The sequence below is a fragment of the Mirounga angustirostris genome, unplaced genomic scaffold (assembly GCF_029215605.1).
Source record: "Mirounga angustirostris isolate CCGP_5_RB_7025 unplaced genomic scaffold, mMirAng1.0.hap1 SCAF_6, whole genome shotgun sequence".
Lineage (NCBI taxonomy): Eukaryota > Metazoa > Chordata > Mammalia > Carnivora > Phocidae > Mirounga > Mirounga angustirostris.
The window spans coordinates 77,526,079-77,587,026 of NW_026991714.1; the positions used below are offsets into that span (position 1 = coordinate 77,526,079).

Genomic DNA, 60,948 nt, shown 5'->3' on the forward strand with positions numbered 1-60,948 from the left:
CACTGTCAGAGACCACCCCCTTACGGCCAGAGAAATCTAATTGTTCAGCTGTTCTCATTGCTGCTCTGAAAAACAATTATTTTGTTCATAAAGGAGAAAAAGGGTACTGGGCAGACAAACTGAGTACCACACCAGGAATCAATATTTTAAATAAATTCTAGGGCGCCTGGGTGGCTCAATTGGTTAAGCAACTGCCTTCAGCTCAGGTCATGATCCCAGGGTCCTGGGATCGAGTCCCGCATCGGGCTCCCTGCTCTGCAGGGAGCCTGCTTCTCCCTCTCCCACTCCCCCTGCTTGTGTTCCCTCTCTCGCTGTGTCTCTCTCTGTCAAATAAATAAATAAAATCTTTAAAAAAATAAAATAAAATAAAAAATAAAATAAATAAATTCTATAATGACTTACCAAAAATTCAATTTAAGTACTAGGTCATTTTCTGCATATGAAAAACCATATTTCAAAAAATATAATCCGTTAAAGTATACCACAATTTTTAGCACTGTATTTGGGATTTTTACCATTTTTAAACAATCCATTAACTTCAGAATTTTTGAAGTAGCTTGGGCCTCTCTCAATCTCTGAAAGACATTGACACTGATAGAAAGATAGATTATAAATCTTTGTATACCTAAAGAGAAGGCATAAATCTAAGGGTGGGGAATTAGAGGAAATGAAAAAAAGTATAGAAATAGTGATAAGAGAATAAATTCTAGAATTCTCCCCCTGACAAAGACTGCTAGACCAGCACAGAGTGAAGTACAGTGGCAATAGAAGATCTCTCCAATCTGTACATCTGGTTAAAGAGAATGGAATATATCTGTGACCTTAGCTTTGAGAATGTTAGTTTTAAAGAAAGTGAAAGTAAAGAAAATGAAACCTATTCCCAGGTTAAATTATAATCCACAAAGAGCAAATAGACCTACATAAATATAGTTAACAAATCTTTGACAAAGGAGCAAGGATGATACAATGAAGAAAAGATCATCTTTTCAACAACTGGTGCTGGAACAGTTGGACATCCACATAGCACAAAGTAACGAATCTGTATATAGACTTCATACCCTTCACAAAAATTAATTCAAAATTGAACAATTAAGATAGATTTATAATCTATCTTAAGACCTGCATGTAAAATGCAAAACTACAAAACCCCAGATTTCCGAGGAGAAACTCTATCTAACCTTGAGTATAGGATGACCTTTTAGTACAACACCAAAGGCACAATCCACGGAGAAAATCACTGATTAGCTGAACTTCAGTAAAATTTAAAAACTTTTGCTCTGCCAAAGACACTATCAAGAAAATAAAAAGACTAGCCCTAGGCTGGAAGAAAATATTTGCAAAAGACATATCTGATAAAAAAAAACTGTCATCCAAAATGGACAAAAACTCTTAAAACAATGAAAAAACAAACTGGATTAAAGAATGAGCAAAAGACCTTAATGGACACCTTGCCAAAGAATTTATACAGATGGCAAGGAAGCATATGAAAAGATGTTCATCATATGCCGTTAGGGAATTGCAAATAAAACAACATTGCGGTACCACTATGCTGTTATTAAAATGGTCAAAATCCAAAGCCTTGACACCACCAATTGCTGAAAAGGATATGAAGCAACAGATGCTAATTGCTGGTGGGAATGCAAAAGGGTGCGACAACTTTGGAAGACAGTTTTGCTGTTTCTTACGAAACTGAACATACTTTCACCATAAAATTCAGCAATCATGCTCCTTTGTACTTATCCAAATAAGTTGAAAATTGTGTCCACTCAAAAACCTACACATGGATGTTCACAGCAGCTTTATCTGTAATCCAGCTTTATGCATAATCACCAAAAGTTGGAAGCACTAAGATATTCTTCAATAAGTGAATGGATAAATAAACTGTGGTCTATCTAGGCAATAGAATATTATTCAGCACAAAAAGAAATGAACTATCAAGCCATGAAAAAAACATGGAGGAAGCTTAATTTCATATTGCAAAGCAGAAGACGCCAACCAGAAAGGCTACATACTGTATGATTCCAACTCTATTACGTTGTGGGAAAGCCAAAACTATGGAGACTATAAAAGGATCAGTGATTACCAGGGGTTATGGGGGAGAGATGTATAAATAGGCAAATCACAGAGGATTTTTAGAGCAGTGAAACTATTCCATATGATGTTATAATGGTGGCTACATGTCATTGTGCATTTGTCAAAACTCATAGAATGTACAGCACCAAGAGTGAACCATAAATTATGGAATTTGGGTGACATTCATGTGTCACCGTAGATTCATTGATTATAACAACATACCACTGCAGTAAGGGATGTTGATAGAGGGGGAAACTGGGAGAGGGAGCAGGAGATATATGCACTGTCTGTATTTTTCTCTCAGCTTCACTATGAACTAAATAAATCTGTTCTAAAAAAATAAGGACTGCAAAAAAAGAAAAGGAAAAAAAGTGGTAAGAAAAGACAGGGAGAGGGGGCGCCTGGGTGGCTCAGATGGTTAAGCGTCTGCCTTCGGCTCAGGTCATGATCCCAGGGTCCTGGGATCGAGTCCCACATCGGGCTCCCTGCTCCTTGGGAGCCTGCTTCTCCCTCTACCTCTCTCTCTCTCTGTCTCTCATGAATAAATAAATAAAATCTTTAAAAAAAAAAAAGAAAGAAAGAAAGAAAAGACAGGGAGATTCTATGACATGAGAATCTAAAATGTAAAATGGTCTAGCAAGATGAAACATTCTAGGGCGCCTGGGTGGCTCAGTTGGTTAAGCGACTGCCTTCAGCTCAGGTCATGATCCTGGAGTCCCGGGATCGAGTCCCGCATCAGGCTCCCTGCTCAGCGGGGAGTCTGCTTCTCCCTCTGACCCTCCCCCCTCTCATGTGCTCTCTCTCTCAAATAAATAAATAAAATCTTTAAAAAAAAAAAAAGATGAAATATTCTAAAGGAATTCAAACAACAAAATCATGTGAGAAATAAAGAAAAGGCAGCTAAAGAAACTTCTACAACTAGATAGGGAGCTCTCTACTATGTGGTGATTTTTTAGAGGGCAGGTAGAAAATATGAAAATGAAATGCATGTCAAAGGTACATAATAGACTTGTTTTTTTAAGATTTATTTATTTTAGAGAGCAAGAGGGGGAGGGAGAGAGAATCTCAAGCAGTCTCCACACTCAGCACAGAGCCCGATGTGGGGTTCGATGTCACAACCTTGAGATCATGACCTGAGCTGAAACCAAGAGTCGGATGCTTAACCAACTAAGCCACCCAGGTGTCCCCATAATAGACTTCTTTTTTTTTTTTTTTTTTTTTTTTATTTGCGAGAGAGAGAATGAGAGACAGAGAGCATGAGAGGGAGGAGGGTCAGAGGGAGAAGCAGACTCCCTGCTGAGCAGGGAGCCTGATGTGGGACTCGATCCCGGGACTCCAGGATCATGACCCGAGCCGAAGGCAGTCGCTTAACCAACTGAGCCACCCAGGCGCCCCCCCATAATAGACTTCTTAAGAAGAGTCTCAAAAGCTAAAACTCAGGCAAAACCTAGGGTCTAAAAAAAAAAAAAAAGGAAAAAAAGGAATTTAAAAGCAATTTTATTAATTGTAAAGTAATACAAGTTCATGGTAGAAAATTTTGAATATGCACAAAAATGAAATGGAACACCAAATCTGTCCCTAATCCCAGCCCCCATCAATATTCACAGTTAACATCTTGATATGTCCATTACAAGTCTTCTATGTGTTTTACAAATAATGTAATTGTACTCTACATTTTTCAAGTGCTTTTTCATCCAGTAGCACATTGAAATCTTACTTTTTGTTACTATTGGTTAGGAAAAATTTTCCTCTACCCTTCCAGGTTCTTTTGGCTAATCTAAGAATTAAATGGACATCAGACAGATTAAGAGGAGAAAACCAAATTTAATTGTGTACAGATGGGAAATCCCCATAAACATGAGATTCTAAAGACAGCAAAAATGAAGCATATATGTCATCCTGAATGAAGGAAAAGGGGCTAGGGGTCTGGGACTTAAAAAGGAAGGAAAGCAATTTACAGGAATATGAAAAAGAGTAAATGTTTGGTAGACAAATGTTTGCTGGGCCACTCAGAAACAATGGGACACAGAGAGGAATTTTAACCAACAGACTTGCCTAACTCCTCCCTGTCTACCCCCCTGCTTCCTATTATACTGTAGTTATCTATGGCAATAATCCCTTCCCGGGTATCTCCTCCATCAAATTCTTTTAGGCAGTTAGGGGGAAAGTCAAAGTTTCTTCCTGAGTCTTTTGGGCTTGTTTTCAGCCCAAAAAAATCTTTATGCCAAAATAGCACATCTTGGGGTGACTAGTTTTGACCCCTACATCATCAAGTGTCAATATGAATTTTAATAACTGATTATTATTTAATGGCTTTACCATATTTTATTTAATAAACCTCCTCCTCTTGAACTTTTCAGTTGTTCCATTTTTTTTTTATTCTAAGTAATGCCACCGTGAACATCCTTAAAATGAAAACTTGTCATATGTGTGGTTATCTAATTAAGATCAATATTTGAAGTGATATTGCTTGATCAAAGGGTATACTACACCTGAAGTGCCAAAATACATTCCAGAAAGTTTGCATCCTCAAGTGAACCTTTAAAGTCATATTTACAATAAGAAGATACCCCAAGAAGGGGTCACCCTCTCATCTAGAGACATACAGCATGACGGGCAAAGATTATAAAGAGATAAACTGTTAACACCTATTTGGCTTATCTCTTTCAAGGCGAAGGATTTTTTGGAAAAAGAAATAGGAGGAAAATGACAAAAGGGAAAGTAAAAGACCATTGGAAAGCACATAAATATGTGAAATGAACCCGGTCTTCTCCTGGAGTTCAAGTAGGTCCCAAGATGCTGAGAGAAAGGACATATGCAATTGTTGGACTGGTGTCTGCAAGTCACGGAGAAACAATGGGGGCCAGAAGAAGCACTCCGAGAGTGGAGAATGGGCAAGACGAAGTCTGAAAACTCTTGTTGTTGACTGAAATGGAGCCAGTCGGAAGCTTAGCCCATAGCAGGTGTTTAGTGAACATTTCCCTCTTTTTCCCTTTAAGGAGAAAGTGGCAATCCCCGGGGGCCATAGACATGCACCCAGAATGAGTCCTGTCATCTAAGACATCATCAGACAGTGATCAGGGTCGTGGAGCACCTCAACTGACACCAGGTGGAATGTGTCAGAGGACGCTGTCGTCTGGGTAAAGGAAATGACGGACCAGATAGGTACCTTAACATATCTCAAATGCTGTCAAATAAAAGGATTAGATTAGCTTCACACTCCCTAACTGCTGTCTCCCCTTTCCCTGCTTGATTTTTTTTTTTTTTAAGATTTTGTTTATTTATTTGACAGAGAGAGAGAGAGCATGAGCCAGGGGGAGAGGCAGAGGGAGAAAGAGAAGCAAACTCCTCGATGAGCAAGGAGACTGCTGCAGGACTCAACCCCAGGACCCTGAGATCATGACCTGAGGCAAAGGCAGACGCTTAACCGCCTGAGCCACCCAGGCGTCCCAGATTTTCTTTTGTCTTAGCACTTAATACTATTTAACATATTATGCATTTTACACCTTCTCCTTATATACTATCTTATCTCCCCCACTAGAAAATAAACCTGAGGGCAGGGATTTTTTTTTTTCTTTTTAATTTACTGCTTTAATCCCAGGGCCTAAAACACTCTCTGGGCACATAGTAGATGCTCAGGAAATATTTGCCGAAAGTCTTGACAGACTGACCAAGTGAATTAATGTTTCCATGTAGTTTCAGAAGCAAAAATAGGTACCACACTGAGAAACAAATTTTGGGTCCATTCGAGGAAGAGCCTTCTAAATGGAGATATTCAACCCTAGCAGAGGTGCTTTATGAAAGGTCAAGTCCTTGTCATCAGAAGAGGCTAGATGACTACAACACTGGATAAAGGTTGGATTCAAAGTCTTCTGAAAGATTTTTCAGCTCAGTGATTTTATGCTTTTTGATAATGACTTTCATGGCAAGTGGAGGATAAGAATTCATATGTTTTGAGCAATATTAGATGTGGGTAGATTTCCACTGAAGGATGGATGCATTATCGTATTCAACCTTTCCTGTTCAATACTTTCAGCCATTTTCTCAGATGTCAACACAGAGAGCTTCCGACCCACGTCTGAGGTTGGCATGGGCTAGGAAAGATGGCAAAAATATAAAAGAGAGAATAACTCTAAGATTTTGGCTTGCTGATACTAAATAGGTGGTGGGCAGCTATGGGAGCACCAGTCAGGACTAGCTGTTGGCAATCTTGCAGGCTGGGTGTTATGTTCGAGGAAACGGTAAAGTGGACAGAGGAATGCTTCCCTCAACTTTGACTCATCAGAGAGGATGAAGTTCTAGCTACAGTAGAGGAAACTCAATAAGATGTCAAGATAAAGTGGAAGGCATCAGTGCTGGGACAAGAGCGTGAGAGCCCGAGAGAGAAGAGGCAGACGAAAGCCGCATCCTCAGAAGGGACAGTACGAGCTTCTCCACACACAGAGGACACGTCTGCCCCACTTTTGGGTCTCAGTGTGAGTGCCAACTCCTCTGGGAAGCCTTTCCTCACTTCCTCCACCTGGACACGGCCTGTGCACTTGCATGGTGCTCTCTTACTCCCGTTCCCCTTACCGCATGATACCAAAGCATCAGCCATCTTGTCTCTCTCCCCACAACCATGAAACATTGATCAGGGCAGGGTTGAGCCCTACTCACTGCCATACTCCTGGCACCAAGCTCAAGGCCTGGTACATAATGAGCACCTCAGAAATATGTGTTGAATAAATGAAGAAGCAGTGACTACACCATTGGAAAGCATCAAAGCCGAGGATAGGAGGGAAAGTAAAAGAATGTGAAGAAGAACAAGAAAGAAGGATAGGGAGAGTTGGGAGGGGGAGGGAGACGAGGAGGAGAAGGGTAGGGAGAGAAGGAAGAGGAGGAACTGTTGCAAAGAAGAGAAGCAGGAGGAGACTCTGCCTCACAGAACCCCATGACAGACATGAGGCTCATCCCTCCATAGAAGAGAAAGTACGGGGGGCAGGGGGGAGCCCAGACACTTCCGACTGAAGCCTGATGTGGCCACTTGGGAAGTCTTCCTGAAGCGTGTCCGTCTAAGCACCCCAAGAAGAGTTTGAGAACAAGCGTTTGAGAATTCAAAGGGAGGAAAGAAACTAAAGGAGCTAGAGGGATATAAAGAGGACCAGCATGGCACCTGGTGACCTGGGTTTGAATCCTAGGTCCTTCCCTTACCCAAGTGCCTTTTGGCAAACTACTTGCATTTCCCATAGCCTCAGTTTCCCTATGTGTAAAGTAGCCATAATAACACCTTTCTCTCTGGGTTGTGATGAAGACTAAACAAGATAACATGTAACTAACATAAAGCATCCAGCCCAGTCGGCTTATACTATGTAGCAGACACTCAACAAACATTTTGTTCCTTCTCTCCCTCCTGGTTGCCCAGAGAGTTTATTTTCCTGATTTCTCCCTATAGACATTTGGGATTCAAGAAGGACCAGCTGGGAGGGGAGCAGCTGCTCTATAGATGGGATGAGCTCTGGGGAGATCAGTCCTCGGCGCTCTCCTGTTTTATATTTTTTCTCCAATGACTTAAATGCAGTGAGAGAGAAACTGCATATCAAGAAACTGCAGGCGACAAAAAGCCAAGCTGAATCGGATCCAAAGAGATCCTAGTCAGCTGGAGGAAAAGGGATTTAAGGGATGCCATATAAGTGTAAGACCCCACACCCAGTCCCGACAACTCAAGTGCATAGAGATAAACATCAACGTCCAGATTGACACTCTATTCTGCACTTATGGAGAACAGGCTTCTCAGGTTCCTTCCTGGTGTTCTATTTACATGCCTACTTTGGAACACTTGGCAGAAGCTTTGCATTTATATTTGCTGAACGTTAAGTTGAAAATTATTTTTGATATGGTTTATACTAATTTTCATGTAACACGAACACTTAGCCAAGCATAACTTGACAATATTGAGTAACTTAGCTTGAATTCAAATTAATGGGATAAGTAAAATGAAATCTGTGCCTGAACATCTCAAATAGATCAAATGGCCTCTTTCATTTTCCCCAAATATCGTCAGGCTGTTTCAACACAACGTGGCCAAGATGACTCAGTAAACAAAACAACATGTCCTTTCCTCATTTGTGAGTTTTGTATTCCTGAGGAATGCTTTCTCAAAAGCACGAAGGACAATAAGAAGCTAGACCTGAAATCCTGATAAAAAAAATTCTGAGAGGGGTGCCTGGGTGGCTCAGTCGTTAAGCGTCTGCCTTTGGCTCAGGTCATGATCCCAGGGTCCTGGGATCGAGCCCCACAGCGGGCTCCCTGCTCAGCGGGAAGCCCGAACCTCTCCCACTCCCCCTGCTTGTGTTCCCTCTCTCGCTGTGTCTCTCTCTGTCAAATAAATAAATAAAGTCTTTTAAAAAAATTCTGAGAACAATTATAATAATGAGTAGCCAGATGTTACTGCTATTATGAACCCAAGAAACCATATCAGCAAAGACTTCTACTTAATGCTGGAAGTGAAGAATTATCAGTAGTTTCTTTGGGGTGATTTTGGAGACACCTGAACGCAACTGTCCAGTTTTCTTTACGGACTAGAAAAGAAGGGCAATTAAGTGGCCCTCTTAGAATGAACTTCATTTTTAGGATGGAGAGGAAGAAGATATGCTAAGCCCATAAAAGAATGGCCTCGGCAGGAATGGCCATCGAGGTGAATGAGGGCTGACATTTCAGGGAGAGAAAGAATGTAGCCCCTGAGGGCCGGGAACGCAGAGGTGCAGTTGGGAGAAGCACAGGTGAGGCCAGGAGGGCTCATTAGGAGCTAGTGGCTTCCGAAAGCAGTCACCTGGTACCTAGTTCGAAATACTTGACACAACGCATCCTGGACAATGGATGTCCCTCCTTGGTAGATAGAAAGTGGGCTCTTTAATGAGGGTGAGTTGGCGGTAAAGCCAACAATCTGGGCTCACAGGTTAAGTCCAGAGCCCGGGCAGCAGACTGGATGCTGTGCAATGGCAAATTCACTTTGATTTGGCAAATAGGGAGCTCCAGATGACTAGCATCATACCACAGTCTGAGAGCAGCTTGAGGAGCTAAAGATCTTGTTCTCTGTGAGCTTGCAACTCAATTCTGTGCTGTGGGATTTCTTCATGGGCAGCCCGTGGCCTCCCCAGCAACCTCACAATACCAAGCACCTTCTTCCAGACCCTAAAAGATCCTCCATGTGGCTCCATTTTCCAGGGCACTGATGACCCATTGGAAGCCAGTCATGAGAAGCCAGACTGCTCTCTCCTACCTCAGAGAGCTCTTTCCCACGGCAGTTAATAGACATATGACATTTTGTAACCCTAAACTCTGGCACAAGAGAAAAAGTAAGTTGGTTCAAGAAGGGATTGGAGGAAATAAATATATCAGACAAGGCTCTGGGTGATGGGGCTACAAGGGATTCCGGTGGTGGGTGGGAAGGGGGAGAAACAGTACCTTCCTTTGGTGGTTCATTTAAAAAAAAACACCTCAGTGTGCCCTCTCTTCAAGCATCTCTTTTTATAAAATATTTTTTATGTATTTATTTGAGAGAGAGAACACAAGCAGGGGAGGGGGGAGGGAGAAGACGACTCCCCGCTGAGCAGGGAGCCCGGCGCTTGGCTCGATCCCAGGACCCTGGGATCGTGACCTGAGCTGAAGTCAGATACTTAACCGACATGAGCTGAAGTCAGACGCTTAACCGACTGAGCCACCCAGCAGCCCCTCTTCAAATATCTCTTAATGCAGGTGTTAGGGAGAGGATATTGCCCTGGATTCACCAGGGATTACCGGGGGGGGGAGCTTACTCTCCCTGGGACAAGCACGAAAGCTTGGAAAACACGGCTTCGATCTTGACTTTGTATAATGAAAATACCAAAACGAAAATAAAAAGTCACTGCTGAGGATGTGTTGGACACATGAAAAACGTGGAGGCGTACAGAAGAGTTTGCAAAGTAGGGACAGACCGGGAGTATGACCAGTAAGGGGAGCCTCCAGTTTTAGGAAAATAGCAGAGTATAGCATCAGGGAAGATAAATTTTGGAGTCAAAAGTCCTGGCTTATGGCCCAGCTCCACCTTTACTCACTAGAGCATTATAGTTTTTGTGGAGGATTTCTCCCTCTGCAAGTACCTCGTACCTAACTTGAGGTAGCCATCTGACTCACGCAAGAATAAGAACGGCAATAGGGTTTCCCCACCACTAGGACAACTTCCCACCTCGGTGCTCAAATTAAGCACAGGACTCTAAATGTGTATACAGCAATCTACACAGTCTTGGAAAGAAAGACCTGGCAGGTTGCCGTCGCTGAAGGAAAGGACATCATGGCTTTATCATTGCCCTAGTGGGCAGAGCCTCTAGTGACTTCTGCCTGGACCAGAACCAGAGCCTCAGAACCCAGCTAGGGAAACTGAGACCAGGGCCTGCACATGGGAAAAAAGCAGAAAGTCTCTTCAGTGCCTGACATCACATGACTGCCCTCCAGCATTCCGACGGAACTGTAGCTAGAACAAGGGCAGGGAGGTCCGGCAGCAGAAATAAATCACAAAATACTGGTGCTGGAATATTATTTGCCAAGAGATGTTAATGGATACCCCATGCAAGAAGGGTTCTCTGGTCCAACAGCTTGGGAAACACTGCAAACACAATCATCCCCTTGAAGAGTCGCATTTCACAAGAGTGCATTAATCAAGGGCTGTGCTTGACCCAGGACAAAATGCTTTCAGTTCTTCAGCCATGTGTCAGGTTTTTTGAATGAGCCATTCCCTCTGCCTAGAATCTTCTTCCTCCTGATCATCACAGGACTGCCTCCTTCTTGTTCTTAGGCTCTCCGATTAAATGCACCTTTCCAGAGAAACATTCCTGACCACCGAACTGAAACCAGCCACCAGCCCCCTCTCATTTTCTCGTGACACCTATTTTAATTTTCTGCACATTAAGTGAGCCCCACGCAAGCATGAATTTTTCTTCCTGTTCATCACTGAATTCCAAATGCATAAAAGTGAGTGTTTGTAAATAAATTGTCTAACAGACATCTGTTGCTCCCTATGATACAGTTTGGAATATAGCATCCAGCTTCAACTTTTTTTTTGTATAGGTGGGAAAATGTCCCAAGAGGCACGCTGGCTTGCCCAAATTACGGCGTTCAGTGTGAGCACAAGGCAAAGCAAGGCAGAACTAAATCCCAAAATGAGGAAGAAGGAGTCAGCATGTATGGAGGGGCCCCTGTGTACTTTTTAGTGTCAAAGCTAACATCACTGTGCACATATATCCAACACAGGTACATTTCTTCAGATGAGGAAACCATGCTAATAAAAGGCATGATTTAAATATGAACACCGGTCTAAGAGAGGCCATAGCTTGTGACCATTATATTGCACATACGGCCTTGCTGGAGTGGGAGAAGCCACCACTGACTTCATCATCAGTTGCAAAAAAAAGTGAAAACATACCCTAGCCAATGAATGCAAAGCGCCCATCCCAGACCCAGAAGCTCAAGGGCAGAGCATGCCTGGAACAAGCTGCTGAGCTAAAGCTTCTAGAGCAGCGCTGCTCCCAAACCTGGGGTCGGGATTAGTCTGCAGATAGGACCCAAGTGCCTTCCACCTGCAGGGGTTCTAATGTGGGAGCAAGGAACAAGGCAAGTCGTCATAAACACCTACAACAGAAGTTAGGTTGGAGCAAACTACAAAGATAAAAACACTCTGCAGATCTTCTAGTTTACTTTTTTATTCAATTGACACATAAATCAGCAATTTAAGACGTCTATCCTTCATTCCACAAATACTCGGGCACTGTGTTGGGGCACCTGGGTGGCTCAGTCTGGTAAGCGTCTGACTTTGGCTCAGGTCATGGTCTCAGGGTCCTGAGATCTAGTCCCGCGTTGGGCTCTGGGCTCAGCGGGGAGTCTGCTTCTCCCTCTGCCTCTGCACACCCCCAACTCCGACTCATGCTCGCTCTCTCAAATAAATAAATAAAATCCTTAAAAAGAAATACTCAGGTGCAGTGTTATATGCTGGTGATATAGGACAGAGAGAGCCGTTGTCCTCTTCAGTAAACGTAGCATGAATGAGTGAATAAGTGTAGGAATCAGTGACTACAGCTAAAGCTATGCAGGGCCTCAGGAGCGACTGGCTACCCTTCCAGAGGTGTGCACATAGCTTTGGCAAAAAAGACACATATAATTCTGGGAACAGGCATTTAATTACCTCATTATTTCTCATCAAAGTGTCAATTTACTTTGGGAAAACTTGGTTTTGACTCGTCCAAAAGAAGCTATTCTATTGTGCCTCTGGGTTATGTATGAAGCAGGTCTGATCACGCACAAGCTACACCTGCTTCTTCTCAGTCCTGGTAAACTGACCCTGAGAATCTCATCTGAACAACTTTGATTTAAAAGCCCTTTCACTTTCAAGAAAAGATGTGGTACAAAATAACTTCTATATCAGTCAGGGTTCTCCGAAGAAACAGAACCAATAGGATATGTATGTACTTAGAGAGAGAGATTTATTTTAAGAAACTGGCCCATGTGATTGTGGATGTGTTATGTCTTAAATCTCTATGGTAGGCTGGCTGGCTGGAAACTCAGACAGGATTTCTATTTACAGTCTTGAAGCAGAATTCCTTCCCTGAAAAATCCATTTTTGCTCTTGAAGGCTTCAACGGATTGGATGAGGCCCACCTACATTATCAAGAGTCATCTCCTTTACTTAAAGTCAACTAATTATAATAATCACACTTACCAAACACCTTGACAGCAACATCTGTACCAGTTGTATCTGACCAAAAAGTCAGGCACCATACCCTAACCAAGTTGACATATAAAATTAACTATCATCACCTCTTAAGAAGCCCAAGTGTTTTGTATGACTTGACTAAAACATTTGGTTAAGTTATTGTTTTGTATTTCTCAGCAATAGTTCCAAACGAAGTCAACTGCACCTCAGACACTTATTCAGAAAAAAGAAACAGGGGCGCCTGGGTGGCTCAGTCGTTTCAGCGTCCAACTCTTGATCTCAGCTCAGGTCTTGATCTCAGGGTTGTTCAGTTCAAGCCCCACACTGGGCTCCATACTGGGCATGGAGCCTGCTTTAAAAAAAAAAATTAAACAAGTGAAGTTAGCCAGAAAAACAGGACAAAATTTGTGTTTTCACTGTTTATGGAGACACTGCTCAAACTACTAATCTTCAAGAAACCATGTAACATTCGATTAAAATATCAAATAAAATAAAATCACCAGCCCAATTATTGCTGTCACCACAATAACCAGGATGCCAACCAAGGTGATGGATTAGCACAGGATGCTGGCCCCTTCAGTGAAATCAGACCCAAGGAAACTATAGAAGAATATATAGACTCTAGGAATGATGGAGGATAAAGAGGATAAGGAGATGAAGGAGAGGAAGAGAGAGGAGCGTGGAGGAGAAGGAAAAGGAACCAGCAGAAGAGGAGGAGGAGGAGGAGGAAAGGAGGAGGAGGAGAATGAGAAGAAGAGGAGCAGAGAGGAAGAGAAGAAACCCCTTGGGGGAATCAAAGACTTTTGAACTTGTGTGTGTGTGTGTGTGTGTGCGCGCGCAGTGAGGCATGCTGCAGCCCAGGGTGGAGAGTGGTTGGCACTGGGCACTGGGGAATGAAAAGTTAGAGAAAAGCTGAGTAATTCTGCTCTTGCCCCTCCCCCTGCCCCCTCTTGGTGCAGTCACCACCTGCCGGCCCCCCCCCCCCGCCCCCCCAGCAGAGTGCAAGCCCCACTGGGATGAGGAGGTGAAGAAAACAGCTCAGACTGAATAGCATTAGGAACCCACCACACCCCTGCAAGCACCCAGAGCTGGTGTTTTAAAATCCCTCCCCTCCCCCGTTCTCTCGTTCTCTCTAGGGGCTTGAAAAGGAAGCCCACGTGATGGCTGAGGGGCGGCTGCAGGGTTACTAGGTGGGTGATTCCAGAAGAGATGGATTAACTGTGATTTTTAAAGTCCTAGGGCTCATATCCTTTTCTTCCCTTGAATTTACCAGGGAGACACATAGTAGGGCAGTGTTCCTCAACCTTGGCAGTATTGACATTTTGGGCCAGATAATTCTTGCTGGCTGAGGCTATCCTGTGTATCCAGCTGAGCCAGCAACCACCTCAAAAGGAAAGCACCAAACCAGACAACCTATGTTAGTGAAAACAAAAGTAACTATAACTTGGCGGGGGCGGGGGGCGGGGGAGACAGTAATTTAAAATAAGAATTAGAAATACCTCAGGCGGGCAGATATACTGGAAAATAGGACTAGGGTTTGTGGCTGGGGAGGCACACAGGGGTGAGGGGAGAGAAATGTTTCCATTTTACAAATATTTTAATTGTCCCACGCAGCATGTAGACAGAAAAGAATGTAAAAAACACAGAAACAGCTATTTTAAAGCTAAAAGTGAACCCACATAGAACCACCGATCAGGCCAAGAAATTGAACCTGACCTTCAAAAAACCTGGTGCCTTACTTCAGACCGAAAGAGCTTCCCTTTCCCTACAAGGAGCCATTATCCAGATTTTTATTCTCCTTTCTTCGTTTTTAAGGTCTTTGCCACTAGGCATGCATCCCCACACAATACAGTTCGGTTTCGCCTGTTTGGGAAATGCACATAAATGGAGTGTTATTATATTTATGCTCCTGTTCAGCATAGTCTGAGATCCATACGTGTTGTCACATGTGATGGTTGCTTGTTTGTTACTGCTGTACAATGACACATTGCATGAATATACCGCAACTTATGTACTCGTTTTATTGTCCATGGGCATTTGGGTTATCTCGGTTTTAATAAGGCTATCCTGACGAATACTGCTAACAAGCATCCTTATACCCTCTCCTACTGCAGAGATGTACACTTTCTCTAGGGCACGTACCTGCAAGTGCAGATGCTGAGTCTTGAGATGGTCGTAATTTCAACTCTGCAAAATCATCCAAAATTTTTCCCAAGTGATTTTATCAGGACATACTCCTGCAAACAGGAGATGAACATTATCCTTGCTCCAAATCCTCTTCAATACTTGCTTTGTCAGAGTTCTTTGCTAATCCAATGCAGATGTGGTGGTAGATCATTGTTGTTTCAATGTAAATGTCCGTGATGATTAATTAGGCTGAGTACTTTGCATGTTGATTGGCTATTTGGATGGCCTCATTCCATTCATGAACTTCGTGTTAGATTTTAGAGGGCTTCCTTTGTTTTGCCTTCATTCTTTTTTTAAAGATTTTATCTATTCCTTTGAAAGAGAGCGAGGGAGAGAGAGAGCAGGAAGGGCGGGGCGAGGCAGACTCCCCCGCTGAGCAGGAAGCCCAAGGCAGGCTCCATCCCTGGATCATGACCCCAGGATCATGACCCATGACCAGAGCCAAAGGCAGACGCTTCACCGACTGAGCCCTCCAGGCACCCCTAGTTCGCCTTCATTCTTAAATGATATTCTAACTGGACTATCCAAGCAAACAAGAGAGAGAGAGCACACACAAGCAGGGGATGGGGACAGGCAGAGGGAGAGGGAGAAGCAGACTCCCCACTGAACAGGAAGCCCGATGTGGGGCTCAATCCTAGGACCCCGGGATCATGACCTGAGCTGAAGGCAGATGTTTAAACCACTGAGTCACCCAAGCGCCCCTGTTTCAGTGTAGTTTGAATGTATTCTCTTGTCATGAGTAAGGTGATGCTTTCTTTCATTTGTGTGGCTTTTCCCATAATCTGTTGGTGTTCTTTATCCATTTTTCTCACATGTTCTCTTTCTTAATTCCTGGGAATTCTATACACGTTAGAGGGATAAGTCATTTGCTGTGATGAATTGTTAATAGTTTTCCCAGCTCGTTCATTTGGCTTTTGATTTGTTCATGGTGAATTTTACCCAAGCAAAGTTATTTTAAAAATATTTTCATGGAATTGAACGTCTTAGGTTGTTTGTTCATCAGCACACTAAAGACATTCCACTGGTTTCTGCCTCGCTCTGATGTTTTTATTAGGTCGGCAGACATTCCAACTGTCGTTCTTTTGGAAGTAAAATGTACTTTCTCTGGATGTTTTTATGATTTTTCTCCATGCTTTTGGATGTTCCTGGTATCATTATGCTATCTAAATGCAGACTTTTAAAAAAAATTTTACCTTGTTAGCATAGACCTTTGTACCTACGAATGACCACACATCACCCGCTCTGGAAAATTCTCAAACGTAATCTCACGAAAAATTTGCCTTTGCTTTATTTCCTCTCTAGTCAAATATGCACTGGCCCTTCTCAAATTATTCTTCATATCTCTTACCTTTTTCTTATATTTTTCAACATCGTGTCTCTTTGTGCCATATTCCAGATAATCTCTTCTTTTCTATCTTCTAATTCTCTAATTCTATATCATTCTATGTCCAATCTGTCCCTTACCCTGAATTTTAATTTTAGTTATTATATTTGCCATATCTGTAAGTTCAAAATTTTTTTCCAAATTTGCTCTGTGGTTTTTATAGTAGCCTTCAGCTATTTTTGAGATCAATAAGTTATTTAAACCTGGTAAGCAGAATCATTTTATCTGTCTGTCTCCGGTCTAATATTCCAGTGTCTGAAGGTAAGAAGACCCCTCTTGCATTGTCTATACCTGTTGCTCGTCAGCCTTGTAGCCTTGTTTGCTTGGATGTGTTCAATTTACCTGCATGGAAGTCATGGCTCTTGAAAAAATTATTTGTGGGGGTTTCCGGAGGCCTAAAGGGGAGGATACCCTCCTTCGGAGAGTCTTTACAAATGTACCTAGAATGCTACCAGCTGATAACCTCGGATCAAGTCGGTCCCTCAAGGTTCCCTGGTACACGTTAAGTTATGTGAAACCAAGATGCACAACGGGAGGGAGAAGCATTCTGCAACCACAAATTCCCAAGAATTTCTTTCTTGTTCTTATTCTGCTGATTTTCTGCCCTTCCCACAACAGCTTTCTCTAAAGTCTCCCAGGACTGAGGAAGTGAGGGATGCTTTCAGTTCTGACTCGCCTTTTTGCCGTAGGTCAATTTACAATGTAATTTAGGAAATTGATAGTTAGGCATAAAGTGAGCAGAGAAAAATTGCCCACACCTTTGGTCACAAAATATGCCAGGGTCTTATAGTAGTGGGGGGAGCCTTTATTGCTCAGCTCAAAATCAAGAGACCATTAAAAAAAAATTGAGACGTTCAATTCCATGAAAATATTTTTAAAATAACTTTGCTTGGGTAAAATTCACCATGAACAAATCAAAAGCCAAATGAACAAGCTGGGAAGACTATTAACAATTCATCACAGCAAATGACTTATCCCTCTAACGTGTACAGAATTCCCAGGAATTAAGAAAGAGAACATGTGAGAAAAATGGATAAAGAACACCAACAGATTATGGGAAAAGCCACACAAATGAAAGAAAGCATCACCTTACTCATGACAAGAGAATACATTCAAACTACACTGAAACAGGGGTGCTTGGGTGACTCAGTGGTTTAAACATCTGCCTTCAGCTCAGGTCATGATCCCGGGGTCCTAGGATTGAGCCCCACATTGGGCTCCCTGTACAGTGGGGAGTCTGCTTCTCCCTCTCCCTCTGCCTGTCCCCATCCCCTGCTTGTGTGTGCTCTCTCTCTCTCTGTCTCAAATAAATAAATAAAATCTTTTTTTTAATTACACTGAAATACCATTTTTTACCCTTCAGGCTAGAAAAATATAATAGGTTTGTAAAGGCTATGGCGGGGGTGGGGGGCGCACCTGGGTGGCTCAGTCAGTTAAGCATCTGCCTTCCCCTCTGTTCATGATCTCAAGGTCCTGGGATTGAGCCCCGCATCGGGCTCCCTGTTCAGCGGGGAACCTGCTTCTCCCTCTCTCTCTCTCTCTGTGCACTCTCTCTCTCAAATAAATAAATAAACTCTTTTTTAAAAAATAAAGGCTACCTGGGAAACAGATATTTCCATATATCGCTTGTGGAAGTGCAAGTTGGTTTGGCCGCTGTGGAAAGCAGTTTGGCATGATTCAGCAAAAGCACAAATGCAGAGGTACACCCTTTGCCGTGGGCAAACTCTGGACCTTGACTCTTGATCAAAACCAGTAGAACAAACATTCTGCTAATAACTCTGAGAAAGTAGTTGTTTAGGTATCTAAGAAAAAATAATTTGTATCTTTATCTAACTTGTGCCGAGATGCATTTAAGACGCTACATGAAATGCTAAGTGGAAAGTGCTAGAGTCTTAGGGAAGAATTAGGAAGAAAACAGAGTACTGGGTGGCATACCCCAAAGGTGCCTTCCATTCCTGAGAATCTGTAAGAACAAAAACATTCGTAAGTCTAAATGTTGACATAGGAAAGATCTCTCTTGGCTTACTTACTACCCTCCATTCACAGTTTATTTCAAGGGAATTTGTGTTAAAAATCCCACTCCTAGTGAGACACAGAGAGAGAGAGAGAGAGAGAGAGCAAATACACTGAAGAGTTAACATTGGTTATTATTAGAATGGCGAGGTTAGGAAATGTTTTTTCTTTTTTTCCATATCCTAGATTACCATGAGCTTGTCTATATTAAATATACTGCTTTTAGTTTTCTAATTTAATTTTTGAATCAGTATTACATTTGTACTGTTCAAAAATATTTAATAAGGAATACAGGACAATCCCGCTCCCACTTCTTCCCCCGCCTGGCCCTTTCCCATATACATTTATCTATAAATGAAAGAGAATGAAGATGTACTTGTGTTTCAAACAAGGAACGCCAGTCCAGGTGGTGAGAGTACCATCCAGGAAGCAAGGAAGGAGCTAATATTCATTGGGCAGCCGCTGAGTTTCTGCACAGAGGTATCTGCAGGTGAGCAGATGTGCTGATCCCTCCGCCAATTACCACGAGGGACACAAATCCTTGCGAGACCGGATCCAGGCTGGCTGACCACTTGGGGCAATCGATGCAAGATGAAGCTTCGCACCTGCCTTACAGATGTACGGATACAGATGGGCGCAGAAGACATAACCGAACGAATCTATCATGAGCCACATCTTCCAAAGATCGCCAAAGCCAGGTTGACCCAAACCGATGCCAGCCAAAAACCTGGTGATGCTCCGTGAAGTTCCAGCATTGGAACACACGCTTCCCCTGTCAGAGCACAGGACCTGCTTAGACGAAAGGGAAAGACGAGTATACGAGTTGGCCCTTGTCCACGTGCCAGGAGACACAGCGGAGAACGGGCAAATCTGAAAGGCCAGAGGCCGAACCCGAAAGCAAAGAGCCAAGTATGCAGAACTTGGCAGGCAGCTCCCGATCGCGCGGGGGGCGCGGGGGTAGTCGCGTGACGAGGTATTCACCCCTGCGCGCGGGGGTGCGGAGGTCCCGTGTCCCATCGTGCACCATCATCCAGCCCCAGGCACCATCCAGCTCACCGCCCTTCCCAGTAAGGAACAGCTACCACCGGACACAGCCAAACGAGCTGGCTGGGCAGAGGTCACGTCATGGGCGCTCCAGCAGGACAAGGGACATCAGACTTCTCTCTGATTAGACACACAGGCTAAAGACGGTTTGGTTTTTTTTAAAAGATTTTATTTATTTATTTGACAGAGGAGAGGCACAGTGAGAGAGGGAACACAAGCAGGGGGAGTGGGAGAGGGAGAAGCAGGCTTCCCGCTGAGCAGGGAGCCTGACATGGGGCTCGATCCCAGGACCCTGGGATCATGACCTGAGCCGAAAGCAGACGCTTAACGACTGAGCCACCCAGGCGCCCCTGAAGATGGTTTTTGACCCCAGAACATTCCATGAGCTAAGATTTCCCTGGAAACTAGGTGACTCTTCACTTTCTCTGAAAAGCTGGTGAATTTTTGTCCCATGTGAAAGTGTCCTTAAATTCCTTTATGATGACTGTTTCCGTGGAGATATCTCCCCTTTCCGGTGACTGAGGGCACCTGTCCTATTAAAAATGGAAGTCCAATCTGCAGGCTGAGAAGAAGATGAAGCGGCAGATCATTCGGTGGGATGAGTGTGCCAAGTCACACGAGTGTGCCCAGATGCCCCAACACACACCTGCACACCCAGACAACATGCACACACTACACACAGGCACGAAACACACACACTGAGGAACACACACACACACACACAACCTCATGACATAACACCACACACAAACCCCACACCACACGTACTACTCTCTCTCACACACACACATACACACTCCTAGGAATACACCACCCACATGCACACACACCAAACCACACACATACACAAGGCAAACCATCACCTCTTGCAGTTTACATGTCTTCTTCTCACACACGATCATAAACACAAAGGAGACAAACACTCTGTCTCTTTTGTCTCTGATCTCTAGGGTCTCCTGGCTCCTGATTCTGTCTATGTGACCGGCGGCATGGTGTTTCCTCAGTAAGGGCTGAAATCTGGCACCTGTCATCTTGAAAGTGAAAGGTGAGATTTCTTTTTCTACACATGATCTAACATGGAGTCATATTTTCTCTGGCTTCTAGCTGTCTCGCCTTCCATGTCCACTCATCTCAGGCTATGTTAAGTGCAGATGAAAATGAGAAACCACATAACAGTAGGAGGGAACAGAGGTGAGGGGGCTGGAATGTGGTATCCGTGCATTTGAACCACGTATAGCCACGTGGCCTTGAGTGAGCTGAGGAATATCTGCACGCTTCGGTTTTCCCACTTGCAAACTGAGGATGACATTAGCAACTTCCCCTAACAGTTGTCAGGATTAAATACTATTACGTGCTCTACCAAGCACTTGACACCCTCCCTTGGGTTCAGTGAGTGCTGAATAAATGTTAGCTATATTTTTATTAGTTCCCAAAAGATATCAGGAACTCTAGAAGCCAGACGATCCAACCCCTGACTTTCATGTGGACACGAGCTAGAACAATTTCTGGAAGAAGAAAGGTCACAGTCATTTCGGCTAACAAAAAGTCATGCAGACTGTGTGTTCATGCGTTCTCCTGAAGAATGCCAAGTGTGGTGGAATCCTACATCTGTGGTCTGTGCCTTATTCGCCATAACTACATTCTAGGGTCGTACTGGGCAGAACAGCAATACAACCCAGCAAAGCAAATTAAGGAAAGGGGCATAGGAATGAAAACTTCACAGGGAATCCATGAAAACACCCAAAGTTTTCAACAATCTTCAAAGAAGACTTTGAGGCATAAAATTCTGTCTTACATTTCTACATATTTGGAACGATTTTCTGCACATAATTTTCCTTTAAAATGGGGCTAAAAGAGAGCAAATCGATTCTGCTGATTCTGCTAAATTCATCCTAATCCTTCCTCTATTCAGCAAGAGAAGAGGGGCTTATGATTTTATTCATGGAGAAGTACTACAAAGAGAAGAATCTTGCACTCCAACTCAGGATGGTCTATCTTTAGTAACCCTACCATTGCCTTCACTATTTCTTCCATTAACAGCTAGAATTGACTGGGTAAATTTCCTGCCTTGATGAACAGTCACCCCTGAGAAGCCACACAAAATGAGGGAATTATGATCCTCATCATGATACTCTAAGTTCATTTTTTCATATCCCTATGAACACTTGATGCCTTGGGGCGAGGGATGTGGGGGAAGATGAGCCTCTGGATAGCAACCTCAGATCTACTCCAAGGACAAAAAATATCCTTCCAGAGAACTTCAGGACAAATGTTGCCTGGTGTGGTCTGAATGTTTGCATACTCCACGGAATTCATAAGTTGAAATCCTAACTCCCTATAGATGATGGTATTAGGAGGTGGTCTTTAAGAGGTTCTTGGGTCATAAGCCCTCGTGAATGGGATTAGCGTTCTCTTAGAAGAGACCTCACAGAGATCCCTACCCCATCCACCAAGTCCAGACACAGTGAAAAGGCACAGACTACAAATTGGTCTCTCATCCAGCCATGCTGGTGCCCTGACCTTGGACTTGCCAGCCTCCAGAACTATGAGAATACATTTCTGTTGTTTACAAGCCACCCAGTCTGTGGTCTTTAGGTATAGCAGCTTGAACGGACTAAGACTCTTGCCAGTTCAAAGTGAGGTATTGAAGGATCCTGGTTTGGGCTTATTTATGGATTTGTTCCATTTGTTTCCTCATTGGGGAAGAATATGAAGAGGCCGTGGGGTAAGTTTCAGCACTTGACCACCAACCTTTGGGCTAGGTACAGTGCTGCGCGTGCAGATATGCACATGCGTGCGCACATGCGCGCACACACACACACTCCGAGATCAGTAGCCATGGAAACGAGAGTGAATCTGAATAGTCAGAAAAAGTAACCTCAAATCTCAGAGAGGAAACTTCAGATCAGAGCACATGGAAGTGTCCCGAGGGTAGTAAGAATTGGATCTCATGCAAGGACTTCATGATGCCTTCCCCAACTGGCCTCCGCCTCGGACATATCAAAATTCCTCAATAGAGGGCCATGTCGACGGGGTGGAAAGCCTGGCTCGGGTAACCTAAGTCCAACTACATTGTTCTGGGAACAATATTCACCAAAGGAGATCCCCACACAGAGAGAACGTGAGTGGGAAGAGGGAAGGAGAGGGCGCAAACAGGGAGCTAGGAAGACCCAAACACTACTAGACCCTTGACTACATAGGGAGAAAAGAAGGAGACAGTGCAAGACTTTCAGTAGTCCTTAGGAGCTTCTGCAATCCATTCTCACAATCTAGCCTACATTCTTGGGGAAAACAAATAGCAGAAGATTTGGAGGCAGGCCAATCTTATCTGGCATTTCTATAACTCTGACACAACTTTGTTAGAAAACCAGTTTTCTTTAGGTTGCTCTGTAATCCATGATTCATCTTCTAGAGGCATAACATTTTCCAGAAATTTCAGGGTCTGATGGTTATCTTATACATAATTTTTACAGAAAAAATTGTGACAAGTGAGGTTTGCATTTGGCACCCATATGCAACCTCTACAAATTCCTTTCTTCTCCCACTTATAATAGAACCCCTCAATCTCGAATCCCTCGTGCTGTTTCTGATGGCTATGTTATTAATGTGGAGAATGCCATTTTAGTTTTTGTGTACTAAATAGGGAGCAGGAGACTTTGAATAAAACAGGACCAAATGGTTTGTTGTAAGAAGGAGAACTTAAGGGATGATCCAAAAAGAGACAGGAGACTCATCTTCAAGATGCTGTGCTCTAATCCCACCACCTAGTCTCACGCCCTCTCCTACCCCTCCCCATTCCCTGTAAACTGAAATAAAATCAGCTCTTGGACTTACCATTCATGGCCCGAAAAATCACCTTTACCTTTATCCTTTCTTTGTGAGGATTCCATTCACCTCCATGTCTTAACTGAAACCTGTCTTTCCTCTGAGAATGCTGCTTCCCCCACAGCCCTCTTAAATGCTGCCCTCCCAACCCCATAGCCTGGATCTGAAGATGGGTGATTAGATGTCATTCTTGCCCCTTAATACAACTTGCAACCATTCGCCCTCACTCCCCCTGAAATCACCTAGCTTTGATTCCCACATCACCAGATTACAGCCATACCATCCTCTATCCATCAGTCACAGTCATCTGAGGATCCCTGGGACAGTCCTCCTCATTCCATGAAGATTTAACTCCTGGCTCACTGTCATTCTCTCCAAATCTCTATAAAAAAACCTCATCTTTCCAACTCCCTGATTTCTGAATTTCATGACCTCTGTCCTAGAATGATCTTGTCCACAAACACTACCTTAGTCGCTCACTTCCATAGTCATGACCTAGACGTTGTCATGACCAATAGCTGCTTTCCCACCAGAATCTAATATCAGTCATTTCGTTTTTTCAACCACCCCACCGCCTCTCTCTGCACCTGACTCTCCCTAAAAGCCCACCTCCATGAGTCCTTTGACCCCCACCAAGACCCATAATGCCTAGGTTTTTCTCACGTTTCAGGAGCCCCGCTCAGTCATGTCTTTACTCTCCTCCTTCCCCAGGCTAAATGCCATCATCAATCATTATAACCATTCCCCTGCTTTCTCCTCATCTTCTTTACCTTCTGTTTGACAGAGTTGTTTAGCAAAACCCCAAGCTTTATTCAATCGGAATCTCCACCTACTTTATACGTGCTCCCACACAGCTACTTGGACTGGAGGAAAAAGACAAAATCGTGTTGATGGTCATGTTAAATTCATAACCACTAACTCCAAATGGAAACTTAATGTTGCTTGGCAATCACATTATTTTCCCCTAGTCTGTTCACTTTTCCACTCTCTGAGATGGTTGTTTTATTCCCTGCCCTCTTTCCTCAAACTTCCAGCCCCTCTTCCCTCATCTTCTCTCTCAGCTGATAATCTTAACTTGTACTTCACTGAGAAAATAGAAGCAAGCATAAGGAAACTTCCACAAGCTGACCCCACTGTGTCTACCTACCTGCCGGCATGAACGCCCACATGGTTGCCTTCCTCTCCCCCTGTTGGTGTGGAAAAGAACTTCCCATGCTTCCAGCGAAGGCCAGCACCTCCCTGAGGAGGACTCTGGCTCCCACCCCTCTTCTTTCCTCAGGTATACTGCTCCCACGGTTCTCCACTTCCCTCCATCATGAATCCCGATGGCCATAGACTCTTCTGTTCTGTCACTTATCTTTAAAGAATCCTCGACTCCACCTTCCTCATTCTCTCTTTTTTTGATAGTAAAGTTCTATGAGATTTTCCCAAACTCACTGCCCCTGATTTCTCTCTTCCCATTATCTCTGGGCCACACTCCAATCAGACTTTCACTCTGACCACTCAACCAAAACGTCTCTTGTTGAGATCCCCAAATTTTTCTACGTTGCAAAATCCAGTGGGCAGTGCTCACCTGTCTCCTCGCTCGAACCATCAGGGACAGTTGACACAGGAGCTGCCTTCCTCCTTCAAGCTAGTTCCCCTTCACTTAGCTTCGAAGACACTACATTTGCCTGGCCTCCTTCCCATGTCTCCATCCACTCCTCTTCACTCTCCCTTGTTCTTGTCTCATGCTAAATATTGGAGGTATGTCTTCTCTTTTCTATCTATGCCTTTTTCTTTGTGCATCTCATTGAGTTTCAAGGATTTTAATGATTTCTAAATGCTGATCACTCTCAAATTCATATTTCTGGCCCATAGTTCTCCTTTGAGCCCTAGATTCATGTATAATCTGCTGAAATAGCATCATCTCCATCTGTATTTCTGGGACATTTTATTTAGCTTTATTAAATTTTTAATTTTAACTCCAGGAGAGTTAACATACAGTGTTCTATTAGTTTCAGGTGTATAATATACTGATTCAACAGTTCTATACATGACTCAGTGCACATCACGATAAGTGTGCTCTTCATCCCCTTCACCTATTTCCCCCTTCCCCCCTGCCCACCTCCCCTCTGGGAACCATCAGTTTGTTCTCTATGGTTAAGAGGCTGTTTCTTGGTTTGCCTCTCTCTTTTTCTTCGTTTGTTTGTTTGTTTTGTTTCTTAAATTCCACATATGAGTGAAATCATATGGTACTTGTCTTTCTCTGACTGATTTGTTTCATTTTTTATTATACTCTCTAGATCCATCCATGTTGTCACAAATGGCAAAATTTCTTTCTTTTGATGGCTGAGTAATATTCCATTGTATATCTACACCACATCTTCTTTATCCATTCATCAGTCTACAGACACTTGAGCTGCCTTCATAATTTAGCTACTGTAAATAATGCTGCTGTAAAGATAGGGGTGCATGTATCCCCTCGAATTACTGTTCTTGTATTCTTTGGGTAAATACCCCGTAGTGTGATTGGTAGATCATAGGGTAGTTTTATTTTCAACTTTTTGAGGAACCTCCATATTGTTTTCCACAGTGGCTGCACCAGTTTACATTCCCACCAACGGCACACGAGGGTTCCTTTTTCTCCACATCCTCGCCAACACTTGCTGTTCTACGGACATTTTAAACTTAATATATTAAACACTGAGTGTCTACCTCTCCGCCATCCCAAATGCTACTGCTTCCATAAATGTACTCACCTTAGTAAATCCCAAATCCCGTTCTTCCAGTTTCTCAAGCCAAACTCCCCTATTTCTCTCATACTTCACATTCAATTTGTCACTAAATCCTGTCTGTTCCCCCCTCAGAATTCCTCCAAAATTCAGCGCTCTTCACCATCTCGCTGCTACAGCCTCGGCAAAGCCACCACCTTCTCCCAACTCTCTACTCAATTTCAGACTTGCTTCCGTTCCCTGTTCTCCACACAGCAGCCAGAGTGAGCATGTTAATATGAGTCAGAACACGTCACTCCTCTGTGCAACCCTCGCCCATGGTTTCCCATGGAGGGAAGACCTCCTGGTCTCTCTGACTCCCTCCTATATCCTCCTGGCTGCTCACTCCACTTGAGCCTTTTTGTTCCTCACAAACTCTAAGCATGAGTCCACCTCAAGCCATTACCACTGGGGGTCCCTCTAACTGGAATTCCCTTCAGCTAGGTCCACAGCCCTCTCCCTTCCTTTGGCTATTATTCAAATGGTACCTTCTTAGTGAAACCTTCCCTCACTACCCCTAAATAAAACTGTGACAACTCCACACCATCCTAGCCAACATGTCCTCTACTCTTTTCTGGCTTTAGTTTTCCCCTCAGCACTGAGATATCTCAAACATACTGTGCATTTTTCTTATACATCCTGGTTATTGTCTGTCTCCCCACTATGACTTAGGTTCCGTGCAGGTTTGTTTACTCACAACCATACCCCCAGTGCTTACAACAGTCTCTGGCAAAAGGTAGATGCTCATTTGGCGAATGAATTAATAAATTAATGAAAACACGCTTACATATTTGCTAGGTATTGAAGATTAGAGTGGGAGCAAAAGTCCACTGAAATACAATTCCTGCCTTTCAGGAATCTGAAGAGGAGATGATAAAGGCATGCCAGTCACTGTAACACAGGGCAATGTGTGATGAGTGCCATGATACGTGGCAAAGAAGAGATGGAGATATTCCAAGGCAGGTTGAGAAGGCTAAGAATGTGTGGTGAATAGCCACTTTGTGCCAAGGAAGGCAGGCTTGGATTTGATTAATCAAGGTTGAATTGATCTGAGATAGAAGCACTCCCATGTTCATTACAGCATTATTTACAATAGCCAAGATGTGAAAACAATCCAAATGCCCACCAGTGGATGAATGGATTAAAAATGTGGTACATTGGGGCACCTGGGTGGCTCAGTCGTTAAGCGTCTGCCTTCGGCTCAGGTCATGATCCCAGGGTCCTGGGATCGAGCCCCGCATCGGGCTCCCTGCTCGGCCAGGAGCCTGCTTCTCCCTCTACCACTCCCCCTGCTTGTTCCCTCTCTAGCTGTCTCTCTCTCTCTCTCTCTGTCAAATAAATAAAATAAAATCTTAAAAAAAAAAATGTGGTACATTTACACAATGGAACATTATTTGGCCATGAGAAAGAGGATATCCTCCCATTTGTGACAACACGGATGGATCTTGAGCACATTATGCTAAGTGAGATAAGCCAGAGAAAAAAAAAGTACTGTATGATATCACTTTATGTGGAATCTAATAAAGTCAAACTTGTAAAACACAGTGAGTAAAATGGCAGTTACCAGATGATGTTGGGGGGTGGGGGTGATGGTGCTTAAGGGTACAAACTTATAATGAGTATTAAATAAGCCACAGAGATCTATACACAGTATAATGAATGTAGGCAATAATATTGTGCTCTAATTATATCATGTGATAAATATTGCTACATTAGCAGTCATATTATACTATATAAACATATCAAAGTTAGGTGCTATACACCTTAAACTTACGCAATGTTACCTGTTAGATTTATTCAATAAAAAAAGAGAACAAGAAAGTAAATAAATAAAAATGTAGCAACTTCAAACAACTTCAAAATTCAGATCTTGAAGTCAATATATGGTCTGTAGTGAAACTGAATGGAGGATCTGTTAAGAATATGACTTCAGGGTCAACATTTTAAGCTAGGCCAAGTAAATGAAATTTTCATCTATGTGTAAAACTTTTAATCCAGTGGTCCCTAAGAGCTTTTGCATTCCATGGCTGGATGAAAATCAACTTTATTAAACTCTGTGAAAGCAAGTTTAATACAGGGAGGGGAAGGAGAGACACAAAGGGGACAGACCACAGTCCCAAAGGGGCCACTCTGTTGAGTAATGCTTATGTGGTTATAGAAGAAAGAGCCCCAGTGTTAAGAAGCAAGATCCCATCAACAAGTGGGATTTCTTTGTTGGGGGGAAGGGAGGATAGAGGCTAATATTGCCTAAGCTTATCAAGGTGACCTTCTGGAAGAGGTTGAATATTTGACAGGCTTACAGGATGGGAAACCCCTGAGGAAGAGGATAAAATGGGGCAAAGGAGGTAGGAATTTGCCAGAACTAAAGAACTAGCCAGAGCAGAGACACAGATGGTGGAAGTCTGAAGGAGGTCAGCCAAGGTCAGAGCAAGGTTACATCGCCCAAGGCCATGGAATGACACACCACTGCTGATGCTCAGTCCCACGCCCGAGTATGGTCTCGCCAGACATGAACATCTTGAAATACAATTGGTCCTCATTATTACAGATTCTGTATTTGCAAATTGGCCTACTTGCCAAAATTTACTTTTAACCCCCACATCAATTCTCCCAGCCTTTTCACAGTCATCCGTGGACATGTGCAGAGCAGAAAAAAAAAAAAAAAATGAGTCACCTGACATGCATGCTCCCAGCTGAGGTTGAACAAGGTGACATGCAGTCTTCCTGTTTCAGGGCTCACACTGCAAACAGATGACCTTTTCAAGGTCTGTATAGTGCTACACTGTTTGCATTTTTGGGTGTTTTGTGGGTGACTGCACTGTTTTAAATGGCCCCCAGACACAGGGCTGAAGTGCTAGTTTTCCTAAGCACAGAAAGACTATAATGTGCCTTATGGAGAAAATAAGCTTAGTTCAGGGCTGAGTTGAGTACAGTGTGAATGAATCAATAATACATAATAAATAAGGTGTCTTTAAACACACATAAAAAACATGGTTGTCAGTTGATAAAAATGTTGTGGCTAGAGGCTCTCAGGACCTTGCCCTGTATTTCCCCGAGGAGCCACGGTCAGTGTTGGCTGATTCAGAGTTCAAAGCCATCTTACAGCACACAACGACCTCAACGGATGAGAATCAACTGTGGTTCCATGCTCTCTAGTAAACAGCTCGTCATCCTGCATGCTGAGCTCCCCCAGATGCCTTGGCTGCTTTGTCCTCTCCTCACTCACACCCATCCTTCTAGACTTATTTAATAATGGAGCCTCTATGACTGGTTGATGTTCGTGCTTCCCTCCAGGAAATAAAATAAGTCCTCCATTAGCCACAACTCACCAAAGTAACTTTTATTCAATCAAAGTTGTGTGAGTGCTTTCCTTTAAAAGAGCATGCACGAGAGAGAGGAAAGACAACTCCATAAGAAAAATTAATGATTTTGTTAAAATAACTAATACCCTGCCATCCGTGAATTTTCAGCCAATATCCTGACAAACGAGACTGAGTTTCAGAATTACTAAGTTCCCAGGATTCCAAGTTAAAAGAGAGAAAGAGAAAAGGTAAAGTGGTAAGAGATGAAGAAAAAATCTGGTTATTGAGATAAGACTCCAGAATTTGCCAAGTTAGGATTATTTTAGTGGTTAGATGCCACTGAGAGAATTAGAGTTTGCTAGCAATGGAACATTAAAGAACTGTCCTGATTTTGTTAATGGGATTATTCCTCAGGCCCCAGAATCTCGAAACACCTGTGTTCAAATCCTGGCTTTGCCATATACTTACCATAATGACCTTGGGTCAGTCACCAAACCTTGATAAGCCTGCTCCTAAATTGGTTAAATGTGAGTAATGCAAGTTCCACTCTCAAAGGGGATCTGAGAGAATGAAAACAGATGAGGCAGACAGAATATAGAGCCCAGAACCAGGCACAGAGAAAGGCCTCCAAGATTGTTAACAAGTATCATTCCATTACATTTCCCATAACATATAAATAATACATGCTTATGTTTTGAAAAATTGGATGGGGCGGAACAAGATGGCGGAGGAGTAGGAGACCTGGATTTCGTCTCCTCTCAGGAATTCAGCTGGATAGGGATCAAACCATTCTGAACACCTACAAACTCAACAGGAGATCGAAGAAAAGAAGAGCAACAACTCTCTCATCAGAAAAGCGACCACTTTCTGGAAGGTAGGACGTGCGGAGAAGTGAATCCGAGGCGATATTCGGGAGGATAGACGGCGGGGGAGGGGCCTCCGTCGGCCGCTTCTGGCAAGTGATAGAGCCGCGGAGCACAAAATCGGAACTTTTAAAAGTCTGCTCCACTGAGGGACCTCACTCTGGTGGCTAAGCGGGGGGTGGAACCCTCCGGGACAGTGTGGTCTCAGGACCCTCGGGGTCACAGAAACACCGGGGGTGCCTGAGTGTGGCAGAGCTCCCAGGTATCGGAGCAGGGAAGCCGGCTGCAGGGGCGGAGCCCAGGCGCGGGCTCTCAGCTCGGGGTGGCCATAGACCGTGATCCGCGGCACAGTCGGGCCACTGCTCCTCCAGCAGGGACCCAACAGGCGGCAGATCCGGGGACACTCACCTTCCTCCCCCGGGAGGAGCCGCGCGGGAGTGCACCGCAGGGATCTGCTGGGTTTGGAGACTCCACCCGGGGTCGGGTGCCAGAGATAGAGGCACGCGGTCACAGGCCGGGTGAGCACGGAGTGCGGCCGGAGACTGGGGAGACGGGAGTGACTGGCGGCTTTTCTCTGGGGGCTCACTGAGGAGCGGGGCCCCGAGTTCTCGGCTCCTCCGGGGCGGAGATTGGGAGGCCGCCATTTTCACTCTCCACCTCCAAAGCTGTAGGGAAAGCCCGCAGGGAACAAAAGCCCCGGAGAGCAAACGCGAGCAGATGACTTAGCCGGGAGGGGGCAAGGGCGGGGCACTTCTGCCTCCGGCAGAGACATTTGGAAACCACGGCAACAGGCCCCTCCCCAGAAGATCAGCGAGAACAGCCAGCCAAGACCAAGGTTACCGATCAATGAGAACGGCAGAACTCCAGCGCTAGGGGACTACTGCACATAGAATTCATGGGTTTTTTTACCATGATTCTTTAGTCTTTTAAAGTTAATTTTTTTTTAACTGTCTTTTTGTCTTTTTATTTCTTTTTGAATTTTTCTTTTTCCCTTTTTCAACCAACACCTTATCAATCCCTTTTTTAAAAAAAAAAACATTTTTATTTTTCATTTTTAGAGCCATATTCTATCCCTTCATAGTAGTTACCCGTATTTTTGGCTTATATATATAAGTTGTTCTCTCTTTAAAATTTTGAGACAGTTTCTTCTAACAGATTAAAATATACCCTAAATCTCTAGTATATGGTGTTTTCTATTCCCCTGCCTGATCACATCCTCTCCCTTTTTTTTTCTTTTTTCTTTTTTTAAATCCTCTTCTTTCTTTTTTCAAACAACTTCTTATCAATTCCTTTTATAAAATTTTTTATAATTTCCATCTTTACAGTCATATTCCATCCCTTCATCATATCAACCCTTATTTTTGTACATATATAAATTTTTCTTTCTTTAAAATTTTGGGAGGCACTTTCTTCTAAAAGACCAAAATACACCCCAAATCTAGTGTGTGGCACGGATCTATATACCAGCCTGATCATATTTGATCACATTCTGTTTTTTGTTGTTGTTGTTGTTGTTTTGTTTTGTTTTGTTTGTTTTTGTTTTTATCTTTATCTTTTTCTTTTTCTTTTTTTTCTTTTTCTTTTTTCTCTCTTTCCCTTTCTTTTCCCACTGCTTCAGGTCTTTTCTGATTTGTTTAGAGTATATTTTCTGGGAACGTGTTACTCTGCTAGCATTTTGTTCTCTCATTCATCTATTCTCCTCTGCACAAAATGACAAGACGGAAAAAATCACCTGAACAAAAAGAACAAGAGGTAGTACCGACTGCCAGGGACCTACTCAATACGGACGTTAGTACGATGTCAGATCTAGAGATCAGAATCATCACTTTAAAGATAGTAGCTGGGCTTGAAAAAAATATGGAAGTTATTAGAGAAACCCTTTCTGGAGAAGTAAAAGAACTAAAATCCAACCAAGTAGAAATCAAAAAGGCTATTAATGAGGTGCAATCAAAAATGGGGGCGCTAACTGCTAGAATAAATGAGGCAGAAGAGAGAATCAGTAATATAGAAGATGAAATGATGGAAAATAAAGAAGCTGAGAAAAAGAGAGATAAACAACTACTGGATCACGAGGGCAGAATTCGAGAGATAAGCGATACCATAAGACGAAACAACATTAGAATAATTGGGATCCCAGAAGAAGAAGAAAGAGAGAGAGGGGCAGAAGGTATAATGGAGCAAATTATAGCAGAGAACTTCCCTAATTTGGGGAAGGAAACAGGCATGAAAATCCAGGAAGCACAGAGCACCCCTCTCAAAATCAATAAAAATAGGTCACCACCCCGACATCTAATAGTAAAACTTACGAGTCTCAGAGACAAAGAGAAATTCCTGAAAGCAGCTTGGGAGAAGAGATACGTAACCTACAAGGGTAGAAACATTAGATTGGCAACAGACCTATCCACAGAGACCTGGCAGGCCAGAAAGGACTGGCGGGATATATTCAGAGCACTAACTGAGAAAAAGATGCAGCCAAGAATACTATATCCAGCTAGGCTGTCATTGAAAATTGAAGGAGACATAAAAATCTTCCAGGACAAACAAAAACGAAAGGAATTTGCAAACACAAAACCAGCCCTACAGGAAATCTTGAAAGGGGTCCTCTAAGCAAAGAGAGAGCCTAAAAGCAACATAGACCAGAAAGGAACACAGACAATATACGGTAACAGTCACCTTACAGGCAATACAATGGCACTAAATTCCTATCTTTCAATAGTTACCCTGAATATAAATGGGCTAAATGCCCCAATCAAAAGACACAGGCTATCAGACTGGATTAAAAAACAAGACCCATCGATATGCTGTTTGCAAGAGACTCATCTTAGAACCAAAGACACCCCCAGATTGAAAGTGAGGGGGTGGAAAACCATTTACCATGCTAATGGACACCAAAAGAAAGCTGGGGTGGCAATCCTTATATCAGACAAATTAGATTTTAAACCAAAGACTGTAATAAGAGATGAGGAAGGACATTATATCCTACTTAAAGGATCTATCCAACAAGAAGATCTAACAATTGTAAATATCTATGCCCCTAACATGGGAGCAGCCAATTATATAAGGCAATTAATAACAAAAGCAAAGAAACACATTGACAACAATACAATAATAGTGGGGGACTTTAACACCCCCCTCACTGAAATGGACAGATCGTCTAAGCAAAAGATCAACCAGGAAATAAACACTTTAAATGACACACTGGACCAAATGGACTTCACAGACCTATTCAGAACATTCCACCCCAAAGCAATGGAATACACATTCTTCTCTAGTGCCCATGGAACATTCTCCAGAATCGATCACATCCTAGGTCATAAATCAGGTCTCAACCGGTACCAAAAGATTGGGATCATTCCCTGCCTTTTTTCAGACCACAATGCTTTGAAACTAGAACTCAATCACAAGAGGAAAGTCGGAAAGAACTCAAATACATGGAGGCTAAAGAGCATCCTACTGAAGAATGAATGGGTCAACCAGGAAATTAAAGAAGAATTAAAAAAATACATGGAAACCAATGAAAATGAAAACACAACTATTCAAAATCTTTGGGATGCAGCAAAGGCAGTCTTAAGAGGAAAGTATATAGCAATACAAGCCTTTCTCAAGAAACAAGAAAGGTCTCAAGTACACAACCTAACCCTACACCTAAAGGAGCTGGAGAGAGAACAGCAAATAAAGCCTAAACCCAGCAGGAGAAGAGAAATAATAAAGATCAGAGCAGAAATAGAAACTAAAAGAACAGTAGAACAGATCAACGAAACTAGGGGCTGGTTCTTTGAAAGAATTAACAAGATTGATAAACCCCTGGCCAGACTTATCAAAAAGAAAAGAGAAATGACCCAAATCAACAAAATCATGAATGAAAGAGGAGAGATCACAACCAACACCAAAGAAATACAAACAATTATAATAACATATTATGAGCAACTCTATGCCAGCAAATTAGATAACCTGGAAGAAATGGAGGCATTCCTAGAGATGTATCAACTACCAAAACTGAACCAGGAAGAAATAGAAAACCTGAACAGACCTATAACCACTAAGGAAATTGAAGCAGTCATCAAAAATCTCCCAACAAACAAAAGCCCAGGGCCAGATGGCTTCCCAGGGGAATTCTACCAAACATTTCAAGAAGAATTCATACCTATTCTTCTGAAACTGTTCCAAAAAATAGAAATGGAAGGAAAACTTCCAAACTCATTTTATGAGGCCAGCATTACCTTGATCCCAAAACCAGACAAAGACCCCATCAAAAAGGAGAATTACAGACCAATATCCCTGATGAACATGGATGCAAAAATTCTCACCAAAATACTAGCCAATAGGATCCAACAGTACATTGAAAGGACTATTCACCACGACCAAGTGGGATTTATCCCTGGGCTGCAAGGTTGGTTCAACATCCGCAAATCAATCAACGTGATACAATACATTAACAAAAGAAAGAACAAGAATCATATGATCCTCTCAATAGATGCAGAAAAAGCTTTTGACAAAGTACAGCATCCTTTCTTGATCAAAACTCTTCAGAGTATAGGGATCGAGGGTACATACCTCAATATCATAAAAGCCATCTATGAAAAACCTACAGCGAATATCATTCTCAGTGGGGAAAAACTGAGAGCTTTCCCCCTAAGGTCAGGAACGCGGCAGGGATGTCCACCATCACCACTGCTATTCAACATAGTATTGGAAGTCCTAGCCACAGCAATCAGACAACAAAAAGAAATCAAAGGCATCCAAATCGGCAAAGAAGAAGTCAAACTCTCACTCTTTGCAGAGGATATGATACTTTATGTGGAAAACCCCAAGGACTCCACCCCAAAACTGCTAGAACTCATACAGGAATTCAGTAAAGTGGCAGGATATAAAATCAATGCACAGAAGTCAGTGGCATTCCTATACACCAACAACAAGACAGAAGAAAGAGAAATTAAGGAGTCGATCCCATTTACAATTGCACCCAAAACCATAAGATACCTAGGAATAAATCTAACCAAGGAGACAAAGGATCTGTACTCAGAAAACTATAAAATACTCATGAAAGAAATTGAGGAAGACACAAAGAAATGGAAAAACGTTCCATGCTCATGGGTTGGAAGAACAAATATTGTGAAGATGTCAATGCTACCTAGAGCAATCTACACATTCAATGCAATCCCCATCAAAATACCATCCACTTTTTTCAAAGAAATGGAACAAAGAATCCTAAAATTTGTATGGAACCAGAAAAGACCCCGCATAGCCAGAGGAATGTTGAAAAAGAAAAGCAAAGCTGGCGGCATCACAATTCCGGACTTCCAGCTCTATTACAAAGCTGTCATCATCAAGACAGCATGGTACTGGCACAAAAACAGACACATAGATCAATGGAACAGAATAGAGAGCCCAGAAATGGACCCTCAACTCTATGGTCAACTCATCTTTGACAAAGCAGGAAAGAATGTCCAATGGAACAAAGACAGTCTCTTCAACAAATGGTGTTGGGAAAATTGGATAGCCACATGCAGAAGAATGAAACTGGACCATTTCCTTACACCACACACAAAAATAGACTCCAAATGGTTGAAAGACCTCAATGTGAGACAGGAGTCCATCAAAATCCTAAAGGAGAACACAGGCAGCAACCTCTTTGACCCCAGCCGAAGCAACTTCTTCCTAGAAACATCACCAAAGGCAAGGGAAGCAAGGGCAAAAATGAACTTCATCAAGATAAAAAGCTTTTGCAAAGCAAAGGAAACAGTCAACAAAACCAAAAGACAACCGACAGAATGGGAGAAGATATTTGCAAATGACATATCAGATAAAGGACTGGTATCCAAAATCTGTAAAGAACTCATCAAACTCAACACCCAAAGAACAAAGAATCCAATCAAGAAATGGGCAGAAGACATGAACAGACATTTTCCCAAAGAAGACATCCAAATGGCCAACAGACACATGAAAAAGTGCTCAATATCGCTCGGCATCAGCGAAATCCAAATCAAAACCTCCATGAGATACCACCTCACACCAGTCAGAATGGCTAAAATTAACAAGTCAGGAAACGACAGATGTTGGCGGGGATGCAGAGAAGGGGGAACCCTCCTACACTGTTGGTGGGAATGCAAGCTGGTGCAGCCACTCTGGAAAACAGTAGGGAGGTTCCTCAAAAAGTTGAAAACAGAGCTACTCTATGATCCAGCAATTGCACTACTGGGTATTTACCCCAAAGATACAAAAGTAGGGATCCGAAGGGGTACGTGCACCCCGATGTTTATAGCAGCAATGTCCACAATAGCCAAACTGTGGAAAGAGCCAAGATGTCCACCAACAGATGAATGGATAAAGAAGATGTGGTATATATATACAATGGAATATTATGCAGCCATCAAAAGGAATGAGATCTTGCCATTTGCAACGACGTGGATGGAACTGGAGGGTGTTATGCTGAGCGAAATAAGTCAATCAGAGAAAGACATGTATCATATGACCTCACTGATATGAGGAATTCTTAATCTCAGGAAACAAACTGAGGGTTGCTGGAGTGGGGGGTGGGGTGGGAGGGATGGGGTGACTGGGTGATAGACAGTGGGGAGGGTATGTGCTCTGGTAAGTGCCGTGAATTGTGCAAGACTGTTGACTCTCAGATCTGTACCTCTGAAACAAATAATGCAATATATGTTAAGGAAAAAAAAAAAGAAGAAGGTAGCAGTAGGGGAAGAATGAAGCGGGGGAAATCGGAGGGGTAGACGAACCATGAGAGACTATAGACTCTGAAAAACAAACAGGGTTCTAGAGGGGAGGGGGGTGGGAGGATGGGTTAGCCTGGTGGTGGGTATTGAGGAGGGCACATTCTGCATGGAGCACTGGGTGTTATGCACAAACAATGAATCATGGAACACTACATCTAAAACTAATGATGCGGGCGCCTGGGTGGCTCAGTTGGTTAAGCAACTGCCTTCGGCTCAGGTCGTGATCCTGGAGTCCCGGGATCGAGTCCCACATCGGGCTCCCCGCTCGGCAGGGAGTCTGCTTCTCCCTCTGACCCTCCCCCCTCTTGTGCTCTCTGTCTCTCATCCTCTCTCTCTCAAATAAATAAATAAAATCTTAAAAAAAAAAAAAAAATAAAACTAATGATGCAATGTTTGGGGATTAACATAAGAATAAAAAAATAAATTAAAAAAAAAAGAAAAATTGGAAATCAAAGAGCATATTGGAGCTACCACCTGGCTCTTTCCGGTCTTCAGCTTATTGAAGTCATAGTCACATGAGTTAATTCCTTAAAATAAATCTCTTTCTCTAGGTATAAAAAGCACAGGAAAGAAAGCAATTGTAATCTTAAATTGTAATCTTAATATCCAGATGACCTCTTTAAAAAATTAGGTGTATATTTTTTAGACCTGATACATTATAAACAATATCTACAAATGTCGTAGGCACGTATATGTAATTTTAGGGGTAAAAAGCATATATTGCAATTCTTTGATGAGGAAAATAATTGGTTTCCCAGTGATTTCCTTACGTAAAGATTTGAAGTGTTTATCTGAGGAGTATTTAAGAATTGGAAGGCAGGGCAAATTTCATACAAATGCCAACAATGATCTCTAGAAGGAACTTCTAGCCCTATGACTCTTCCTGCCATTTTTCTGTCTCCACAGAGCCCTCAGTTTATACTCTCATTGCTTGATTCTAATTTATCAGACAGCGGCAGGATGGCCATCTAGCTGGCGTTCCCGAAAGGGAAAGAACCACTCGATCCTTGTCAGAACACAGCTTCGCTTTCGGCTCAGAGGACCACTGCAAACTGTCTCAACCTATGTGCCAAGGAAAGAAAATACTTCCAGGCCCTTTCCATGAGAGTAGATCTTCTGTCGTTGGTGAACTTTTTCACAGCAGTACTTTGAGCAGAGCTGAGCCTTCTGGGCAGGGGAAGAGCAGTTTCCTCTTATGGTTCTATATTTATCTAGCTATTCTGGCATCCATGTTTCTGTACCCAGTCTTTTCCAGATAACAGACTAGCACTGATTGGACCCTTGATACTGTTTCCGCTCCTTCCCATACAGTGACTTGCTCTCCAGAGTCTCCTCTGAGAAAATTATCTGCCTGGGAAACAAGCCAGCCACTTTACCTTTCCCATCTGTCGTCATGACAATTTATAGCTGTTGTATTTCTGGTGGCGTAATAGAACATATCAGAGCTGGAAGGAAGTTAGAGATTGAGGTTCATAAATGAAAAAATGTCAGAACACACACCAAGGACTAAAGAGGGAGGTGAGTTGTACAAGACTATATTTAATGGAGTAAGGGTCATGCGGATGAATAAAACCCATCATTTTTTTTTTTAACTTCTACTCTAGAGGTCTTGATCACCCAGCTATATTCTATTCTGTACTTGCAGAAGAATATTTTTAAGAATCCCTGCTCACAGTTCCATCCATGAAAAATTTAGTGATTCTCAAAGGAAGAAGGGGGCATTATTGGGGCAAGATGAAATTTTGAGTATTTTAATGTTAATTAAAAGGGAGACATATGGGAACATGTGGGTGGTTCAGCTGGTTAAGCTTCAGCCTTCAGCTCAGGTCATGATCCCGGGGTCCTGGGATCGAGTCCCGCCTTGGACTCCTTGCTCAGCGGGGAAGCCTACTTCTCCCTCTCTCTCTGCCACTCCCCCTGCTTGTGCTCTCTCTCTCTCTGACAAATAAATAAATAAAACCTTCAAAAAAGGGAGACATATGTTCCCAAAAGATTGAAAAACATTGTTTCTGTAAGAGAACTCTAAGTATCAAAAGTCTTCTTGGCAGGAATCTTCAGTTGAATGTTTTTAAGTTCTATGAATTTTGGTGTGGTGTTCCCCACTTAGCTATTTCTGAGTAAGAGCTGACAAGATTGAGGGATGATTGAGGGATGACAGACCTCATCAATAATCTGGGGATGTTTGGGCTGTAAAAGACTGATTATTCAGTATTTTGTTGAAACAAAAGATACCATCACTGATCCATTCCAATGAGACATGATGTGACTAATTCACACCTCCTATAAAGACGCCACTGTTGCTCAGAACATTCTGGAGGGGGGGGGCGGGAAGGGAGTTCCCTTTCTAACCTGCCTTCAGAGGCTTTTGTCTGCTACATAGTATTTCAACCATCCTCTAAGGTATTAAAAAAAAATTTTTTTACCTTGAAACTGATTATGAAACCAGCATCATTTCAGATGCTATTTTTGTTTCAAAAATTACTTAATATTCTAGATTTCAGTCATATGTGAAATGTAAGAAACGAAACAAGTGAACAAAGAAAGAAACAAACCAAAACATACTCTTAGCTACAGAGAATAAACTGGTGGTGACCTGGGGGTGGGGTGGCCGGGTGTGTGTGTGGGTGGGGGAGATGGGTGAAACAGGTGATGGGGATGAAGGAGGGCACTCGTCTTGATTAGCGCTGAGTAATGTATAAAATTGTTGGATCACTATATTGCACACCTGAGACCAATATAACACTGTATGTTAACTATACTGGAATTAAAATAAAATAAAATAAAATTGATACTCTAAATACACTTATGATACAAATATCAGTTGTTATTACCATCTAAAGGTCATGGCTTTACAGTCATAATATTTAGCTACTAGGAAAATACCATATTGACAAAGGAATATGGTTTTTCCATCCTGTCCTGCTGGTAGGTTTCAATAGTCTCTAATAAAATGGCTTTCTTGAAAGAATGTGGTTACAGAGATTCCCACTGCATTGCTGTGTCACTCTTCCCACATTCTTTGGAACACATTCCAACTACAACTTTGGGGCCATTCCAGGGTTTGATAGAAATGTGTCAAGAGAGCAAATCTGGGCGACTGCTATAGTTGGGGTCACCTTCCCAAGGCCTCCACCTGGCAAGCCCCATGCAGGGCATGGGCTGGAAAGCCTGCAGAGGTGGAATTTCCCATTGTGGGAGCCTCTGGAGGAATAGAATGCATTGGGGCTGCCTTCGATGTTGGTGCAGGGATTCTACTTTGCCCAGAATTCACAAAATCTAGAAGGATAGCTGTCACCTCCGAGAATACACAGTTACCTCTCATCTCCTGCATCTTTTGCCCACGGCAATCAGGGTTTCTCAAATTATAGCCTGTGAGCCATTTGTAAAAGGGCTCCTTGTTCCTACCCGAGACCTGCTGAATCAGAACCTCTAGTGTACAATCCAAAATTTATGTTGTTTACCACTTCCTGGAGTGATTCTTAGGTACTCTAAAATTTGAAAACCACGGTTTACAGGTTCTTACGACCAACTTCAAGGGAAGGTATGAACTCAACCTGACAATATATCAGGGTACAGCTTCATTAAGCTGGAAAATTCATTAATGTTAACCAATTTTGTTCCTCGGTAGGCCTCATTTTCTCCAGGGAGGCAACTGATGAGGACATCAAGTCACAGAAGGCCCGCATGCTTTCTCCTTAAGATACTTACTTTCCTGTGCTCCCTTGGTTTTAGGTACTTTTGTCACTCAAATACAGATTTTGGAAAATACAGTGACTTATTTAACAGACTGCTGAATTAATTAGCACCTACCATGAGCCCGGTCTTATGCTTGTCACCAACCATATAGAAAGAAGTAACTTAGAATCCTTCCCATCAAGAGTTCACACCCTAATCCCCTCTTCCTTGACCTCCTCTGGCAATTGCTCAAGAACAAACACCTCATTCCCCACAATGAAATTCTAGAAATTCCCTAGTCCCCTGGGTTTTCACTGTGTTCCTTCAAGCTCTTGAAGTGCCTCAGATGTTTCCCCAGAGGCTATATGGGTGACAGATCAAGTAGGCTCTGTGTGACCATCTCCCCATTCAACCATAACAGCTCCAATTATCTCTCCTTATGTTTTATATCGTAGCCACATGAAATTTCAGTTAAGACAAGAAAGAAAAGTGGTAAACCGTCACCCTCGAACATTTTCAAGTATTTCAAGTATTTGTCTCCAACAAAGAGTTTCCAATGCCATATTCCACTCTCCCCTTCTTGTCTTGTTGGATGTTTCTCGTTAATCAGAGGGAGCACCTCCCATGGTGCTTACACGGTGTAAACTCTTTTCCCGCTAGCTAAGATTTGATTAAAGGTGTATACCCTAAGGGAGCTGGAGGGAGTCAGAAACACTAAAATTCAATGGAATTACTGCCATTGTATTTCACTTGGAAGACATTTTTGGAACCATGTCAAGACACACAAGGAACTCGGAAACCTCAAAACTTAACTCTCTGTCTCCTGAATTCTCTCTCTCATTCCAACCTGTCCCAGTCCGATCTCTGTGCTCAACTCCTCCTTGAGCTGTGGGTCAGCACCAGTTTCCACTGAATTAAAAGACGTATCTATTTTCTTTTTTTTTTTTTTAAGATTTTATTTATTTGACAGAGAGAGACACAGCGAGAGAGAGAACACAAGCAGGGGGAGTGGAAGAGTGAGAAGCAGGCTTCCCACAGAACAAGGAGCCCAATGCGGGGCTCAATCCCAGGACCCTGAGATCATGACCTGAGCTAAAGTCAGATGCTTAACTGACTGAGCCACACAGGCGCCCCAAGACGTATCTATTTTCAACGTTAATATTTACCTTTCACATCAAGAGCAGCCTACTCCAAGCTCATTCAATTATTCACAAGAACTTAGATGTTGAAAGAGAACAGGACGTCCCTCTTTGTCAATAGTTCATGATGGGCCTTAATGTATATGGGTCTATCACCATACACATTTAGACGCAAAAGACTTGGGCCCCTGCCGAAGACCACATTTGAAGACAGAAGTAGGAGAAGGAACCATGTGAGGGTGTAAGCACAGTTTTCTGAGAGGATAAAGTTATTTCCAAGTCCCTGAGAGTGAATATAGCATCATAATCTGGCAGAACGGGGCACCTGGGTGACTCAGTCAGTTGGGCATCTGCCTTCAGCTCAGGTCAAGATCCCGGGGTCCTGGGATGGAGCCCCAAGTTGGGCTCCCTGCTCAGCGGGGAGCCTGCTTCTCCCTCTCCCTTCGCCTGCCGCTCCCCCTGCTTGTGCTCTCTCTCTGTCAAATAAATAAATAAAATCTTTAAAAAAATAATAATAATCTGGCTGAGTGACAATCAATAGTCAGCACTGTTTGTGCTCTACCTCCGCTCAGTAGGTCATAGGGGGTTGTGAATACCTGCTTGGTCTTGGGGTAGTTGTTGCTGAAGCAATTCTTGACAGAGGACAGTTGGAGTTCTGCCCCTTGCTGTTTATGTTGCTTCTTGTAGATGAGGTAGAATGGGGGAGAATTATAGAAAGGGCTATTTCAGGATGAGGCAGCTTACAATGACATAGATTGATCCTGCCAGAATACTCTCTGGATTTAGCTTAAAATCACTGTGATAATTTAGAGAGGTTTTAAATGTTCTCTACATTGCCATAGTGGATCTTTTCACTAAGGAATTGAAAAAATGCAAAGGATTTAAGTCTCCATGACCTCCAAATGGATGCAGTGGTTGCTGTGGGAATCCTGGGAAGGAAAGCTCAAACACGGTCCAGACTCTTATTTGCTTTGTGAACTTGGACATCGTGTTGGACATCTCTAGCCTTGTATTCCAGATATGTCTTTTGCAAGACATGAAGTTATCTGTCCATCCAACTTCACAAGGTTGTGATACAGATCAAAGCTCCCGACTGTGAAAGCATTCTATAAAACCCAAATACATGTAAGGGAAGTAGAATAATCTTTTTGTTACTATTCCTGAGGTCATTAAATAAAACCACTAAGTGTGCCTAGCCCAGAGCACAGACCTTGCTCAGATCTACTGAAAGTTAGTATTTCTACTGCCTCCTTTGCATGCAAACAGCATTATCGAAGCTTGGCTGCTAGGGAAAGACCTCGGTAAACCAGAGCATCTAGAAAGTGGGGCTAGAGAAAAAGGAAACACGCCCCAGTGAAAACTATTCATGTCCTCTATCTCATCCCTAAACTCACATTTCCTCTCATGTCTGAATAAAGGCACTCACAGCCTAAGGCACAGAGCAGTGTTGAGCTGCATTTTCTGGAAATGAGACATGAGGGAGTTTATTTCACAGAAGACGGCCTCTAAGACTTGGAGTGGCTGACGTACACACAAGGACATGAAGGAAATCTTCGAGGATGAACTCAAAGATAAGTCGTTTTTGCCCATGTTCTGGCATCATACCATCAAATGCAGCGAGGTGATTCAGTCGCTGTTTGGAGGGTGTCAAGCACGGAGGCACATGCAGAAGGTAAATACCCAAAGAACAGTACAAACTCAGGCACGTCCATCACCATCACGTTGAGAAAATCACACCACATGCTAAAATGTAGTGTGGTCAGGCCCCTTCAGGTCATTTACTCAGAATTTTAAAAGTATGGAAAGTACCTCCAAGAACAATTACAAGAAGGAATGCAGGGTTGAAGATGTGGTTGCAGCAAAATCTTCTCTGCTTTCTGAACAAACCCCATTAACTGCTCCGGAACCTCATCATATGTGTCTGCAGGTTGTGCACTGCGCATCTCCAGGGGGCGCTGTTCAAATTGATACCGATGAAAATGTCACTCCCTGGAGTTGTTCAGTGTACAACCTGCATGGCTGTGCATGGCAGGCTCAGGAGAGCATCTCCATCATTTCAGGGATGCAGTAGAGGGGAGGTGTGTGGGAGAAAGAGGCATTGCTTAAAATTGACTTTGTATCCTGGTTCCCGTATACACTCTGGGCATTATTTTTTTTTAAGATTTTATTTATTTATTTGACAGAGAGAGACACAGGGAGAGAGGGAACAGAAGCAGAGGGAGTGGGAGAGGGAGAAGTAGGCTTCCCATGGAGCAGGGAGCCCGATGAGGGGCTCGATCTCAGGACCCTGCGATCATGACGTGAGCCGAAGACAGACGCTTAACCGACAGAGCCACCCAGGCGCCCCTCACTCTGGGCATGATTCTGAGCAAGTCATGTAACCACTCTGAGTCTTGATTTCCTCTGTAAAAAAGTGACAGTGAAAAAGATCCTACAAGTTTGATAGGTTAAATGAGGGCTAAATGAGACCAGGTAGATAATAGTGCCTCCCCCATGGAAGGGACTCAGAAATGACAGTTATCAGTATTGACTTGGACTGCCAAGCAGACACTGAAGGAAACAGGCTTCCTCTATTTATAAAGAGAGATAATTATAATAATAGTACCCGGTATTTAAGTAGCATTTTACATATTACTATCAAAATAGCTTTTTTTTTTCTTTGTAAGCACTATGAGTAGATCCATTTTACAGATCACTTAAATCACCTTCCCAAAGTCACCAAGTCAGGAAGTGAAAAGCCAAAACTCAAATCCCTGCTTTTGACTAAAAGGTCAATGTCCCTGGCTCTGAATGATTCAGCAGGAAACAAACGGGCTCGGGGGAAGCATTTGAAGGAGGCTCGATGAGCAAAGTAGGGTTAGCCGTTGAGCTTCTTTGGCAGTGGGTCTTATGAACTCACTGATAGATAGCTATTTAAGATGCTTCCTTTTTCCCATCAGCCACCTTGGGACTGCTTTTGTGCAACCCAGGGAAAAGAAGACAGAGCTCAGCTCTCTCAGGCCATGCAGACATTACTAGAAGAGACGAACAGAAACGTGCAATTCAAAAGTTAGCTCCAACCTTAATTCCTTCTATTTTGCCAGCAAATGTGTGTTGTTTTCTCATCTCAATAAGAGGTGTGTGTGAGATGTGCCAAAATTGGAACCAGTTCAATTGCAACAAAAGGCCAAGTTTCCAAGGGAGGTTACGATCCCTTCCCCTGGCCTGGCCCAGAGTTGGAATCACCACTGCATACCTAAAACAACACACTCGTGAAAACCAAGGACTCTGGCATCTAACTGCTTAGGTTTTTCTCCTGCCATATAAAACCTTGTATGTCGAATTTCTTTTCCTCTCTAAAACTGAGATCGTGGATACTGAATACACTTCCTTTTTTTAACCACCTGAGCCACCCAGATGCCCCCTGAATACACTTTTAACAAGGGAAGGAAGTTACATAGAGAAAGCAAGTAGGAGAACTCTTGCCACAGAGTAGGTGCTCAATAAATTAGGAGTGCGTAATAATCCTAGACGTTTCTATACCTCATGTAACAGAGTTCAAAATACACGAAGCAAAAACTGATAGAACCAAGAGAAGAAATAGATACGCCTGCAACTATAAGCAGAGATTTCAAAACCCATTTTCAGTCATTAATAGAACAAGTAGAAGGAAAATAAAGATATAGGGGATAACCGAGAGTTTATGTCATTTTAACTTACCTTAATCCCAACTCCCACCCCCGAGCTCAGCGGTGGCCTTGAAGAAACAGCCCACATTCCCAGTACAGGAATCCAGGTCCAAGCAGAAGAATGGACTCCATTCACAAAGAATCACGGTTGTTGGTTTTGATCAGCCTTGTGTTTTCCTTGAGGATCCGCCCCACTTACTTGCCTTTATCTAGTCTTAACTCAGAGCTCACACAGTGCTGAGCCAAATGCCCTGGGGGGTGGAATTTGTCAATAATGTTTACAAGTAAATGTATCTGTCACTGCTGCTCAGGGAGTTCAACAAGCCATCAACTAACCAAAAGCTTGGAAATCAACTCACCCAAATTAAGAAAATTAGGAAAAGAAAGATGCATTGGGGGAAAAAACTCTGAAAAGTTCCAAAATATTCCCGGGAATCTAAAGGTCATACATAAACCCAGGGCTGTGTGTATGCTCAAGAAAGATGGAAAAAGGCCCTAAGCTTTCACCTCTGACTGACCTTCAGGCTCCGGGCAAGCAGGAAACGAAGATGAAGGCAGAGTTGTAAGCTGCCAGGCTGAGGGTTCAAAGTGGGTCCTAACAGAGTCCGCTTGCAGTGACTGGGGTATTTGTTGCTTCCAGGCATTTCAGGCTTTGGAAAAACCACTAAACGACAATCAGCAGGAACAACACAACCTGCAGAGGAGAAAGAGTCTCATTTATGGAGCTGCCATCACATAATATTCGAAATGTCTGCTTTTCACAAAAATTACGAGCCATGCAAAGAAACAATCAAGTATGGCTCATTCATAGGAGGGGAAAGCAACTAAAAGACGCTGTCCCTAAGGAAACACTGTGGACTTAGTAGACAAAGACTTTATTTTTTTAAAGATTTATTTATTTATTTGAGATAGAGAAAGAGTGAGCAGGGCCTGGGGCGCAGAGGGAGAGGGAGAGAGAGAATCCCAAGCAGACCCTGAGCTGAGTGCAGAGCCTGACGCAGGGCTCCCTCTCACAACCCTGAGATCATGACCTGAGCCGAAACCCAAGAGTCAGATGCTTAACTGACTGTGCCACCCAGATGCCCCAACAAGAACTTTAAATCAACTGTCTTAAATATGCTTAAATATTTGTATATCACATATCTGATAAGGGTCTGGTGTCCAGAATATATAAAGAACTCTTACAACTCTATAACAAAAACCAAAAATAAAAGGGCAAAGGACTTTAATAGGCATTTCTTCAAAGAAGATATGCTAATGACCAGTAATCACATGAGCAAAGGCTTGACATCTTTAGTCATTAAGGAAATACAAATCAAACCACAGCAAAAGACCACTTTACACCCACGAGAATGGCTATAATTTTTAAAAACGAAAACAACAGATATTGGGAGAATGTGAAGAAATTGGAACACCCATGCATTTCTGGTGGGAATGACAAAGAATGCATTTAATTTTAGAACAGTGTGGCAATTTCTCAATAAAGTGTTACCGTATGGCCCAGTAATCCCACTCCTGGTTATACCCAAGAGAAATGAAAACGTATGTCCCCACAAAAAAATCTGCATGAATGTTCATAGCAGCGTTATTCACAATAGCAGCCAAAGGGGGAAACGGCCCAAATGTCAAACAACTGGTGAATGGATAGACAAAATGTAGTATATCCATACAATGAAATATTCGACAATAAAAAAGAATAGGTACTGATAGGTGCTACAACATGGATGAATCTTGAACATGTTATTTTACTTGAAAGAAGTCAGTCGAAAAAGGCCACACGTTATGTAATTCCACTCACACAGCCTCCGGCCATCACTTAGGATATACCTATTTGGTGTCCACTGGGGAAAACCACTCACAACTCCTAGACTGGTTGGCATCTAAGGGATTTCCTCCTTCCACCTGAAGTCAGAAAGATGTCACAGAAACTTTGTGGGTTTTTTTTTTTAAGAGTTTATTTATTTATTTGAGAGAGAGAGATAGCAAGAGAGAACACGAGCAGGGAGGAGAGGGAGAAGCAGGCTTCCCGCTGAGCAGGGAGCCCAATGCGGGGCTTGATCCCAGGACCCTGGGATCATGACCTGAGCCGAAGGCAGACGCTTAATGACTGAGCCACCCAGGTGCCCCAAAGACACAAATTTATTTAAAGTAAATGATGGAAAAAGATGTATTATACAAACCATAGCCATAAGAAAGTTATAGTTGTTATAATGATATCACACAAAATAGACTTTAAAACAAAAAAAAATATTGCTGGAGTGAAAGAGGAGTATTTCACAATGACTAAAGGGTCAGTAGACCAGGAAGATATAAAATTATAAATATATATACACACCTAACAATAAAGTACCAAAATACACAAAGCAAAAACTGACAGAATTGAAAGGAGGAATGGAACAGGTCATGGAAATGAATTGGTTAATTTCTTTTTTTTTTTTTTAAAGATTTTATTTATTTATTTGACAGAGAGAGACACAGCGACAGCAGGAACACAAGCAGGGGGAGTGGGAGAGGGAGAAGCAGGCTTCCCGCTGAGGAGGGATTCCGATGCGGGGCTTGATCCCAGGACCCCGGGATCATGACCTGAGCCAAAGGCAGACGCTTAACGACTGAGCCACCCAGGCGCCCCAGAACCCTTGTGTTTTAACCATGTTATCTTTGCGTACGAGAACCACAGTGACATCTCACAAGTAAGGAGAGACATTTCATGGAAAGTCACGAAATGCAAAGGCAGGACCTATAGCGGGCTTAACACCCAGAACGTGGCGTATGGACCCCTCAGGAACCCAAGCAGCTGGCTGCTCTCTCTACTCTCCTTCCCCTCACTCTCTTTCCAGGGATGTGTGCATCTCATCTCTCCTCCCTGAAAATCTGCTCATCCTTCCTTTGTTCTGTAGACGAGCTTCCGATGCATCGCCATTCACAGGGCACGAGATGGTAGCCCAAAATGGTCATCTCGACCCCCTTGTTTACATATTGTAAATTCCTGGGAGAGTCTATTTATTCCTCTGTGAAAAAGATTTCCGACCCAGGTCCAGAAAGCTGTGGCCACAATAGACAGATCGTATAGTACAACATGGCTACAGGACTCTAACCTGGCTGTGTATATGATGGGGGGGGAGGGGAGGTCCTCAGAGAAAGGGGTCCCAATTTTGTAGGCTCTCAAGTAGGTCTTCTTCCTTGTGAGGGTGTCTGTTTCCGATAGGTCAGGAGTACAGATGGGCAAAAGATAGATCTTAGACTCTGTGTAGGTATGTGTGTACTTATGATGCGATCATGATGTCCCCTGCCATATTTTTCTCATGGTGAATTGGCTCCAAAGCTAAAATTCATAAATGATTAATCATCATTGATGTGATCATCATTATTTTTCAGTATAATTGAGGTATAATAAACCCTACATATATTTAAAGTATACAGTTTGATAAATTTCAACATATCTTTATATACACCCATGAAACCAGCACTACAATCAAGATAGTGAACATAACCGTCTTCCCTAAAAGTTTCCTCGTGCCCCATGGTGATGCATCTTTGAGGCCCACTCCCTCCCCTAAACAACTACTGACCCACTGTCTGTCACAACGGATTCACTTGCTTTTCCTGAAGTTTTATGTAAATAGAACCATAGAGGACATACTCTTTTTGTCTGGCTTCCCTTACTTATCGTAATTGTTGTAAGATTCATCCTTGTTGTTGCATGTACAAATAGTCTCATTCCTCGTTGCTGAGTTCATTGTACTCCATGATATGGATGCTTTCTTAAACATTCTCTAAACAGAGATTATCAGGGTTCGCAGGGACATAATAAAAGTTCACACCAATTACCTGCAAAAGTATATGGCGGGGGCGCCTGGGTGGCTCAGTCGGTTAAGCGACTGCCTTCGGCTCAGGTCGTGATCCTGGAGTCCCGGTATCGAGTCCCGCATCGGGCTCCCTGCTCGGCAGGGAGTCTGCTTCTCCTTCCTGACCCTCCCCCCCCTCATGTGCTCGCTATCTCTCATTCTCTCTCTCTCTCAAATAAATAAATAAAATCTTTAAAAAAAAAAAAAGTATATGGCGGGATAGATCTTAGCCAAGTGCGGAATAAACATCTCACTCAAGTTGCTAAAAGTCAGCAGAGCTGATTATGTTGTGTTTATGCGAGTGATTAACAAAGACTATGGATTGCAACAATTTCTAGGCAGTGTAAGCACGTTTCTGCTACTGGGCAGGAGGCTCTGAGGACCCGAGGGTGGGAGGGAATCCGCAGGGAGGCACCCGGGGGAGCACAGATCTTAGTTCTCGCCCAGCTGTGTGACCCAGGAGAAGTCACTTCCCATGCCTGAGCCTCAGTTTCCTTATTCACCAAATAGGGAAACTGGACAGTGTCGTCTCAGTCTTAGCATTTGTACAATCTCTTTGGCTTGACAGTGTCAGCTCATGAGCTATCTTCCCTCGGCTCCGCTGGATCTCATCAAACCCACTGCCAGGGATGAGCCCTCTTGTCCGCTTCACTGGGAACTCAAAGTGCCTGGTAGGGGGTAAGTTTTTTTCCACTTAGTGTCCAAATACATGAGGCTTCTTTCAAAAGCCCTGAGCTCCCAAATTCTAGTTCTGTAGCCAGCTGCAGCTCTTGGCTTGGCATTCATCCTTGGCACAGAGAGAAAGAAGAGCCCTCTTCTGGAGCGTCTCAGCCCGGGGTTCCTTCTGCAAACTCGCTGCCCAGGGGCCAGCTTCCTCTGTCTCTGGTCACTCTGAAGTGCCCTCCCCTCCTGTATTCTCCCGAGATTTAGCAGGGAGGCAAGAACCAGGGCTTAGAGAGGAGAGGATTTCAAGGAAGGGAGGTCGGCATGAGCCCTCGAGGCAGGGCTGATGGAGAAAGCGGTGATGCAGGATCGCTGTGGCAGAGATGGATGGAGACAGGAGCCACGTCACCTCAGCACCTTCCAGACATGCCCAAGGTCCACGTCATCACATGGTGCACGCGGAGCATCCACTCCTCCCTTAGCAACCTACTGCTCTGTCTCCTTAGGTCTCCACAGCAGCCTGAGGACCAAGGCAACCCACTTCCCGTTTACCCCCAACCTCCACCCATTTCATAGAGAGGGAAACTGATGTCCCAAGGGACTCAATGGTTTCCTGAAAAATGGAAAAACAGGGAGCTCAGCCACAGCCTGTTCGGGCTTCAAACCCCAAAGCCTGCATGCCAGAGACACTGACTGAGCACCTGCCAAGGAATCAAAGATCTGTAAGATGTGGCCTCTTCTTTCAGACACCTCTCTCTCCAGTAGCAAAGGCAGAGAGTGGAGTTTCCAAAAGAGGGGCCAAGGAAGGGCTGTAGGCATGAGGAGAGGTGGCAAGGAGGCTCCCAGCTGCAGGGAGCGAGGAGAACTTTGCTTTTCCTCCGTCCTGCCCTTTCTGCCAGCCCGGCGAGCAAGCTGCCCATAGAAGCTGGGGAAGACAGACAACTTAAGTTTCCCTTCTTGTTTTGAGTCGTGATCAAAAAGTACAGAAAAAGGAAATAAGCAAAAGATATTTAGAGGGAGGAAATGCCCTTGGGCTTTTGTCTAAAAATTTCTGTTCACACTAACTTGCACTTTTTTTTTTTTTTTTTTTTTTTACTTTCATAAACCCTTTAATGCATCCTAGCTGAAAAAGAGACTGAGAGACTGTGAATGACTGGCTTTCTGGTCTGGTAACCCAAAGAAGGGTTAACTTTGATTATACCTGCAGTGGAAATGAGTTCACGGAGTGGGGATGGAAGTTACTCTACTTCACACTGTTCTCAAGTGTTTGAAATTTTTCCACGAGCTTGTGTTGTTTTTCTGACAAAAGAGAGATCCATTTCTTCCTCTCTACTTTACCTGCACTTGTTTGGGAACAAGCTTATTATATCCTGTCTGCAATCATAATGCTTTTTGAACAGCTTGTAACAAAAGAGCTACGACTCACAGAGTTCTTGCTCAATGGGAAGCAGGGTGCTAAGTTCTCTAAACATCTTCCTTATTGCTCACAATTCTACCACCCTCCTTTTCCAGATGAGAAAACTGAGTCATAGGTTCGGTAACTGGTTTACACTCACAGAGTGCCTAAGCCAGGGAGCCAGGATTGGAGTTGAGCAGAACTTGGAACGGTCCCCTTGCTGGAACCAGGACAGCACCATCGTCCTCTGCTGCCAGTTACCTTTTTCCACCATTTCTAATCGCATCACTCCTTGGCTTAAAATCTGTGGTGCCCCCCGCCCGCCGCCACCCTAAGGAATAGGCTGCCTGGAGAATACAACCCGAGCTTCTCCGAATATCATTTCCAGTTTTCGATTCATTCATCTATGTACTCCTTATAAATTAGCAAATAAGAGCAAGCCCTAACATTGGCTTCGAAGCAATTTTTACATACCGTCTTCCAAACCCCCTGTGCAGAGGCAGGTGAGCAAACAGTGCTGAGCGGGTACGGTGGTTTGTCAAGTGGCAAGACATTCCTTCCTCGTTCTCAGAGAGCGCTGTGCTTCCTTCCTTGTTTTCCAGCAGCCAAGTTCCTTTATTCCTCTCTGCCCTACAGCGTTGTTGCTTCTGCCAGGGACGCCCTTCACCCTGCCTGGTGAACACATACAAATCCTTCTTGGTTTCTTCTTTAAAAAAAAAAAAAAATTTATTTCTTTATTTGAGACAGAGAGAGAGAAAGCACAAACAGGGGGTGGGGGAAGAGGAAGAAGCAGACTCCCCACTGAGCAGGGAGCCTGATGCAGGACTCGATCCCAGGACCCTGGGATCATGACCTGAGCCGAAGGCAGACACTTAACCGACTGAGTCACCCAGGCGCCCAAATCATTCTTTTTTTTTTTAAGATTTTTATTTATTTATTGAGAGAGAGAGAGAGCATGAGAGAGAGGAGGGTCAGAGAGAGAAGCAGACCCCCCTGCTGAGCAGGGAGCCCGATGCGGGACTCGATCCCAGGACTCCAGGACCATGACCTGAGCCGAAGGCAGTCGCCTAACCAACTGAGCCACCCAGGCGCCCACGCCCAAATCATTCTTGATTTCTGTTGCTCAAATGACCCACCTTTCCTGGGGCTCTCTTAACTACCTGTGAATACCCACCATTGGAGCACTGACTACATTAAGTTAGATGCATTTGCTTGCCTGATGGTCTTTCTTGGCAGACTGGGACCTCCTCTAGAGCAGAGATTATGTGTTGTGAGCATGACCTTAGTTAGGAAGCCAGGATGGACTAGTGGTGGATATGGAACCAATGAAGAAAGACAGGATTGATGGCAAAGCTGTGTTTCTACTGCTTCCAGGATTCATGCAACACTGAACCAGCATTTATCAAGAACGAGTGTAGTACTAAGGGCAAAGATAAATGGTAAGCAGGACAGAAATGGTAGTGTGAGGGGGTGCCTGGGTGGCTCAGTAGGTTAAATGTCGGACTCTTGGTTCTGGTTCCAGTTGTGATCTCATGGGTCGTGAGATCAAGCCATGAAATGGTAGTGCATGTGTGTGTGTGTGTGTGTGTGTGTAGAGAGACAGAGAGGAGGGAATATATATCTATACTGTGTGTATATATATAATGTGCTTATATAACATATAGATATGTGTATGTGTGTATACATATATATATATGGGTATGCGTCTGTGTGTGTGTGTATAGTGTGTGTGCAAATGCGCACCTGTGGGCATAGAACAGCGTGCAGACCTACAGTTTGTGCGTAGCATGTACACATACATAGTGTGTATGTGCACATATACATCATACATTGTGTGTGCGCGGTGGAATGCAAGGCAAGCAGCCATCTCCAGATTTGCATTAGAAGCTGCTACAAAGACCATTCATCACACATAGTCTAGATACTTTTTAACAAGAAGAGAAACACCCTGAGGCTGGCCTCCCTCCTGAGCAAAGTGTGGAGCCACCAAGGAAGGTGGAGACTTAGGAAGGAAAGCAGTTTGGAGAAACGTCATTAAAACCAAGCAAGAGTGAAGAGACTGGTTAGCAAAAACAATGACCTTTAAAAAGAAAAAAGCCAGGAAGATGGAAAACCCAGGAGAAGAAATCACTGGACTCGATCATTGGGAAGATAGCAGTGAACCAGGAGTGGACGCTTCAGGAAGAGGCAGGGGTGGGATGTCTCAGAGGTGAGGAAGTAGAATCAGACAAACACCGACTTCTCTCTTTCCAACACTTTAGCCTTGAAAGGACAAGGGAAGCAGCGTCCACAGTAAGGCAGGATCAAAAATCAAAACCCGGGCTTTATTTGGTCCCCGGGGAGGTGAAGAGCTCAAGGGTGTGGATGGGGGGCCCCGGTACCACAGGGCAGTCCCGGTGCTCACATCCTGGAGCCCCCACCTCCACAAACAAATGCAGCCGAGACCCCGGCCCAGCTGGCCCTGCATGAGTGGTAACTCAGAGTCTCCCACAGGGACTCCGTGACCTAGGTTCTGGGATGATCCACGTGTCACAGATGAGGAAGCCGAGGCAGAGAGGCTAAGTCACTTGTCCAGAGTCACACAGCTAGTTAAGGCCCAGAGTCAGGCTTCCCCCAGGGCAGTCTGGCTGTATGTTCCCACCGATGTGCAGTGATGGAGACAGAAAACAGAGACCTTGCCTTGCATCATGCTTTCCCCAGGCCTGCTTATACTGGCTTTGAATCCAGGGACATCCACATCCAAGTAATGGGCCAGTGGGGGGGGGGGGGGAGGCGGTGTCTGAGGGCAGTGGCTGGGGAGGAATAGCAGACAGAGGCCATTGGTTGGTGTTGCAGGGCAATTGTGGAGAGTTTCACAAGCATCCAAAGACCTGAGTTCGAGGACTGGCTCCAATGTCTAGTGTTCTAATAATCGGGAGCGAGTCAGCAAGTCACTTAACCTGTGCAGGTACCAATTCTCCATCCGTAACACTGGACGGTCATCATAATGGTAATAATAGCAACCATCCTACCTCCCTTTGAATGTAAGGAGCAAGTGAAACAATGTGAGAGTGTGAACGTGCACGCAAAAGTGAAGTATTTCACTCTTATTATTACGAGGCTTTTCAACTATCTGAAAAACTGCTCATCCTCTCCTCTCCCCTACCTCGCCTGCCAAGGTATTAAAAACTGATAAAACATCCATTGAGAGAAAGTGTTTCCAGACCCAAATAATTTCCATGGGTACAATTTGCCCGAAATGCAAAATTTCCTTATACAGTGGGGCTACATGAGACATTTTACAAAGTCTTTGAGTGAGCTGTGATAAATTGTCATTATCTCAGATTTGTAGGCAGTTTGGGGGGGCGGTGCCCAGAGCTGCTCAAAACAACTGATAGTTGTACCATGTACTTCACGCCTGCCCGTCCCTTCCTCTCTTTTTTCTCTGCACAGTATGATGCTCATCCCACTCCCTCTAAGGCAGCACGTTCCTCTTACCTCTGACGGCCTGTTTGCACGGACCTCACTTTTATGCATCAGTATAATCCTTAAGACCCGGTGTGGAGCCTCTGCAGACAGAGGAGGAAGTAGCTTTGGTGAAGAAGCCCAAAGAGCACATGTTTTGGGAGGGAACGTGAGAAAATCAGCAGAGCAGCAGGGCATTCCGACTGCAACTTTGCCAAAGATTGGGAAAGCATGCACACACTTCCCAGCAATCTCATTTGGCAGGTTGTGGAAACCAGGTCTTTAGATGGATGCCTCACCTTTAAACAGGACAGTTTGGTTCGTATATAATGAGCCTAGAATTACATGCAAAGTTGCCATTCTTTATACTTTTCTGTCTGAATTGTCTTGATGTTTTACTTTCCCCTATATAACCCTGTTCCAAAGAGAAAATGAAAACAATTAGGTAGCAGCCGCTTGGGATGAGGTACATGATGGGTAACAGGTGTGTGGTCGGTCATAGGGACATTTACTGTGGCAAGTAATCTGGGAGAACATCTGGAACACAATCCCATTTTACAGATGAGGAACCAGGGACCTGGGGCCAAATTTCACTTTTTCTCTCTTTGACAAAGGAGTATGTATTTTGCGTGTATGTCTTTACTTAAGAAAAGCGAATACCCCGGGGCACTTGGGTGGCTCAGTCGTTAAGCGTCTGCCTTCAGCTCAGGTCGTGATCCCAGGGTCCTGGGATCAAGCCCCACATCGGGCTCCCTGCTCGGCAGGAAGCCTGCTTCTCCCTCTCCCACTCCCCCTGCTTGTGTTCCCTCTCTCGCTGTGTCTCTCTCTGGCAAATAAATAAATAAAATCTTAAAAAAAAAAAAGAAAAGAAAAGCGAATACCCCAAAATCCCCAGTTGCAGAGCTGTGTGTATGATGGTCACTTACTCTAGATGGATGCATAAAAAAAGGAGGGCTGACTCAGAATCTCCTTCTATATCTATCAGCCCTTCTCATGCACAGACTTGACTCGCCAGTTTTGCAAAGCAAGGCACTCCACTAATTCTATTCATTCCCCAACACCACTGTCCTCCAAATAATCAAATGGTTGGGCAGGGTTGATCTCTCTAAAACTTGAAAGGGTATTTCTTTGAGTTGCTTGCTATGCAGAAATCAGCCGAAAACTATTCAGAACAATAGTGGTTTCCCTCTGTGCAATGACTAGACCCAAACAGACAAATTGACCCCTTCTCCTGCCTCCGCCTGCCTACAAATCCCCCACAAAACACCCCACCACCAGATCCCTCTCCTTCTAGGGCTGATGGAGGCTCTGAAAGACACCTGCCGGCCCAGCTCCCTCTTCCGGTTTTAGTATCAGTCAGTCTAAATGCCAGTGAAACAGTAGCTGGTACTGGTTTGGTTTATGTTCTGTTCTTTCTTTTTTTAAAAAAAATACAAATAACATTTCTTTCAATAATAAATATACAGTTACATGAAAAAATAGAAAGAAGCACAAAAATCGTGATCGCTATCCAGCAGGAACATGTTTTTTTGCTAATAGAGTCAGAGATCACATTCTCCATAAGAACACGTTATTTTAGCCTATTTCTAGGACACTTTCAAACATAAGACCTTCCTTGTCCGACAGTCAAATCCTCTTTGAGATGGTTTAACTATGCCAGTGATGAGTGTCTAACATATCCAGGAATCAAGGCTACTGAAGTGAGCTAGAATCTGACTCCAAGAATACAACTGTCAATACACAGAAACGATATAAATCACTTCACCAGACTGTGAAAATACATCCGATTTTAAATCTCCAACAGGTAATCAATTACTTACAAAAACAAAGCAAGACACAACAGCTCAGGTGTGTTTCTCCTGATTGAAGTTGAAGTGCCCTGCGGCAGTCCTGGGTTCCGGGGTGGCGGGCGCGTGGGGAAGGGGGCGCCCCCCTCCGCCACCGCAGCCCGGCTGGGAGGCTGCCAGTCACTTGGAGCGAAGAGTGCCCAGGATTCTGTCCCAGTGCGTGAAGTAAGGGGCAAAGTTGCAGTGGAACTGCGAGTGGTGCAGGTCGTGGTGCGTGACGCCGCCGTACCACCCGAAGGGTACCAGTCTGTGCGTGGACCAGGGGAAGTCGTAGCCGGAGTGGTCCTCCACCGACAGCCAGATGTTGAGCACGCGGAACACCAGGACGGTGAGCGGATGGCACTGCAGCAGCGTGACGTTCACCGCGTCGAAGAAGCCCAGGGAGAACAGCTCCCAGGCGCTCATGTACTGCGTGGCCAGCGCGAACGAGGCCGAGTTGCGGTGGTGCATCTTGTGGAAGGTGCGGTAAAGCCACGGCACCTTGTGATGGAGCACGTGCCACGCGAAGAACTCCGCGTCGAAGAGGAGCAGGCAGCCCAGGACGTGGCCCGCCAGCTGCAGCAGCTCGGGGGCTTCGCGGGGCCAGGGGGCCGGGCCGCGGGCCCAGGACAGCAGCGTCAAGGGGAGCACGAACACGGCGTGCTGGTAGAGGGTCTGCCCCAAGCAGGGCAGCATCTGCCGCGTCGTCGGCGAGAAGTCCGGGTGGATCTTGTAGCGCCGCAGCGCGGGCACCCAGCGGCTCAGCACGTCGAGCGCCACGAAGGGCAGGCAGAAGCCCACGTACGTGCAGATGGAAAAGAGGACGGCGAACAGGGGCGACTGCGTGAGCGCGTCCTGGGCGCGCAGCTGGTCCCAGAGCGGCTGCAGGACCAGCTGGTCCGAGCTGCCGAGGATGTGGCGCTCGGACGTGTTGCCGCAGCTCATGGTGAGGCTGTGCCGGGACCGCTCGGGCCCCACCGACTTTTCTTAGCGCCGCGGCCCCGCCCCGAGTGATGTCAGCCGCCTCCTCTCCCTCTCCCATTCCCGGCCGGGCCGAGCTTGCAGAAACAAACGGCCCCACAGAGAGCCGCGCTCCGTTGCCAAAATGTACATCTACGCGGGCGCTGAATCGGCTTTTCTACGCGCAGTGTGCAACGTTACTAACTTTTTACGTGCACGCAGATTTATGTTCCGATTTTTTTTTCAACTGCTGTACCGTGTACGCGCGATACAATGCGCAGATCTTCAGTGCAGTGTCTACAAATTTTGACAGCTTAATTCCTCTGCCACCATCGCACCCAAACAAGATAAGAGAATGTTTCCGCCACCACGGTAAAGAGCTCCTTCTCAGTCGGTGCGCAATCGCTTGTATTTTTTAAACGCATACATATAATTGCGTCTGTGTGCTTTCCTAAAGGGGCAACCATCACTGCATTTTTTAAAACTTTTTAAAGCGACGTACCTTCTGTATTTCCGATCTTTTCTGTCGGCACACCTCCTGTCGATCTGAGTAGATGCGAGCTCACACCGACCTTCCCGCAGGGGGAACCGCGGGGCGGCCGGGCGCGCGCTGCGGCGATCGGCGCAGGAAGTCGGAGCGGACGGCGGGCGGGACCCGAACCTCCCGGTTCCAGCGTCTCGGAGCGCAGCTCTGGCCGCCGGCTCGCCGCAGGCTCCCGGTCCCACTGCGCGCGGACTCCCCCCGCGGGGTCCGCACACCCGGGCGGCCGCTCGTTTCTTTCGCCGCGGCGCGCGCGGAGCCCGACCGGCGACCCCGACCAGGAGGCACGGCGACAGGGCGGGGACCGCGGCTGGGAGGCTTCAATTTAAAAAAAAAAAAAAAAAGTGCTGTGTTTTAACATCCAGAGCCTGCCCAGATCTGGCTACAAAGCCGCTCCGTCTCAATTTGGGATGGAAGCAATGAAAGCAGTAAACCACCCCCCTTGTTCCTCAACGGAGCATCCGAGCATCCGTGCGCGGGACGCAGCGCACTGAGCGGAGGAGGACGCGCCTACCCTGCCCTCCTCTCGGCGGGCTTCGCGGGGCCAGCCTGCCGCTGGTCCTCCACCCGCGTTCCCCCGACCACCCCTGGAGCCCAGAGCCCACTGCGCGGCACGCCGCCCCCCGCCCCGAGCTCCGCGGCTCTCGGGGGACCGAGCGGGAGGAGGGGGGTACTGGGCGAGCTCGGGGGCCACCGGGGACCCGCGTAGAAAACCACCCCCGCCTTTGAGCCGGGTGGCTGCCACGCACACAAGAGGCCCCTAGAGGATAGAAGTTGAGGACGAACACTTTGAAGGCGGGACCACTCGGAACTAATTGTGGGTTTGCCTCCTGTGTCTGTGAGGTTGGGGTACGGCGCTTCGCTCCCCGGAGGCTTTGCATTTTCTTGTCCACCTCCCACCCGCGCCAAAGGAAAATAAGAGCAGCCATCGCATGAGGTTATTTCAAGCATTAAAATGGGAAAACAACAACAACAAAAAGAATACTATAACGTCTGCCAGGCATTAGCTAAGTGTTTCATTTGAAGGGATTTCGTTCCGGGCTGGGAACCCCAAGCTGCCGAGAAGAGGCCTCGCTGTTAGTGCTGTGGCCCTTACGGAAGCAAAAGCAGAGGGCTTGGCACACAGCAAACTTGCAAAGTAAGACGCATATTATTTTAAATTTGTGCTCCACATTTCACCTAAAGAACGGAGGAAGTTTACAATTAAAATCAAATAAAATCGTGTAAGGAGAAATAAAAGATGTAAAGCCGCATATTAGGAGGACCAGTATATGGACCTAGAAATATAACAATATATAGGGTATATACGTATGATATGTCATAAGCCAGTTCCTAATATTTAATGATATATTAATATCTAATAATGTATCGGATGTTATACACACGCCCTGTAACAAACCAGTTCATAATTCAGAACCTCTAGCTGGCGTTTGTCCCTGAACCACCGCTGATGGAATACACATACTCCCTAGATGCCCATTCTCTGGGGCCTCCAGCCTCTGGCCATACTGCAGCTTTGTTTTCTTTAAAACTTCAGTGTGCTAAGAATATTATGATATTCTGCTTGTGTATTGATGAGACAAAGGTTCAGAAACAGCTCCGAGTTTCTTGACAGGCAACGCAAACATGGAAAGAGGGTGGATTTTCTAATTGCTTGGATATCTGGATGGTAGAAGAGCTGGGTACGATGCAGGCCCCTGGCCTCCCTTGCTGGTGAATTTCTAGCACATAGACAACCTGACGCTTCTAGGCTCCTCTTCAATCTTCCCCTCCTCCAAGGCTCTTTCCAATTCACCTTTAGGGTAACCCAGGAACTTCTTCCTTTCCCATTCCTGGTAGACAAGACTTGCCCTTGAACTTTGCATGGCTCCAGCAGCATCTCAGAGAGAAGAGGAAGGGCTTGGTCTCCTTCGCTCTTGGACCCCTCAGTGCTCCAAAGGGACTGTCAGAGCTCACTTTCTCAGACTTACAAATGAATTCTGCTCAGAGGTGAATTATCACTCAGATTTGCCCTCCAAAGAAATTAACTCAATCTTCAAATTTCCATTCAGCACACGCTGTCCTCTTCTTGTGGTCTCAGCTATTATGCTTGGGTGCTTTGGATGCTCCTGTGGATTTTTTAAGTGGGTGGCATTGGCAGACTTGCTTAATTTGGACCTAGCTACTAGGTTGCTGTCAGGACTGCCCTTTTGAGCCCCCAGCCCCACCCAACCCATTCTTTGCCTACTTCGGTTCTTCCATCTTCTATCACTAAGCCTGTTAGAATACTCTCCATGGGCCGGTTGCTTAGAGCCCTGTGCAGCAAGATCCAGAAGCCTCGGCCGCCCCCTGCTTGGCCCAGGCTCTCCCCTCTTGCTCACAGCACTTTAAACAGGCATCCACCAGCGTCCCTGCCTTTCCAGCCCATCAGCTGCCCGGGACAGAAGTCTGTGTCCCATATACAAATGCAACCATCTCGGGGAAAGTAGTCAGTTAAAATCTCATCGTTGTCCACTCGATGTCATAGGGAGGATGCCGGGAAAGGTAAGCACAACATCATGGGCAACCAAGACAGCACCACTTAAATGGGCCCAAATGAAATCGAACCCTGTTTAGTCTTGACTAAAATGCTGCCATTTCCTCAGCTGGCAAATGTGCACCTTTAAGCACTTCATGAACATAAAATATATTTAACAGCTTGCTATGTGAACGGTTCTTTTTAGGGCACAGGTACTATCTTTTAGGGTTTTTTTCTTCCCACAGTGCCAAGCATTATACTGTGCACATAGTGAGCGTTCAAAAGATATCTGTGGACTCAATGCTTGTTTTTAAAGATACTAGCTCTAAATCGAAGCTAAAAAGTAGATTTTTCTTTTTTTTTTTTTTGGCTAGAGCACACTGCTTGGTGTGGTTT

At 44.3% G+C, this 60,948-nt stretch overlaps 1 protein-coding gene across 6 annotated transcripts; it reads right to left on the reverse strand.

The window, feature by feature from the left end:
• Nucleotides 1-11,612: 11,612 nt before the first annotated feature.
• On the reverse strand, nucleotides 11,613-58,819 carry CH25H (cholesterol 25-hydroxylase). Of its 6 annotated transcripts, none has more exons than XR_008506310.2 (4): nucleotides 56,549-58,819; nucleotides 51,759-51,956; nucleotides 45,899-46,074; nucleotides 11,613-13,145 (listed from the first exon to the last, which is right to left on the reverse strand). XR_008506310.2 is itself a non-coding variant. In XM_045876200.3 (1 exon), exon 1 carries the CDS (start codon nucleotides 57,497-57,499, stop codon nucleotides 56,696-56,698), a length of 804 nt encoding a protein of 267 aa, XP_045732156.1. In that variant the 5' UTR covers nucleotides 57,500-58,818; the 3' UTR covers nucleotides 56,122-56,695. The 6 variants fall into 6 exon arrangements, 1 of the variants encoding a protein (XP_045732156.1); XR_010412417.1 differs by lacking the exon at nucleotides 11,613-13,145 and adding an exon at nucleotides 19,600-19,983; XR_010412416.1 differs by lacking the exon at nucleotides 11,613-13,145 and adding an exon at nucleotides 43,869-44,115.
• Between the last annotated feature and the right edge of the window lie 2,129 nt (nucleotides 58,820-60,948).

Excerpts from the sequence above, each read along its gene's own strand:
- CH25H (XM_045876200.3), bottom strand. The coding sequence starts at position 57,499 with ATGAGCTGCGGCAACACGTCCGAGCGCCACATCCTCGGCAGCTCGGAC.